General features: G+C 37.1%; 7 protein-coding genes across 23 annotated transcripts; 2 read left to right on the top strand and 5 right to left on the bottom strand.

Moving 5' to 3' along the window:
* Window positions 1-17,327: 17,327 nt before the first annotated feature.
* Window positions 17,328-25,279, bottom strand: LOC110825809 (RING/U-box superfamily protein). Of its 17 annotated transcripts, none has more exons than XM_022056317.2 (6): window positions 25,137-25,279; window positions 24,356-24,431; window positions 23,776-24,287; window positions 20,815-20,889; window positions 18,485-18,525; window positions 17,328-18,407 (listed from the first exon to the last, which is right to left on the bottom strand). In XM_022056317.2, exons 3-6 carry the CDS (start codon window positions 24,101-24,103, stop codon window positions 17,556-17,558), a joined length of 1,296 nt encoding a protein of 431 aa, XP_021912009.1. In that variant the 5' UTR covers window positions 24,104-24,287; window positions 24,356-24,431; window positions 25,137-25,279; the 3' UTR covers window positions 17,328-17,555. The 17 variants fall into 17 exon arrangements, with proteins under 17 accessions (XP_021912009.1, XP_021912004.1, XP_021912010.1 ...); XM_022056312.2 differs by having other exon boundaries at window positions 24,356-24,463; window positions 25,137-25,278; XM_022056318.2 differs by lacking the exon at window positions 24,356-24,431 and adding an exon at window positions 24,432-24,463 and having other exon boundaries at window positions 25,137-25,278.
* Window positions 25,280-28,641: 3,362 nt separating this feature from the next.
* On the bottom strand, window positions 28,642-34,029 carry LOC110825813 (uncharacterized). Its single transcript, XM_022056328.2, has 6 exons — window positions 33,730-34,029; window positions 33,403-33,498; window positions 33,053-33,271; window positions 31,349-31,445; window positions 29,194-29,256; window positions 28,642-29,104 (listed from the first exon to the last, which is right to left on the bottom strand). The coding sequence occupies exons 1-6, from the start codon at window positions 33,958-33,960 to the stop codon at window positions 28,911-28,913; spliced, it is 900 nt and encodes a 299-aa protein (XP_021912020.1). The 5' UTR covers window positions 33,961-34,029; the 3' UTR covers window positions 28,642-28,910.
* Window positions 34,030-37,098: 3,069 nt separating this feature from the next.
* LOC110825814 (casparian strip membrane protein 1) lies at window positions 37,099-38,095 on the top strand. Its single transcript, XM_022056329.2, has 3 exons — window positions 37,099-37,308; window positions 37,401-37,524; window positions 37,621-38,095. The coding sequence occupies exons 1-3, from the start codon at window positions 37,160-37,162 to the stop codon at window positions 37,840-37,842; spliced, it is 495 nt and encodes a 164-aa protein (XP_021912021.2). The 5' UTR covers window positions 37,099-37,159; the 3' UTR covers window positions 37,843-38,095.
* Window positions 37,952-38,749, bottom strand: PNSL2 (PsbQ-like 2). The gene is made up of 2 exons (XM_022056330.2): window positions 38,249-38,749; window positions 37,952-38,155 (listed from the first exon to the last, which is right to left on the bottom strand). The coding sequence occupies exons 1-2, from the start codon at window positions 38,708-38,710 to the stop codon at window positions 38,057-38,059; spliced, it is 561 nt and encodes a 186-aa protein (XP_021912022.1). The 5' UTR covers window positions 38,711-38,749; the 3' UTR covers window positions 37,952-38,056.
* Window positions 38,750-45,816: 7,067 nt separating this feature from the next.
* CYP704B1 (cytochrome P450, family 704, subfamily B, polypeptide 1) lies at window positions 45,817-48,356 on the bottom strand. The gene is made up of 6 exons (XM_022056327.2): window positions 47,938-48,356; window positions 47,634-47,849; window positions 47,240-47,533; window positions 46,778-47,164; window positions 46,451-46,651; window positions 45,817-46,324 (listed from the first exon to the last, which is right to left on the bottom strand). The coding sequence occupies exons 1-6, from the start codon at window positions 48,277-48,279 to the stop codon at window positions 46,145-46,147; spliced, it is 1,620 nt and encodes a 539-aa protein (XP_021912019.2). The 5' UTR covers window positions 48,280-48,356; the 3' UTR covers window positions 45,817-46,144.
* A 7,764-nt stretch (window positions 48,357-56,120) lies between these two features.
* Window positions 56,121-61,827, top strand: LOC148268749 (uncharacterized). The gene is made up of 2 exons (XM_088213237.1): window positions 56,121-56,685; window positions 61,672-61,827. Exons 1-2 carry the CDS (start codon window positions 56,121-56,123, stop codon window positions 61,728-61,730), a joined length of 624 nt encoding a protein of 207 aa, XP_088069363.1. The 3' UTR covers window positions 61,731-61,827.
* Window positions 61,828-64,537: 2,710 nt separating this feature from the next.
* NAP (NAC-like, activated by AP3/PI) lies at window positions 64,538-65,686 on the bottom strand. The gene is made up of 3 exons (XM_022054842.2): window positions 65,431-65,686; window positions 65,042-65,313; window positions 64,538-64,906 (listed from the first exon to the last, which is right to left on the bottom strand). The coding sequence occupies exons 1-3, from the start codon at window positions 65,594-65,596 to the stop codon at window positions 64,559-64,561; spliced, it is 786 nt and encodes a 261-aa protein (XP_021910534.2). The 5' UTR covers window positions 65,597-65,686; the 3' UTR covers window positions 64,538-64,558.
* Window positions 65,687-66,041: the final 355 nt, after the last annotated feature.

Raw genomic sequence — 66,041 nt, 5'->3', positions numbered from 1 at the left:
TAAAAACATTTGTTTTTATTTATTTTAAATGTGTAATTTTCTTTTATTTTTAATATACAAAATTAAAATTATTAATTCATAAATTTTATCAATTAATTAAGTTAATTAATTACTAATAATACAATTTATTAATCTATTATTTAATTGGTTAAACTCATTTTAAGTTGTTCTTTTAAATCATTTGAACATACTTTAATTATTTTATTTTTTCCTATAAATGTAAAGAAGATGTTCATTTAAAGTATTTAAAAAAAATGAAATAAAATTGATGTAGGATTAAATTAAAAATAATTTTGAGAAAAATGAGTGAAAATTTGGGTTCTGAAATATTTTTGAAAAAAAAATCGAAAAATATAAATCAAAATACAATTTAGAGAAGTTTCGCTATGTTAGACGCCCAATCAGCAGGTCCAGTGAATCAGAATACGTCGCGTGGCAACAAACACTGACGCGGTGCCACGAGGCCATACGGGCGATCTGCGTGCCCGTGATTGAATAGCTCATATCTATTCCCGCGTCTGCGGACGGCGCAGATGCGTTCCCTCCCCAAATGCGATCAGATGGTACAGAGTGGATCACAATGGACGACCTAGATTGGATCGTGATGAATGGTCCAAATTGACTCCCTATTTAATCGTGATTGGATGGTCTAGATCAAATACGATGGACGGTCCAAATAAAAAACGGACGGATATAAATAACCCCAATCCACACCAAACCCTAACCCTAGCCGCCAGACCCCCTCACCGGAGAAGAAGACCCGGCCGCCGGGAAGGACACCGCCGCCACCAGCCGCCGCATCGGAGCTTTTTTCGACCACCAAAAAAGGTAAAAATTTATCTTTTTGCTCGAAATTAAATTTTAAGCACACCCACGGTCAAATTGGAGCAAAAGACTGGCCAATTGGCTGAAAAATGCCGGCAAAGTCCGGCGCTGCCACCGCAGAGAATTTCACAAAACGACTCCGATGAGGCCCTTTTCGATTCTCCTTCTGTGTAATTTTTCCACCGTTGTGATCACCGTATCCTTCTCTACTGGTTGACCAGAGCAAAACACCCAACCACAACGTGAGCCGAAGGAGGCGCCGCACCAGAGAGCCCCGCCGCCGGTGAGTTTCAGTTTTTTATATTTTTTTGGCCAACCGAGGTCTTTTAACGTATTTTCTCGCAGGTATCGATGTAGAATCGGCCGAAAATAGCCAACCCGAGGCGGACCACCGCCGGAGCACGACGGAATTCCACAATTGGCCAAGTGGGCCCCGGGACTGATTTTGGATTTGTTTGAGACATTTGTAGGTACTATTAGCGTGTTTCAATTCCCGAAGAAAAATTTAGAGAAGTAGGGAATCACCCGTAGGCGCAGTCGAACAGCTTAGCTTTTCGAACATCAAATCGAGTAATGATCCCTCACCCTATTCTCTATCATAGAATTGAAGTTTAAATAAATAATAATACAACATTTGTGTGAATTTAAAAAATGTGCATAATTAATTGCGGATTGCTATTGGAGTCAGAACCAGAAATTCTCTACTATTGCTTTGTTGATTGTTTTATAGTTCAAATGCATGTTAGTACTTTAGTAATTGATTTTATGGCTTTGAATGCATGTATTCTTATTTTACATGTTTACGGTTGAATTGAAAAAAATAGAGATTAAAGGTAAACGAAAAATTGTCTGATGAAATGAATAGATGAAACGACAGCCTTATTGGATATCCTAGGAGATGGTAGACAAACCAGGGACATAGAAAATCCTACCGTGAACGTTGTCTCATACTGGACGATGTATGGAGATGTAGTAAATTGACACTCATACCAGACGGGGTATGAGGACAACCCACTTCACCCTTATACCGGATGGGGTATTGAGGTTTGGTAATTGGCGCTCATATCGGACAGAGTATATGGACGATATGTAATTGAGAATATTAAATGAAAGGGTTCACGTGTAGCAGAGACATCCCTATGAACCCCCATAGAGACTAGCAGGTTGGTAAAAAGAGTGATAGTTATTGTTTGATTTATTGATGATGGATATAGATTTATAATATATGCTATGATTGCTGATTATACATGAAATCATGATCTGTATAATATTATTATCTGTATAGATTATTTTTATAAATCCCACTACAGTAAGTGAACGATAAATGATTTTTATAATTAATAAATGAGTTTGCTAAATTTAATGCTTCATTAGTATTTTTTTGATTTTATACCAACTTTTACTTCTGTGTCGGTGATATAGTGTGATATCCTTACTGGGCAAGTATAGCTCATCTCTTATTTAATCATTTCAGATCAAGAGGACCAGGTTCCAAAGTCCGATCTGTAAGAGGATTGCGAGTAGATGCTAGATTTCTTTATTTTTCATTTATTTCTTTATTTCTTCTATTTCTTTTAAAAGGGTGAATTCTGTAGTACCGTTTGGTACTTTCAATTATTTGTGTATGGAATATAAACTCTGAACTTTTATTATGTTTCCGCACTTTAATTATTATTTATTTTATTTAGATATTTCCAAGGTCGTTACAGTTGGTATCAGAGTCGCATTTTTCGGATCCATTCCTTACACAAAATTCCTAGGGAACACTAAAACAATGGATTATCACCTAACCGTTCCTTGTGAAATGCAGGTACATATAGATGAGGAGAGGAAGACCCCTACTAAACCGAGCAGTTCGGGATGGCTCGCTTAGAGAAGATGTTGATCGAATATTTGAGATGCTGGAGAGACTCATTGCTGCCCAATGAGGGAGCTACTTGACCCTCCTCCGCTACCACAAGTTGAGCCACCCCTACAAAGAAAGGATCCCGAGCCACCCTAGTACGACCCTACTCCGCCACAGTACCACAAAGTACTACCACAGTATGATTCGGTGCCCTAGTCACAGTAACACCTGGCACCACCACAGTATAATCTGGTGCCCCATCGTATTAGCAAGTACCACTTCAGGGCCATCTAGTCCCTCTTCCATGGGACCCAGCTCCTCCCATGATGGACTCAAGCTACATAGAGAGGTATAAGAGATTAAACTCATCTACTTTTGCAGGGGGATCCTCTTTTAAAAATATTGAGTACTGGTTAGCAGAGACAGAGAAGACCTTTAAGACCCTGGGAGTGACTCCCAAGTAGAAAGTCACATTTGCCACCTACATGCTAGTGGGAGAAGCAGATTATTAGTACGAACTCAAACAGACCACCCTATCTGTTCCAGTTACTTGGGAACAGTTCTTGGTGGCTTTTCATGTAAATTACCTTCTAGAGCATCTCCGACATCTGAAGGAAGAGTTTGTACAGTTGGTCCAGAGAAACATGACTGTGTCAGAATATGCTTCCAAATTTCTAGAGTTGAGCCGATATTCCCTTGAGATATTTTTGGATGAAGGTAGGAAGGCTAGAAAGTTCGAGTGGGGTCTCCGCTCAGAGATCAGACAGCAGTTGTTTGTACTAGAGCTCAGGACTTATTCGGCAGTTCTGGCTAAGACACAGCTAGTGAAGAGGAGTATCCACACCTTCTCTCAGGCAGCAAAAAACCTCAAACCCTCAGCTCCACCCTGTAGAGCAGCACCTACTGTGCCTGTTCAACAGAACAAGAGGCCTAGGCCGATGATTCAGGCTCCCCCTCAGGCTTTAGTGGTAGGACGCGGTAAGATCTGTCAGCATTGGACCCTGCTATCGCCTCAACAATACCTGTTGTATATGTGGTAGTTCCCAACATTATGCGAGAGAGTGCCCAAGGAACCAAAATTAGGGCAGACCTCCTATCTAGGGCAGAACTTCCAATCTCACCCAGCAGGATGTAGAAGCCAACCCGGACGTGGTGTAGGGTATGTACACTATCTGTAACTATCTTGCTCATGTTTGATTGATACTGGTGCATCGCATTTATTTGTTTCACCTATTTTTGCATCAAAATTTAATGTATTACCTGATAAATTTGATTTTGTATTGTTTGTGTCTACTGCTGGGAGTATGACACTATTGGGAGAAGTTGTATACAGAGCCTGTGTCATAGATATAACAGATAGAAAATTGAGTGTAGACCTAATAGAATTAGACATGGGGGACTTTGATGTAATTTTAGGAATGAACTGGCTAGCGGCGTATCACGCTACCATAGATTGTTTTAGCAAGAAAGTTATATTCAATCATTTAACATTTATTCTCTCACAGTAAATTTTCTTATTATCAAGTATTTTAACCCTACTGTTTTCTCTAACTAGGCAAACCTAAGAAAGAGATTTGTATTCAAGAGATTCTGGTAGTCCAAAACTTTTCAGATGTGTTTCCAGATGAACTACCCGAGCTGTCAGTTGACAGAGAAGTCGAATTCACCATAGACCTTTAGTCAGGCACCCAACCCATTTCGGTCGCTCCTTACCACATGAGCCGTGTTGAGATAGAGGAACTGAAGAAATAGATCACTGAATTGCAGGACAGTGGGTTTGTCTGATATAATATATCCCCTTGGGGTGCTGGAGTCACCTTTTCCAGAAAGGAAGATGGAACATTGATGTTATGTATTGATTATAGAGGTTTGAACAGAGTCACAATCAAGAATAAGTATCCCCTTCCCAGGATTGATGACCTCTTCGATCAGTTACAGGGTGTCCAGGTCTTCTTGAAAATAGACCTGTGTTCAGGTTACCATCAGGTAAAAATCAGGACAAAATATATCCTCAAGACAGCCTTTCTAACAAGGTACGAACACTATGAGTTTCTAGTCATGCCATTTGGACTAACCAACACTCCAGCCATTTTCATAGACTTGATGAACATGGTCTTCAGACAATTCTTGGATCAATTTGTTATTGTTTTCATCGATGACATCTTGATTTATTCAAAAGCAGAGAGCAACACGCCCACCATCTAACTCAAAAGAAAAGAAGCTGTATGCAAAGTTGAGTAAGTGTAGGTTCTGGCTTGAACAAACTACCTTCCTAGGACACATTGTATCAAAGGATGGAGTGTCAGTGAACCCTAAAAAGGTTAAAGTAGTGTTCGGTTGGAAAAAATTGACATCAGTTAAGGAGATCAGTAGTTTCCTGGGAATGACGGGTTATTACTGCAGGTTTGTGGAAGACTTTTCTAGCCTAACTGCTCTTCTTACTCGGCTCACGAAAAAGAATGTCCAGTTTGAGTGGAACGAGAACTGTAAAAAAAGTTTTCAAAACTAAAAAAGTGGCTGACTACTGCACCTGTGTTGGCTTTACCGAGCGGATCGGGTGAATATACAGTTTACAGTGATACCTCCTATCTAGGTCTGGGCTGTATTTTGATGCAGCATGAGAATGTCATAGCCTATGGGTCCAAACAGTTGAAGAGTCATGAGAAAAACTATCCCACCCATGACTTAGAGCTTCCCGCAATCATACACGCCTTGAAGACCTGACTCCATTATTTGTATGGGAAAACTTTTTAGATATACCGATCACAAGTGTTTGAAATACATATTCACTCAAAAAGATCTCAACACGCGTAAGAGAATGTGGATAGAACTTCTCAAGGACTATGATTGCGACATCTTGTATCACTCGGGTAAGAACAATGTGGTAGCCGATGCACTCAGCAGAAAAAGTGCAGGTACATTAGCCCCATTGATGGTTTCAGAATGCAAGCAGATAGGGGCCGCACATCAGCTACGACTTCAGGACCTGAGGAGAGTCACATGTTTGGGCCACCTGTCCGTTCAGCCTGAGTTAGTCCAGAGAATAAGGGAAGCTTAATCAGCTGATTCCACCATAGCAGCCCTTAAGAAAGATGCAGAACAAGGAATTAACTCAACATTTTGAGTCTCCACCGATGGGTTTCTCATATTTCAGGACAGAGTGTGTGTTACAGGTGATAGTGAGTTAAAGAAGGACATTATGACAGAGGCCTATAGCTCAAAGTTTGCCATGCAGCCTTGAAGCACTTAGATGTACCAAAGTATACGACCCCGATTTTGGTAGAAGAGGATGAAAAGAGATATAGCTAACTTTATTTCTAAGTGTTTGGTATGTCAGCAGATCAAGTCATAGCATCAACGTCCAGGTGGGCTACTTCAGCCATTACCAATCCCGGAGTGGAACTGGGTACATATCACAATGGATTTCATGATAAAATTACTTAGGACATGCTCAGGACATGATGCCATCTAGGTAATTGTTGACCGGCTCACCAAGTCTTCCCACTTCTTGGCCATCAGGATGACTGATCCCTTGGATAAATTAGCAATAATGTATATATGAGAAATAGTCAGATTACATGGAGTACTAGTGACAATAGTGTCCGATAGGGACCTCAGGTTCACTTCTCGATTTTGTTCTAGCTTTCAGCAAGCCATGGGAACGAACTTGTCCATTAGTACTACATTCCACCCTCAGACCGATGGACAGTCAGAAAGGACAATCCGCACAGTTGAGGATATGTTTCGAGCTTATGTTCTTGACTTCGGAGGGCATTGGGATGTTAATCTACCCCTGATAGAGTTCACCTACAACAACAGCTATCAAGCGAGTATTGGCATGACTCTATATGAGGCGTTATATGGGCATCCATACAGATCGCCGATTTGTTTAGAAAAAGTGGGTGATAAAAAACTGTTCGACCCATATTTGGTAGAAAAGTTATGCGGACACCCGGAGGATGGATTTAAAATTTGAAAAGGACGATCGGGTGTTCTTTAACGTCGCTGTTTTCAAGAGAATTTGTAGGTTCGGTAAGAGGGGGAAACTAAATCATCGATTTATTAGACCATTTGAAATCTTAGACAGAATTAATACTGCCGCCTACAGACTATCACTGCCTCCAGAACTTTTCAATGTCCATAATGTATTTAATGTGTCCATGCTACACAAGTACAAGCCAGACTCCTCTCACATCTTAACCCACGAGCCTCTTTCACTCCAGGAGAATCTGTCATACGAAGAAGTACTAGTCGGTATTGTGGACTGAAAGAGCAAATTATTCTGCAACTGGAAAATTCCCTTTGTTAAAGTCTTATGGAAGAACCACACATCGAGAGAGGCCACATAGGAGCTAGAATAAGACTTCATAGCCAAATATCCCTAGCTGTTTGATTGAGAGTGGGAGAGACAAATTTGAGGGACCAAATTTCTTTTAAGGGGGGATGAATATGTCTTGTGCTCTAGTACCAACAAATGCCGCTTGATCTCTGGGTGGAGGCCCCACTGGAACCTCCTGGCCTTTCTGCCCTCATCCATTAATGTCTCAGGGGAGTATCGGCCCAACTCTATGAACTTACGAGCATACTCCGACACTGTCATGTTTTCCTGGACCAGCTGAATAAACTCCGTCTCCTTTAAATGTCGGATGTGCTCGGAGAGATACTTAGCATGAAAGGCTGTTAAGAACTGCTCTCAAGTGACAGGCGTGGGCAGGGTGGTCTTCTTGAGCTCCCACCAATGATCTGCTTCCTCCACCAGCATGTAGGAAGCAAGAGTAACCCTCTGCTCAGGAACCACTCCTAAGGTCTTGAAAGCCTTATCTGTCTCCGCCAACCAGTACTGGGCATCTTCGAAAGAAAACTCCCCTACAAAAGTGGAAGAGTTTAGTCTCCTGTACCTCTCTACGTAGTCCGGGTCAATCAAGGAAGGAGCTGGGTCCCGTGAAAGAGGGACTGGGCCGGGCTGAGGATAGATTGGGGGGCCCTGTGGTGGCACCTGCTGATATAGTGGGGGTACCGGATCATACTGTGGCAGTGCTGGGCAATACTGTGGCTGAGGCACCGGATTATACTGCAACGGTGGTGCCGGGTGGTACTGTGGAGGAGCAGGCTCTTGCCAGGGTGGCTCGGGATCCGCCCGCTGTAGCGGTGGCTCAAACTGTGATAGTGGGGGAGGGTCGGGTAATTCCCTTCTCTCTTCTCAACCTTATTGAGCAGCCATGATCCTTTCAAGCATCTCAAATATTCTGTCAATATCCTCCCGAAGCGAATCATCCCGGGCTGCTCGGTTAAGTGGGGGTCTCCCTTTCCTCATCTCTCTGCACCTGCATTTCATAAGGAAGGGTTGAGTAATAATTCTCAGTTTGGTATTCCTCTAAGTATTATTGTGTAAGGGACGGGTCTGAGGAACGTGGCTCTGATACCAACTGTAACGGCCCCGGAAATTAAAAGGAAATGTATATATATTTATTCTAAGTGCGGAAGCGAAATAAAACAAATTATGACTAACATCCCTTACACAATAACCAAAACGAATTAAAGTATGAAAGAATAAACTAACTTAAAGGAAATACTATGAAAGAATACTGTAAGGAAAACTAAATAATTCTTTTGCTTCTACTTACCGTCTTTCTGCGGAACGGGCTCGGGAACCAAATCCTCCTGATATGAATTGGTTAAGTAAGGAATGAGCTACACTAGCCCAGTAAAGACATCACACTATCTCACTGTCACAGAAGTAAAGGTTGGTAGAAAACGAAAATGACCAATGGAGCATAATTTATACAAACGCATTTATCAATAATAAAACCCTTTACTGTCCACTTACCTCGGTGAGATTCATGAAAACAATTATGAAAACAATTACATCATAAATATCATAAAGTCACGCACACTCTGCAACATAACACATATCATGTTTTTGTATCTCAATCATCAGGCAACAATTTTCCTCTTTTATCAGCCTACTAGTATCCATGGAGATCCATAGGGGGTCCCCGCTACACGTGAACCATTCACATCAATAACTTAATTCCAGGGTCGTCCCCATACCCCGTCCGGTATGGGCGCCAAAACCATAAACCTCAATACCCCATCCGGTATGAGGGTGAAACGGGCCGTCCCCATATCCCGTCCAGTATGAGCGCCAAAACACATAAAGTCTCCATACCCCGTCCGATATGAGAGACCACGTTTCTGGTAGAGTTTTCTATGGACTCAGTGCGTCCACCATCTCCCAGGATATCTAGTGAGGCTGTCGACATTATCCATTATCAATTCGCATACCTTTTTACTATTTTTCTTAATCTCAATTATCCAATCAAACACAAACACGTAAACCAGTAATGGACACCAAGCAAGGCAATACAACATCGAGTTCACAATAATTCAACGTATAATAAATGAAACCGTGATTCATGCATACGAAACTATAGAATAAACCGTCAGGTACCATACTGCATTCAAAACTGTAAAATAAATCAAACAACATCTGACCGAAAATATATCAGATTCGGGCTCCATTAGTAATCTTAATCAATTATACATATCTATTGATTCATAAAATACCGTTTTATTATTTATTGGGCTTTAATGCTGTGATAGGAAATAGGGTGAGAGATCCTTACTAATTTTGAAGTATGAAATCGGGTTCTTACTGTGCCTACGGGCAGTCCCTAGATTCCTTGAATTTTTTTCTAGAAACTGAAACACACTTCCGGTACCTGCACGTGTCCCAAAAAAAAACCCCAAATCAAATCCAGGGCCTTTTCGGCCAATTTCAGAATTCTGGCACGGCGGCTCTGTCGTGCTCCGACGACGTCGCCGCTACCCACGACGGCGATCCGCCTTGGGTTGATCGTTTTCGGCTGTTTTTGACCGAATTCGGCCAAACTGCATTGGTTCCTGTGATAAAACACCCCTAGGGCCTTCGGTGGCCCAAAAAATTCCAGAAAACCGAGATTTACCGGCGACAAAGCTCTCGGGTACAGCGGCTCCTCCGGCGTGAGTTGTGATTCGGTCATTTGCTCCGGTCAACTTGTAGAGAAAGGGATGGTGGTCACAGTGGTATAAAAATTACATCAAATGGAAAACGGAAAACAGGAAGGGCCTCATTGGAGGCAAAAATCGAGGAAACCCGTGGCGGCGTTGCTGGACTTCGGCAGTGTTTTCCAGCCAATCGGCTGGTGGTTTGGCTCCGATTTGGCCACAGAAAGGTTCGGCATCAAAAAACGAGCCAAGAAGAAAAATTTTACCTCGTTTGGCGGTCGAAAAGTCCTCCGGTGCGGCCAGGGGTGGCGGCGGCCGGTTCCTCCGGTGGCTGGGTCGTCTTCTCCAACGAGGGTTCTGGCGGCTAGGGGTTGAGGTTGGGTGTGGATGTAATTATTTATAATCATCTCCTTTTAATCTGAGCCGTCCATCATGATTTAATCTGGGTCGTCCGATCACGATTAAATTGAGAATAAATCTGGGCCGTCCATCGCGATGCGATCTGAGTCGTCCGTGCGTGATCAAATCTGGGCTGTCCATCGCGATGCGATCTGAGCCGTCCGTGCATGATCAAATCTGGGCCGTCCACGCGCGCCTTTGATCTAGGCCGTTCGTGCGCGCGTGAACGGATTTGGGCCGTCCGATCGTGCACACGCGGATCGCCAACGTGTCTTTGTCCCGCGTGGCTTCCCGCATCAGCGTCCCTGCCACGCAGTGTGTCCTGGTTGGCCGGGGCTGCTGACCAGGCTGCTGACGTGGCACTATTTTTTTAAATTGCGTTTTGACCTCTCGGTTTTCGATTTTCTTTTCAAAAACACCCACAGAATCCAAATTTTCACACATTTTCTCCAAAATAAATTTCAATTAAATTCCAAAAATAATTTTACTCTATATTATTATTATTATTATTTTTATTTCTATTAATTTAAATTAAATTAAATTAAAACTCTATAAATTAAATATTAAAATAGAATAAAATTTAACAAAAATTCCAAGAAAAATAAAAAAAATAAAAAAATAAAACACAAATTTTTTGGGTGTTACAGTGATAGAACGAAAGAACCTTGGTTATACATTGGCTCTCGATGGATGGATAAATGGGAAAAGATAAAAAAAAATTGTATTTTATTTTAAGATTATGAGTTAAAATGTTATTAAAAATACATAATTATTATTTTATAAGTGTATTATAAACTAATGATGATTAACAAACAATGTTTGATTAAATAAAATCGAATACTTAAATAATTAATATGTTGGTAATGTAATATGACCAAGTTAGATTAAGTATATTTTTGAGTAAAAAGAAAATTTTAGATTAGCTAAATTCTCTTAATTTCAATGATGGCTAGAAATTTAGATTAAATTTTTTTATTAAAAAAATTGGAATATATATATATATATATATTATATTTGGCAAGGTGAATATAGAAAAAACACTCACCCACCTTCGATTCAACCCACCCTATACCTTTTCCATCTTGTCTCACTAAGAGTATTTCATTTATATTCCTTTTGTAATACATGAGCTCGGAATTTAGTTCGCGATTAATTTTAACATTAAAAAATATATAAAATCTAATTGTGAAATTAATAAATTTTAATTTAATGTGAAAGTATGAAAAAATAGATTGAGGATGAAATTGAAAATAATTTTTAAAAAAATATGAAAATTTAGGTTCTGATGGTGTTTTTGAAAGAAAAATAAAAAATTTAGGGTCAGAATGTAATTAAAAAAAATTTTGCTACGTAGAACCACCCACCAGTCAACAGTTTTGACGAACTGGAACGCGCCGCCTGATAAGACACGCTAACTCAGTGCCGCACAAAGGGCACACTAGAGATCCACGCGCTCTGCGATCGAATGACCCAGAAGCATTCTCGCGCGCGTGGATGGTCAGGATCCGTTCCTTCCTCAAGTGCGATCAAACACGATGAACGGTTCAGATTCATTTTTTTCTTTAAACGCGATCAGAAGGTCGAGATCAAATGCGAAGTGTTTAGATTAACCCAAAATTGGTATAAATATTTCGTATCACACTGAATCTAAACCCTAGCCACCAGTCTCTCGCTGGAAAAAAAAAAATCAGTCGCCAGAGAAGGGAGCCGACCGCCGCCGTACTGAAGCCACATCCGACTGTCAAAAAAGGTAAAAATTCTCCTATCTGCTCGGAATTTGATTCCAAGCAATCCGATGGTCAAATCAGAATAAAAAGAACGACAGATGAGCTGAAAACTGCGGGCAAAGTTCGGCAGAGTCATTGCAGGAAAAATCTGCAACTGCCTCTGATGAGCCCCTTCTCGTTTTTTATTCCGTGCGATTTTTTCACCATTGTGTTCACCGTTCTGTTTTCTACAGGTTGACCGAAGCAAATTGCCCAGCCGCGAAGGTGAGCTGGCGGAACCTCCGCACCTAAAAATTTCACCACAAGTAGGTTTCTATTTTTTCATTTTTTTGGCCAACCGAGTCCCCCTAACGTGTTTTCTCGTAGGGATGAATATAAAACCGGCCAAAACTAGTCAAAAACTTCCAAATCAAGGCAAACTGTCGCCGTAGGCGTCGGTGCTGTCGTCGGAATATGGCTGTGTTACCGTGCTGGAATCCTGAAATTAGTCAGAAAAAGATTTTTAACACCGATTTTTAATTTTTGGGGTATTTTTAAGTACGTAAAACGTGTTTTAATCCATCACATTATTCTCTGTTATAGAATTGAAGGTTAATAATCGATAATATGATATTATACAATTTAGAAAACTTTGAGAATAATTACAGGTTACTAATAGAACCAGAACCGGTTAGTTATTTATTTGTTTGTCACATGTAATTAATTGTTTGCTTTTACAGCTTCAAATACATGAGAATATACTGGACTGACTAAATGATTCAGTTGTACTTCCTTAATGTGTATTTATTGATAGTCTTGCATGATTTAAGATTAATTTATGAAATTAAAAATTAATATGCAAACAGAAAATTGCTTGGTTATTTGAATTAATGAATGGTCGTCTTACTGGATATCTTAGGAGAAAGTAGACGGACCAGGAACATAAGGAACCCTATCGTAAACGTTGTCTCATAGCTAATGGGATATCAATAAATGGTGTTTTTGACACTTATACCGGACAGAGTATGGAGATAGCTCAATTCACCCTCATACTGAACGAGGTATTGAGGGATGATATTTTTTACACTCATACCGGACGGGGTATGTGGACGATCGATTAGTTGACAATATTGGATATTGGTTCACGCGTAGTGGGACATCCTTATGGACCCCTACGGATACTAGTAAACAAATAAAAAGAGAAAGTTATTGTTTTTACTCACTTGAATATGATATTAAATTTTTTTTGAGTTATTGTCTCTATAGGTCGATTTTAAAAATCTCGCAACAGTAAATATATGCAATGAATAGTTTTTCTTATAATAAATAAATTTACTTAAATCAAGAGTTCTATTGGTTATTTTTATAATTTTTACTAACCTTTAGTTTCTATATCGGTGAGTAGTGTGATATTCTTATTGGGTTAGTATAGCTCACCATTTTATTAACTATTTCAGATCAAGAGAACCAAGACCTAGATCTCGATCAACAAGAGGGTTGTGAATAGTTCACCACCTGAACTTCCTTCAAAAGTTAGTTAAGGTCGTCTTAGAATACTCAGTACATTATTTTTTATTTATTTTTTTAATTTTCGTTTGTTATTTTAGCAAGGATATTCCTGTAGCCTTATTTGATATTCTAAATTATTATGTAAGAAATGTAAACTCTATTATTTCGCTTCCACATTTAATTTATGAATTTATTTTTTTTTAAGTTTCGGATATTTACATTTTTAAATTATGTTAAGTCTAATTTTATTATGGTTATTTTTAATTTACAGTTTTATATTTAATTGGTTTATATTAACTTAAACAATTTATATAATTAAATAAAATTAAAAAGGTTAATAGAAGAGTTCTGTTTGAATCCTAAAAAGAAGCTTTTGTTAGAGATTTTATTTTCAATTTATTTTTTCCCTTTCTTTTTACTAAATTTTAAATTATATTTGAATAAATCGAATAGTCTTGAATAGTTCTCTTCTTAAAATTTATTCACAAATTAATTTTTTGTTTCTCAAAAAATTTGTTTACAAATAAACATTTACTTCAACTGTGATGCTTGTGTAAAATCTACCAAAGTTGAAATAAATATAAAAAAATTTGTAGCTAGAAGATTACAAGAACCTCCATAAACTAATAACTAAGCTCATATAAAATTAAATGTTGAATTGAAATGATTAAATTATAAATTCTACCAACTTTAATGAAATTTATAAATTTGGATATATTAGTTAGATATTTATTTATTTATTTTTTAAAAGTTATCTATACTTGTAACGGCCCCGAAAATTTAAAATGAAATATGTATTAAAAATATCAAATGTGGAAGCGAAGTCAAAAATTCGATTAACATCCCTTACACTAAAACCAAAAACGTGCTCACAAAATATAAAAGATCAAACTAACTAAAGGAGAAACTCGAAAGTAAAAGCTATGAATATGACTATGGAGTCTTTAGGCGTCCCCTTCGTCGTCCTCCTGCGGAACGGGCTCGGGAACAATGTCTTCCTGATCTGAAATGATTAAATAAGGAATGAGCTACACTAGCCCAGTAAAGACATCACGATATCTCACCGTCACGGAGGTAAAGGTGGGTAGAAAACACAAAAAGACCAATGGAGCATAATTTACAACAAATCCTTTTATCCATAATAAATCCTTTACCACCCACTTACCTCGGTGAAATTCATAAAACAATATATGAAAGCAATAACATTATCATCATCATAAAATCATATAAACTGTATAACATAATACTTATCACGCCTTTTGTAATTCAATCATTACACAACATATTTTCCTCATTTACCAGCCCACTAGTATCCGTGGGGATCCATAGGGGTCCCGCTACCCGTTAACCCTTAACACTTGAAATCAGATTCCAGGGCCGTCCCCATACCCCGTCCGGTATGGGCACCAAAACTATAAACCTCATTACCCCGTCCGGTATGAGGGTAAAACGGGCCGTCCCCATACCCCGTCCGGTATGGGCGCCAAAACACATAAGGTCTCCATACTCCGTCCGGTATGAGAGACCACAATCCCGGTAGGGTTCCCTACGGACCCGGTCTGTCCACCATCTCCCAGGATATCTAGTCAGACTGACCACCTTATACAATTATCAATTTACATAATCTTTCATTCTCCTTTTCCTCAGTCAGTATCATCAATTTACATACAAACAAGCAAACAGTAATTTATGCCAAACAAGACAACATACAGCATCGGTTTCTCAGTCATTCAACCCATAATCAATAAAACAGTAAAATATGCACGCGAAACAATGAAATGAAAACATCAGACCTCATACTGCATTTAAAACTGTAAAATATGCCAAATAACAGTTAACCGACAAACACACTAGACTCGGGCTCCATTAGCGACCTTAAGCAATTTCACACATTCGTTGATTCAAGAAATACCGTTTTATCATTATTGAACTTTAATACCGAGATAGGAAATAGGGTGAGGGGTCCTTACTCGTTTCGGAGTCCGAACACGGCTTCACAGTGCGCCTACAGGCTGTTCCTAATTTTCCCTGAATTTTTTCCGGGGAACTGAAACGCACTACCGGTACCTACACGTGTTCCAAAAAATCCCAAATTAGGCCCAGGGCCCCTTTTTGGCCAATATCGCAATTCCGGCACGGCAGCTCCGCCGTGCTCCGGCGACGGCGCCGCCGCTTGCGGCGGCGATTCGCCTCGGATTGGCCGTTTTCGGCTGAATTCAGCCACACTTGCATCGGTCCTTGTGATAAAACAACCCTAGGGCCCTCGGGGGGCCAAAAAATTACGGAAAACCGAAGCTTACCGGCGGCGGTGCTCTCTGGTGCGGCGGCTCTCCGGTGAGGTTCGTGTTTTGGTGATTCGGCTCCGATCAACCTGTAGAGAAAAGAATGGTGATCACGGTGATATAAAAATTGCATAAAACGGAGGCCGGGAAGGGCCTCATCGGAGGCAAAAACCGAAGAGGGGCACGGCGGCGCCGCTGGGTTTCGGCCGTGTTTTTCGGCCGTTTGGCCGGGATTTTGGCTCCGATTTGGCCACAGGGGAAATCGGCGTGGAAAAACGAGTCGGGGGTATGAAATTTACCTCGATCGGCGGTCGAAAATCTCCCCGGTGCAGCGGCGGGTGGTGGCGGCCAGCTTTTCCGACGTCTGGTTCGTCTTCTCCGGCGAGGACAGGCGGCTAGGGTTTTTGTGGTCAGGTATGGGGGTTCTATTTATACCCTTTTGCCTTTTGATCTCAGTCGTCCATTTTGATTTAATCTGGGCCGTCCGTTTTTGATTGAATCTGGGCCGTCTGTGCGATTGCATCTGGGCCGTCCGTGCGCACGCTTGATCTGGGCCGTCCGATCGCGCGTACGCGGATCGCCAACGTGGCCCGTCCCCGGTCGACGTGGTCTTGCCACGTGGCAGGTCCTGGTTGGCCAGGACTGCTGACCGGGTCTGCTGACGTGGCGCTTTTTTTTTAACTTAATAAAAATATTTAATAATAAAATAATAAATTTTTCCAAATTTTCCGGGCGTTACAATACTCATATAGTTTGGAAGCAAAAGATCCCCTGCTATTTTTTCTTTTTTTTAAAAAAACAATGAAACAATGGTTTCATTTCTTTTAAAAGACAATGAAGTCATTATCAAAATAAGATATTCGGATTTAAATGTAGAATGAGAGTAATAAATAATTTTAAGTATATATAATTTTTTAATAAGTTTATAATATAGTCAATAGCAAATTTTATCACCACATTACAAGGATTAACATGCATAAACTCCCTAGAAAATTTTGGGGTTCTTGACATTATATAGGATAGACATGGCAAACTTAAAATTTTTATATTTAATTAACTTTTAATTAGATAGATTTGTTGTAAAAATAATTTAAAATTATGAAAATTATAAATTATAAATAAAATTAAAAATTAGCAATTATAAGAAATTAAAGTACAATAACAAAAAATTAAATCATGATAAATGAACAATTAAATAACCATAAATAGAAAAATCTATTATTATCTATATATAAGTTGTAAAATTGTTATGTATTTGCGTAACCTTTTAATTGAATAGAAACCTTTTATATTTTCTGTTCTAACAAAATTAATACTTACCACATAATTGATTTCATCAAGTCTTGAGTTGATTCTAATCTTTCATTAAAACTTAACACTTGCAAAGCTAAATGTACTCACGTTCTTTATATATGCACTAAACTCTAATTCAAAGCCAAAATAAAGATCAAGTTACTTGTTCCTTGGCGCGGCTGAACTTAGGGAAATCCCTTTTCCCTTCAAGCTTATCGTCACTTATAGCTCATAGATTTAGGGTGAAATTAGGGAAAGAAAATTATTCCTCCGTTCTTCACGCAACTCGTAGAGATCTTAGGCTTTCTTAAAGCTTTTAAATCGAGAGATCCTATGAAGATCAATCAAGTATGCTAATAAGTGATAGGTTATACTATGTTAGTATCATATGATTCTAACAATAACATATTCAGACATTTAGTTAAAGCAATTAGCTTTCACAGCTTTTGGTGTTTGAGTATAAGAACTACACAGCAAGAATCAGTTTCACATTTCAATTCTTTCATTGTAAAGGCAAAATATAAAAAGGGTAATTCAACTTTGATTCCATCCACAAATTGGTGCAAAATCACATTTATACAGAACGCCATCATAATCCAATCTCATTTACTAGAAATCTCTCTGCTAATGTAATCTAACTCGAACCAGGAAAGAAGCCTCAAATGACAAATTGAACCATTTTCATCACTCACGGAAGTAATGGTATTGCTAAGACCTGCTGTTGTCTTGAGAGCCCCCAACCACATTGCAATCAACAGACTTTCCACTTGAAAGCTGCATGGCAGGTGAGCCGGTTTTCCTCGACTTGCCAGGAAACTCTTTCCCTTTCAAAGAAATGTTTTTCTTAGTACGACTCCGGTTCAGTAACAGCATGGTATTACGAGGAGGTGCATACAAAGCATCTTCAACACAATCTCCCACTTGAACACAACCCCAAGGTCTTGATGGACCACCTTCACAAAATGGTCTAAGCCTAGGAAAATTGTTCCTCGGCCATGAAAAACCTTGCTGTTCTGGGGAAGTTTCATCCTCCGATCTTGCACATAACAGGCAAGGAGGGTCACTTTTCCAGGTCTTCGGTGTTGTTTGTTCCAAACATTCTGCATGAAACACATGATGGCATGAAAGGACACCAACAACTGGCATGTCACCACCTCTCAAAAGCCGACGACAACTCCAGGGTGACCTCTGTGAGAGAAGCCTCTCACACAATCCACACTTAATACCATCAGATGGACTAAATATTCCACCAAAACTTTCCGACTCAAATGACTCAGTAACATCTGCAAAATCAAGGCTACTGTTGGTACTGCTCCAACTGTGGGCATCTCTTTGGGGTGTGGTCACATCAAAGTCCGAAAATCTTGCAGCTGCAGCTTCTGAAGCTTCTCTGGGAGTTTCCATTGGAAAGGACAATGGATGAATAGGCTTAGACATGAAGTATCGTTTACTTGAAAAGTTATGATGAGAGGACAAGCATGGCCTCATATTTGGTTCAGACCCAGTACTGTCTGAACGAGATGAATTGGAGACCCCATAATCTGCACTTGCTGACATTCCCTAGAAAATTTTATGTCAATCAAGAAAAATTCCTGGCAGATACTAACCAATGACAGGCCAAAATGAGAATACAATACCTCCATTACTGGTGCCAAGGATGGTTGCCTGAGAATTGGATCTATGAAGTCAAAAGTGATGATAAGTTCAGTAATTGAACCGTGAATAGATGTCACAGCAAACAATGCTAACAGACAACAAGATCCTTATTTTGATTCTTTTTCCACTGAATTACAGAAAATAATAGATGATTAAAAGATCCACTTAGCCTCAAATCAGGATAGCAGAGCTGCTTACCAATTATTAGCAAAAAAGAATATAACTAAAAACAAATTAAGATGAGCTACCTCAATAATGCACACCTCCAGGCAAGAATAATGATGCTGATGAAATTTCTAAATGTAACTCAGATTTAACAAGGGGAATAGAATGTTGTAACCACGCTATAAATATTTTGGCTTGATTCTATTTCAACATTTTCTAGAAATTTTTTTTATAAATGTTGATGAAAATTATCATGGTGATGCTTTGAGATTTAACAAATATATTAGAACAATTTCACAAGATTAACGAAAAAATCCTCTAAACTTAAAGAATAACATTTTAGTCATCTTTTATCCCCAAAAAGAGAAGCAAAAAGAAATATGCTCCAACAGAATATAAAAATATGTTGTATAAATTGCTTAGTCTTTTTTTTTTTTTGTAGGAAAAGGAATTGCTTACATAGTTTTAGCTCTCTGAATTTAGGGCTCAAACATTTTAGAAATTTTTTTAAAATAAAAAGTAGAAGATATATTCAAGAGCACCAAGAGGGTGCTGTCCCTATATTATTTTTTACAAGTCAACCAAAATATCTATAAGCTCCACAATATCCTCATTAGAATACAATGGTTTTTCCCTTAACAAAAAACTCAGGTATGGAATCACTGATCCTTTAGTGTCAAAATTAGAATTAATGCTCTCAAAATCCTTTCTATTTCTCTATTTCCAAATCACCAAAAGATAGCTAATGGGATGAGTCTCAACCCACTTATCTCCTTGTATGCCACTCCATAGCCCATAGCCCATAGGCCATAGCTCCTCCATAGAACTGGCTGTGACCCAGTCCACACCCAACAATCTAATCGCCAAGCGCCAAAGATGATATGGGAAAGGACACCACCAAAGGATGTGGTTGCAGGACTTTGTTTCTCTTATGCACAAGTAGCAGCAATTCACAAGAAATTTTTCCCTCTTAATAAGGTTATCCAAGGTAAGAATGGATCCCCAGACAGCCCCTCACGTGAAGAAAGCAATCCCAGGTGTTGCATCAACTTTCCAAATCAGCCTAGCCAGAAATTTCACCTCCTCCGGCCCATCTCGGTGAAGGAACTAGTAGTATCATTTCACTGAAAAGACACCTGAAGTATTTAATTCCAACATGGCTCATCCCTAGTAGACTAACCCTCTTGAAATATGATAATGTCTCCAACATGTTCATATACTCTGAGATCCCAATCATTTAAGTTTTGCATTAGCCCTATCCACCAGTCCTTATTACCACCTTGGCCTATCATGTAATCCTTTGCCATGGCATCCCTATCAAGTGCGACAGCATAAATGTTCGAAAATTGATGGAATACCAGGCCACTCTCCCACCAGTCATCTCTCAAAAAACTCACTCTGTCCCCAACCATACAGATCACCTAATGCATTTACAGAGTCTTCCTTCTCCCTGCTAATTCTTTTGTACAAACCCACTTCATGTGGACCCTTGGGAGTGTTGGAGAACTACCCATGTCCAACTCACCCATGTTTAACCTCAATGATTCTCCTTCAAGGATTCTCTTGCTCCATCATAAATCTCCAAAGTCACTTCTCTTAAAGCACTGTATTCAAGCTTGTCAAGGATCTCAAACCCAAGCCACCGCTCCTAAATGGTTGTCTCTCCTTGTCCCAGTCCACCAAATGATATTTTCTATTCTCTGTTATGTCTCCCCGTAGAAAGTTGTATGGGAAATTTTCTAGTCTTTTAGCAACTGGCAGTCGATTGTTTCCAGAGACATTATGTGGCAATGCTAGCTAATGTGATTTTAATTAAAATCAATTAAAATCCAAAGACATTTGTTCCTTATTCTACAAACTATTTTTTGGGTTGTGTGAGAGGAAAGAAATGAAATAGCTTTTGAGGGCATAGAGACTAAGATTACAAAAATTAAAGATAAGTGGATCTATACTTTTGGTTCTATTTTGTTAGGTCATGACATTATAGATTGGGATGATTTTGGTTAGGTCATAAGCCACTTAATAGACTTGTAATATATACTTTGTACATGGGTGGTACCCCTTTAGTACCTTTGTAAATAATTTTTCTTGTCTTATATTTCAAAAAAAGATATTAAAATCAATATACTGCAATTTCAAAGCTGACCCCTTTTTGAAGCAGCCAATCCAGACTCAAACTTGTTGATCACTTGTTCCCAAGCATGGATCTCCTCGCATTTAGCTGCCAATAATAGGTAGATTCATCTGTTTGCATCTCATGATTTTAGCTTTGAAGTAACAGTGAGTTGAACAAACAACTTGACACTTTTCAAAGAGATCACAAATAGACCAAGATTTAACTACTCTGATTATGAGAGTACATGATGTGGAAAATGCAATTAATACTTTCCCAAGATCACGGGAGAAATATCAAAATGCTTCCAAATGTGCTAAGCATAATGATGAGGTTCTCCAACCCCTAATTGTTACAGGTAATTGTCCTTAAACCTTGTGACGAGAAGGGAGGTCTAATATGAACATAGATGTTCCAAAGTTTTAAAAACAAGTACAGTAACAAGAAGAACCAACAGTAAAAGCTCATGGGAAAAATAGATTTTAAGATTTGCTCAAGATCTTTCACCCAAAGAGTATGTTGATATTCAATGCAAGGACAAACACGAGGCAGAAACTTGTCAATTTATTGATCCCATATTACCTAGAAGGTCTGCAATCCCCTCCAATTACATATCTCTATTATTTCCATTTTTGCTGAAGACGACAAATCACAAACTGCCCAGAATTTGTCTACAATGTTCCAACATCTTGTTTGTCATCTTTTGCCACCTCAAAACTCAAGGTCAGTTTTTCTCCAACAAGAGAAGTATGATGAGGAAACGATCTAGTTAATGAGGTTTCTAAATAGATTAGGAATTGAATTTCTTTAACATATGACATTTGTTGTAATAATATGGACAAAACTGGTATTATAGTAATACTAGGATTTTATTTTTGATTTAGATTATTTTAAGCCTCTTATAAGAGTTTGCCATTTAATTCAATTAGAAACGAATTGAAGTACATAAATCTAAGTTTATCCACAAATCTCCAAGCAGGCAAATAAAATGAAATATATAGTCATTAGTTATGCATGACAATGAAGAGAACCGAAATAAAGAACCAACAAAAAGAAAAGATTGAATCTACATATATATGTTCCATATTGTTAAGGAATAACTCAAACTAGATAACAAATAAACATAGACTTAAAATTGAGATCTGCTAGGTTTGTGAAACAGGAGCCCTGGGGCTGGAGAGGCATCTATAGATATACATGCTACAACAAGACGTTAGCTCTATCTTCTTTGCTACCTTATCATTTATTTGGAAAGAAAGAAACAAGAAACTTTTAAGGGCATAGAATCTTTTTTTTTTAATTGATAAAAAGACTTATGGTTCCAGACCCTAGGCATTTTGACGAAAGCTTGTCCTATTTATAGATATGAGGATTTCAGAGACCTCCTTGATATTTTAATAGACTAGTAAATATCTTGTATATGGACTGGACTCCCTGGGAGCCTTTTAATACCAATCATGTTTTACTTCAAAAAAAAAAAAGATGCTTCTTTTCACTTTAGTTCATCAAGGTTACAAGTTCAAGAAAATGAACCTATTTGACAGATCAGATATTCTAAGCATGCCATGACTAGCTAGCAATTAAATAGCATAAAAAGAGACATGTTTGGCAATGGTCAGACATTTAGTTTTTGGGTAGCCCAGTGGCGTGGTGATAGACCGCATAAAGGTAGATTTCCTTTGTTGTTGCTTGATTGCCAAAACTCATAGCGAAAAACCAAGATGATTGCCAAATACGGGTTGGAAAGAAGAGGTTGAAAGGTTGTCATTCACATTTATGGTACTAGCCTCTAGAACTGGATTAGTAAGGATTCGAGCTAATTTCGATGCATTGTTGTTTATCTTTGGCAACTATCAGACATTCAGTTTTTGGGTAAAATGGTGGCATAGCGATAGACCCCTCCAAAGGTAGATTCCCTTGTTGTTGCTAGTGACAAGGATACTTAGTTAGGGATTGTAGTCCATACTCGTGTCTCTCCTTCTTTGTGGAACATCACATTGTTGTAGAACCCTAATGATATTAAGATCAAAGATATCGTATCTCTCCACATTCCCTGATCCTTGTCAGTTGAACTTCCTACTAGTGATCATCACTTTAACAATGGATGTTCTCCGTGCAGCCCTTTTGCCTTAATCTCCTTTCTCATAATGTTGTTGCCTCAAGATTCCTGTGGGAGCAGATCTGGAAGAAAAAAGCCTCTCGACATATGGCTTTCTTTGCTTGGGAGGCCACTTGGAAGAAAATTCTTATGCCAGATAATTTGAAGACGTGGGAAGGCTTATTATAAATGGGTATATTATGCATTTGCAGGAAAGTGAATCCCCTAACTATCTCATCCCTTGGTGTGTTAAGGCTACAAAGTATGGGATTCATCTTTGTCCTTCCTCAATTTGTCATGGGCAACAACCAGCTCAATTATAAAGTATGAGCATGAGATGATATTTATGGTGAGTAAGAACCAAAAAAGCTTATTTTCAGCATTCCATTGGCTATCATCTGGTTATTTGGAAAGAAAGGAATGAGATGATTTTTTTATACTTTTATTTCAGAAAAAAAGAAACATGATTTTATATAGCATTACTCTCCTTTTTATCAAGACATCATTTGTTCAAGACCATGAGATTGTTTGTTTAATTTAGCAACAGAAAGGATTTAGAGAGCCTTATTGATATTTTAGTTTCGAATCTAAACTTGTGAAGCTTCTTTTGTAGCTGGGTAGCACTCCCTTGGTACCTAGTTAATAATACTCATTTCTTTTTCCTCCAAAAAAATATCATGTACTATTCCTCCAACATAATAAGAACAACATTTCAGTTTATTCTTCTACTAGTAAGAATAGAGCATATCACAATTCAGCAGTTATATTGCAACAACAACTAGGAGGAAGTAGAAAATTCTTATGCACTTGTTGAGATCCCAAAGTAGTGAGGAAAGTGTCTTAAACCTAAAAAAAGAAGTCAAAGAAAAGGAAATGTGCTTCCCAATAATAATTACCTCGCGTTGCAGCAGTTTCATAATCATTGATATTGATTTCCTGTGTTGTCGGAGGCGTCCACTGTGGACCCTGAGAAAGGTCAGAAAGATTACTTGGGAACGGCCCAGCACCACCAGATGTAGAATATTGATGAACATTGTCGCTCACCCAGCTTTGACTTTCCTTGTTGTTTAATGATGTAGAACCATAGAATTGGACACCATCATCTCCATATGGCAGTCCTTCCGACTGGAATCTGAAATCCCATCTTGATGGTGGTGGAGAGAAGCTTGAATTAGGTCTCCAATAGGGCTCATGTGAACCCATAGACCAATCTCTACCTGCCATATTTGATCCATGTGGCCTTGCAGCCACACAACAAAGTGACCCCGTCTTAGCTATTTCTATAGGCCTCTGCAGTACCAATCCCACTTGCTTGACTCCTTAAGTCTTGCCAGAATTTTATAACATCTCTAGGATATAATGTTTCCGAGGAGATATTACAATATGGAAGAGTACTTGTTGCCTGATTCTGGACATTTTAAAAGGGTTATTTGTAGAATCTCACTATATATAAATTAACAAATGAAATAGGCGCACCCCAGGTGAAGCATGATAAACCCTGTTTCATTGACGTCAACAATACATAACATAAGCTCCCTTCAACGTAATGTACCTTCAGAAGCGAAATCTTTCTTCAAGAATGCACTAGCATCATGGAAAAAAGTAAGACAAACACAATACGGCTTCAGAGGAGAAGACAATTTAACTCTTCAGAAAAATCATGAAATAAATTAGAAATGAGTATGGAAAACTCATAATTGTCACCTTTGGTACACTTAATAAAGCAGACATAACAACCGGAGCCACTTCATTTCTAAAATGCTACTGAAAAAACTAAACGCATATAACGTTTTATAAGCAAAACAAAGTGAAAGCAGCATCTACAATCACAACCCACAAAAGGGATTGGTAGCAAAGCAGATATTTCATTTCCTATCTGCTTCCAGTTAAAGTGAACGTAAGAACCCAACCCTAAACCAACTCCACCTCCCCGCACCCCCTCTCCCAAACCCCGCGCCAAAAAAAAAAAAAAAAGAAAAGAAAAATCAAATATTTTCTAATACCACATTTTCCAAATTAGAAACAACCAGAAGGTAGTATCCAGTTCTAAGATAAAAGGGAAATGTATCCTTTCTTCCAAATAACCTCAGTAAGCTTATGAAATAAATGACTCAGCAGGATTTTTTTTTATAAAGAACCTACAAATAGAGGGTAAAAATCAACTGATGCAACTGATTTGAGCAAACATAATTAACTTGTATAACAGAGTAAAGGTAAAAAAAAAAAATACTCAAATGAGGGAAGAGGATCAAGTAACCTAACGATTTGAAATTCCACCAAGAGACAATGTGTAAGAGAGAACTTAGCGTCCAAAGTTGAAAGAACGAAGGAAAAAGAGTGAAGTCTCTGATTGGAACTTTTCTTGATGGTACTTAACAATAATGAAAATACAACCCTAACTTAACGGGTAGATGGAGAATATTATTAATTTAGTTTTTAAGCACTTTTTGCAGTGAAGCCCTTTATGTTTAGCATATTTGTAACATATCATTCCTAAATTCCAAGTTAGAATACCACCTTTTTCGATTAAATGACATTTTTATATTATATTACACACAATTTAATTTTAGAAAGAATTTATGTATTAAATATTATTAAATTAAATTTATATTATGTGCTAATATGAATTTAAATAAATTATATTTGTATGAATGATAATATAAATAATATTTTATTTTAACAAAAATTATGTTAAAGTAAAAAAAATTTAATAATGATATAAAAAAAATTATTATACTTTAATTGTCTATAAAAATTTTGAAAAACGAAATGAGGTACTAAAAAGAATCAACTAAAAAATCAATTAACATATCAATACTGTCACACTAATTATATTTAGTGTATAATTTGTAGTCAATTAAAATGTATATTAACTTAATTATTTACAAATTAAACTTGACTAATGCATGACTAGTTTTCTCCAAATATTAAAACCTGGTAGAAGAATAATTTAACATAATTATTTACAAATTAAATGAATATATATAGAAGCATTCCTTCTTAATAATTCATCAAATAATTTTAGAGCTTAATTGTCCGAAAAAAAAAATGTTACATAATAGGAGAAACGCACAAGTTATATGACACTACTACCTTCCGGTTAACATGTAAAGATCCAGAACTTAAATGGAAATAAGGTCATAAATTAAATTTGGAAGCATATAATAACATTAAAATTTATATTTCTTATACATAAATTAGCATGTCCAATAGAGGTACATAAATGTCCATTTCACAGCGGTTCATAAAACAAAAAACGTAATAAGATATGAAAATAGTAAATAAATATTGTAAGGAGGTTAACCTCCACTAACTCTTGATAGGATTCGAGGAGCCACCTACTCACAGTCCTCTTGCTGGTCAGGATCTAAATCTTAATTTTCTTGATATGAAATGATTAATAGGAGAGGAGGTAAGTTACATTAACCCAATAAAAATATCACACTACTCATCGATACAGAAATCGAAAGTTAGTAAAAATGATAAAAATAACCGATGAAACTCTTAATTTAAGTAAATTCATTTATCATAAGAAAAATCATTTATTGAATACTTACTATTGCGAGATTTCCAAAACTGATCTATAACGATAATAACTCAAATAACATTATGATATCATATTTAAATGAGTAAAATCAACAACTTTTCCTTTTTATTTTGCTTACTGGTATCCCTGGGAGTTCATAGGTGTGTCCTACTACGCGTGAACCTAATATCTAAACTTGTTAACTAACTGGCCGTCCTTATACCCCATCCGGTATGAGTGTCAAAAATACCATCCATCAATATTCCGTCCGGTATGAGTGCCAAAAATACAATCTCTTGATACTCCGTCCTGTATGAGTGCTAAAAATACCATCTCTTAATACACCATTCGGTATGAGAGTGAATCGGACCATCCCCATATCCAGTCTAGTATGAGCACAAAAAATACCATCATTCAATACCCCATCCGGTATGAAGTAACATTCACGATAAGATTCCCTATGTACCCAATCCGTTTACTATCTTTTAAGATATCCAGTAAAACAACAATTCATTAATTCACATAACTAAATAATTTTACATTTGCATATTAATTTCAAATTTCACAAATCAACCGTAAATTACGCAAGACAAGCGTTATATGCATAAATGAAGCACAACTGAATTATTTAACTATTCCAATATATTATCATGTATTAAAAGCTTTAAATTCAAATAATCAATTAAACATAATAAATAAATAACTAATCAGTTCTGCCTCCATTAGTGACTTGTAATTATTCTCAATTTTTTTTTAAATTTCACAAAATACCATCTTATTGATTATTAAGCTTCAATTCCGTAACAAGGAATAGAGTGAGAGATTCTTACTAGAATTGGTGTTCAAAATACTGAACTTTCTACTGCGCCTACTGGCGGTCCCCGGATTTCCTGAATTTTCTTGCGAAGATTAAAACATGCTTCACGTACCTAAAAATACTCTAAAAATCTAAAATTGGTGTTAAAAATCCTTTTTTTTTATCTAATTTCAGAGTTTGGTCACGGTGGCACGGCTATACTCCGGGGATGGTACCATTGCCCACTGCGGTGGTTTGCCTCGGTCTGCCGTTTTCGGTTGGTTTTGATCGATTTCGGCCGCTTTTATACATATCCTTATGAAAAAACACGTTATGAAGTCTCGGTTGATAAAAAAAAACAAATAATGAAAACCTCCCAGTGGTGGGGTTTTCGGGTGCGGTTGCTTCGCCAGCTCACCTTCACGACTGAGATTTTTTTCTTCGGTCAAGCTGTAAAAAACAAAACGGTGAACACAACAGTAGAAAAATCACACGAAACGAAAAACGAAAAAGAGTTCATTGGAGAAGGTTGCAGGTTTTGTCCGTGGCGGCTCCGCCAGGCTTTACCCACGATTTTCAGCTTACTCGCAGTTCGTTTTGCTCTGATATAGCCACAAGAGTGCTCAGAATTGAATTCCGAGTACGTATGAGAATTTTTACCTTTTTTTGTAGTAGGAGGTGGCTTCGGTGTGGCAGCGGTCGGCAGTCGTCTCCCTTTTCCGACGACTGGTTCTTTTTCTCCGGCAGGAGACTGGCAATTAGGGTTCGGGTTCAGTGTGATGTGAAATATTTATATTCATATTGTGTTAATCTGGACCGTTCATCATCTTTGATCTCAACCGTTCGATCGCGCTTAAAAAGAAAACAAATCTAAACTGTTCATCGCATTTGATCTCGACCGTCCGATCACACCTAAGGAGAAAACGAATTTAAACCGTTCATCGCGTTTGATCTCGACCATCCGGTCACACCTAAGGAGGGAAACAAATCCAGACTATCCACACACACGGAATCACTTATGGGTCGTTCGATCGTGGGGCACACAGATAGCTAGCGTGACCTCCCACGTGACACCAAGTCAGCGTGTTTTGTCACGCAGCGCACTCTAATTCATCGATATTGCTGATTGGGCGGTCCTATAGAGCCAAATTTTCTTTATTTGCATTTAGACTCTCAATTTTTTATTTTTCTTTCAAAAATATCCTCAAATTCTAAATTTTCACCCATTTTTTTTAAAATTATTTTTAATCTAATCCCTAATTTATTTTTTTCCCAAATATAACAAAAATTTCATTAAATTAATTTATAAAATATATTTTTTATACATATTAAAATTAACAAAATTTATTTCAAGCCAATTTTCCAAACTCGGGTATTATATAACATATGTTCCTCGCCATTCAAAATTGAACTAATGCACAAAGGGCGATTCACACCAACTTCAACAGAATGTAAAACTAATATTAACAAAAAAATTAATAAAGGACATCATAACAGAGTCTCAGATAACCGAAATGTTTTCTCTAGCCAAAATCTATATAATATAATACGCCTTTATGCATTTTATTGCATTGTACAAGCTTCAAAGAAAGTTTTGAAGGTAGGCGGAAATAACAAACCTTCTCAAAGTAACCATCCTTCATAACTAAGATATTTTCGCCCTTTGTTGAACTTAAATGGCACTTTACAGCTTGAAACTTCCAGGTTTTTTACTTATATGCTATTCCATACACATGCGGATTTATTAAAGGAATGTTGGATATAAATTCCTTGCTCAGTACCAACTTAGAAAACCCGGCTTCAGATATTTCTTTTCCAGTTTCCCTGGTCAGGTGGCATCCATCAACCACCAGCTCTTGCAAAGGGTCAAGCAAAATCTGTGCAAGTTTCATAACTGTTCCATCTGCACTACCATGAACACAAGAATGGAGACTGTTCACCAGTTTCCACACTCCTTAGAACACATCACCACAAAGAGATTCAAGAATATACCTTTAGCAGCCACATGTTCAATGAAGATGTAAAGGCCCCCTGGTTTCAGCACCCTCTTCACTTCTGAATCCAATGATTAAATTGTATAGTAGCATATTGAAATTGTTACAGGTCTCATAATATATGATAACGCAATGGACAGACAGGACAAAACAGCTATGAAGGATCAGTGTCAGCTACGCGGAAAAAAAGGATCATTCAATAGAATAGCTATGACGGATGAGTATCAGCTACAGGGAAACAACTTGCTAAGAAGGATCATACAACAGAATAGCTATGAAGGATCAGTATCGGCTACATTGAAACAATTCGAAAATTTCAAGCAATAAGGACGCAACTCCAAAAAAAAAGACTAGAAGTTAAGAAGGATCATTAAATCATAATTTACTATTTAGTAGGACCAAACTTATATTGTGATTAAAAACATTTATTAGATTTGCGTTAGGAACTTACTAATTTCCCAAGAATTTTCTTCAATGTTTTTCATTATGGTTCATTACCTTATTACTTCTCTTAATTAAGGTCATTTGTTATGATAATAGAGATTAGAATGTTCTAGAAATTAGGGTGGAATATACAAATGGCCAGCTGTCTCTCTACATTCCATTGCAACACCCATTAGGCAACAAGAATGAATACGAATTGATAATTTCTTACAATCTCTCCATCTCTCTTCCCCTAATTTCTAATTCTCTTTCCCGTTCTCTTCTCCTCATCTTTGTTCTTCCTCAATCTCTCTGTAATTTCTACAGTCATACATGGAGGTTTAAATCTTAGGACCCTAGCAATTTGGTGGTTACTTATTGCCACAGGTAATGATAACCCGATGCCTTTATATTCTCAAGTTGAGCCTTGAGCTTTTGCACAGAGAATAAATCAAAATTGTCCAAGAGTTCTATTTAAATTCAGCACCCAAGCATTTATTATTATATTTTAAGAGTTAAAAATTAGTATAATATATAAAGGCAAAAAATGGGTGCAACTTGTAAACAAATGTCCAATTATATGCCAAAATATCGATAATGTCCCAAACTCCTAGTAAGTATTAAGAGCATAATCCTTAAGAAAAGAACTTGGAATCTGGGGCCAAACATTGTTGATCCTAAAGTTCTATGACCTTAAAACTTCTTATGTTTCTTTCTGAATGACCCATAAGGTAGTCAGAGAAATAAAGTATAGATTCTCATTGTAGCACTTATTCCAATTAATGCCTCTCCATGTCCAGATTTCCTCTTAACCAACCCAACTGTTGAGCTATAAACCAAAGCTGATAAGAAAAAAGACACCAAAGGTGGAGGTGATTGCCAAATTCCGCATTTCTCTTACATAATTAGCACTCATTCACAATGACTTTCAACTTTTAATTAGATTATCTAGGTGAAATATTGATTTTCCAAATAAGTTTATATGAATTCACATTGATTGTTTTGCTCTTTTCCATAAAAGATAGTAGGATTTCACCGAAAAGGCCCCTTTGAACTGAGCTTCCAACCCTGCTTATTCAAGGCCTCATTTGGCCTTGCACGTCCGGACAAACATTTAAATAAAGTCATTCACCTCCTAATTATGGGGTTCCTTGTCTAGAACCACGCCCAAACACCATTACCTAGAGAGTTGGAAAAGATTCACCATTCCTAGCTAAATAGTGTGTCGTGGGAAAGCATTGCACAAGTTACCACGCTCGCTCAATTGATCCAACCAGAAATTCACCCTTTGACCTGATCCAATTTTCCACCAGAAACACCCATGAATCGTCTTCTTACTATGCCTATTTCTTCCATAATCCAACACCATATGAACGTCTCGTGGTTCTAGTATGCAAATCCTTAGTCTCCATTACAAATTTAGCATTCTTTATTCTCCAACGAAGACTGTTCTATTCTCTAATGGATTTCCCTAGCCACTTGCAATGTAACGCTTGGTTGATTTTAGCTCATATCTCAAGAACTTCATCAAAATATTTTCAGATATGAGCTAGATGGACCATTTCCTCAGAGTTAGCACAAAGATAATCCACTTTGCTGGTCATCAACTCATATGTAAAGAAAATGCAGTTAAAATTTAAAAGAGAACAGATCAATTAGCCAAAACTCAATAATTTTCCTCCAGGCCATAAAAAACCTAGAAGAAACTCAAAGAACAGAAAATCAATTACCTTTTAGTGTCAGATTGACATTCTTAACAGAACATAGTACTAGGGTACCAACAACTGCATCAACAGAAGCATCGGGTAATGGAATAGCCTCGCCAACCTGGATTTAACACCAATACTAATACCTTTAAAAGTCCTCCAATAAAGAAAAACTTTCTAGTTTCAAAACCAATGAGCATATCACATAAAAGGAGACAACAAAGCGATGTGAAAATTGAAAAAGTGTAATCAGGAAGCAGGCTCAAGACAGTAATATTGAAAGCGTCTAAGTTATAAAAGAAAATGCTGATGGCTACGTATCTGTAAAGGATGTTTTCACATAAAATTCCTTTTGAATTTTATTTCTTGTACTTAAAATCTTTGAGAAGCATCAATACTTCTAATCATCCAGAACCTGTTATCAAACAGGAGAAATATACAGAGAGAATATAACAAAGCAATAAAAGAATAAGGATAACCAAGGTAAATAATCTTGATAATCATTATTCTTCACCATAATGTTCACTGGCCTCAGATTACGGAGAAGTCTTTACCATTTGTCAAATATATTGGTCATACTAATTCCCAAGCATCCTACTTACAGGAGCGACCATTTTGAATATGGATAGAAGTATGAAACAGAAATGCTGATTCCAGAAGAACACTCTGCCTACCAATTGAGCTGACCAATCATCAATGACTTCGGCTTTTCTATGTTCTTTGCTACTTGAGGACTTCTTTTTGACAAGGAATTTTCTTTCTTTCAGTTAATGGCTTTCACATCAAAGCCTATAGTGATGCCTATTCAGCAAGTTGTTCCACGATAAGATGATTTGTTACAGGTTACTTCATCCTACTTGATGTTGCTCCAGTTTCTCAAAAATCTGAAAACAGCCATGGTTTCTTGCTTTTCTGTTTAATTAGAAAATCGGACAATGGCATATGCTACTAGTGAATTCATATGGTTACTCGAACTGCTTGCTAATCTTATCCTTCCACAGCCACAACCAATGCTTCCACATGGTGACATTTAGTCTGCCTTACACGTTGCTGCCAACCAGTCGTTCACAAGAAAACTAAATACATTGAGATCCACTTGTCACATTGTTTTTGACCACTTGCAATAAATATTTCAGCTTGAAGAAACGTTTGTTAAGGTTTTGAGGCATGATCATAACATTTTCTTCTCAGCAAGTTGGCGTTCGTCATCTTAATGCTTCAATGAGGCATGGGGCTTGTCTTACAGATATTATATATTCTGGCTGTAATTACCATATATATTAGCCAATCTTTTTTATTATTGGGTACTGAAATTAGGATACAACTAAGCTTCTGTTTTCCAAGCTAATATCAGCTGTAGCTTCGTAATTTTTACTCCTAAACCAGAGACCTGTTTCTTATACAAATACTTTGTTTTCTAATACAAGATGTGAGCAATCCAACCTCTATTTTTTTCAAGACTGGGTGAGCGAACAACCATGAAAACAAATTGTATATGTTGTTTTCTATCTGGAAACAAATGGATTTACTTTTCTATAAGATTTAAGATAATGAAAGGTGAGGTTTAAGTGTGAATGAAAATGCTTCTAGTTTCCTATTTATTTTCATAAGAAATGCAAATTCCGTACTCGTATAGCCTTAACTTCAGAAAACTTTCTAACTGAAAATAATTTTCAACATGATATGAAATTTCAGTAAATAAGTAATGAATGGAGTAAGTACACATACAGCATGGATGAAATTAAAATTTGCAGGGGGTAAACCTGCATTAACTGCAGCAGCCCGAGCATACTTCTCCATCTTTTGATTTGGATCCACGCCAAAAACTTCAACATCAGTATGACCAGCATAGTATTTAAGATTGGGGCCAGTGCCGATGCCAATCTCCAATATCTTCTTGGCCTTCTCTAACAGATTATCAAAGAGCTGTAACTTGTAACCTGCAATCTAACCACAGAAATAGAAGATAGCTTCCGATATTCAGAGTTTAGTATTTGCATAAACTCAAAAGGAGAAAGCTACTTTCTACGATATGAACACCAAAACTTCAACATAAAAAAGAATCCATAGACACTAACCTCTGCCTCATAAGATTCCATGGATGTATTGAGAACCGAAGCATAAAACTCCTCGTACCAATCGGGCCTCGGAGGATGGACTCTTTGCAAAACACCCTACAGAGGAAAAGGTTTCCATTTTGTGACTGCCTTACAAATACATTAACTAGTAGACATACTAAAAGAAAAAAAAAAAGAAAAAAAAAAGAAAAAAGGAAAACACTGATCTAAAATGAGATAGAGATTAGAGATTCAATCCTGAAAACATAAAAGGAAACTGTAATTAAATCAATTTTAAATTTGAAACAATAGACAGATAATAATAAAATTGGAGAAAGAGGAAGATACCAGATAATCGGAAGGTGAATGAGAAGCAAGGGAGGGACAAATGGGGAGGAAAGCTGTGGAAGCAGCAGTTTGAAGAAAGAGCCTTCTTCCACACGAACATGGATTGGAGGCAGATAATAAATGGAGGTGTTGTTTTTGTGGAGTTTTTCTGGGAACACAATGATATGGAGGTGTTTGGGTTGTGTTGTTGAAGGAGATGAGGGAAGAGGGAAGAGACGGATAGAGTATCATTCTTCCACTGTACGTACGTATAACTGATGTTTGCGGCAAACATAAAGCGGGAGATGGTTTTAGATATTTGTATAAATAATGTTTGAGACCTTCTTTGAAAAAAAAGTAAAAAAGAAGAATTCTGCGTATCTTAAAAAATTTGCATTACAAATTAAATTTCATTTCACATTCCCCATATGTATCTTATTTTTTGCTTCTAACCTTTTAATAATCTAAATACTATTTTACATATAGAAATTATTATGCGGGCATCCCTTTACCGCATTCATTTCAGTTTCCCTCCGAAAAGCACTCACAAGAGAAACCATGGTCCTGATTGTCAGTTTAGTTTTGGTGGGATTATTTCCTCTTTTACTAATAAAGAAAGAAAGCGCAATGACTAAATGCTCAATAAGGTACACGAGATGTGTGAGTGACTAAAAATTTTGATACAAAAAATTAAAATATATTAATTAAATTTTGTATTTGGATTAGTGAAGTATCTTATTTAAAAAGTTTCAATTTTAAAAATTATAAATTAAAGTTTTAATTTAGAAGATTTATCCAATACTAAATAATCAAACGTCTAAATTAATCAGATTAAGTATATTTGATTCGTGATATAAAACATCCTTAATATATAATAAAAAAGATGAGATAGTAAAACAATTCTTGAGATATTTGTAAATTAATTTTTATGTGAATGCATTGAGAATTTACATAAATCAAGTAAAATTTCTCAATATATTTAATAACTATCGTCGTATTATATCTCTTTCACAAGATTTATGATCTATAATTATATTTAACCTCTTATAATTTGGGTGATACATACTTTCTTATAATAAAGCCTAAAATATATATTTTTTTTTTACTTTCAAAACAAACTTATAAACCTCTCCTCTCCTTATTCTCAAATCATTTTTTATTCTCTTTAAAGTAAATAACTTTTCCAAAATATAAGCTTTATTTAAAATTTATACTCCAAATATAAATTACACATTATATATGTACTCTAGAAAATTTATGAAATTTATAAATAGTTCTAGAGTGACTAAATAATTTAATTATCTTATGAAAATTAAAATAATTTTTAAATATTATAAAAATTATACTTCATTACCACTCACCTATAATATTAAATCTATTTTATTTTTCAAAAAACATCATAATATCTTTAAAACCTTATCAAATTCAAATATCAAACAAACATAAAAAAATTTAGGTAATACATATGCACAAGAATGAAAGGCATAATGCTTTATATTACGTGATCTATAGGGGGCATGTAAGTAAGCTACGGATCAATTTTAATTTAAAAGTAACTACTTTAAAATTCATATTTTTTCTATCACCTATAACTCCAATATATAATATATGAACAATCCTATATCTTCACACATTTTTTCTCAACTATACTATATTGATTTTTTTATCAACAAGTGGATTTGATATGAATCTTAATATGCGTAATATGCTATTAGTTTATTAAATCTGTTTAAAAGTGATCAATTACGGTTAAACGGTTATAAATTTTAATATATCGAACTTAGGTATGAACTTATAATATGTACAAATATCATATTTATAATTTTTCATTTTATGATGATCAAAATAAAAAATGATAAAAGTCGACAACATAAAAAACGGTTATGCTCCCCAAATTACACATATGCATTTTGTTTATTTCTTGTTATCCTGTCAGCAATGAAAATCAACGTTTTACAACCAAATGTTGATTTGCAAGATCTATTACAGGATGCGAAGATCTCTTTCGTTATAGATTCAGATGCGCGTTTTGGTTTAAATTGTTCTATTTGCATAATACATGTCTAATTTTATAAATTAAAATTTTCCAATACTAACTAAATTAGGAAATGAATCTCATGTATCCATAAAGTAGAACTGTGAGACTTTAACTTAGAATGAAAGAATTAATAAAAAAGATTATAAAAAAAATGAGATTTGGAAGTTTAAAACTGGTATAATGACTTATATATATTTTTTTCCCACAGTCCTAAACATTTTAAAATTCATAATTTTATTAATTCTCATCCAAATCACACAATTTTGATGTCAACAAAAAAGTTTATGGTATCTAAATGATAGATGCATAATTTTAGTAGCTATAACTTGGCCAGAAAAACTGAAAATGTAGACAAAATACTACTTCCGTGTAACTTGCTTTTTTTCAAAAAAAAAAATTCCAAAAATTCTAAAAATTCATAAATTTCCTAATTTCTTTCTAAATTATGCAATATATTAATATATGAAAAGTTCATAATATCTAGATAAAATAATTTGATAACTAAAAGTTGATCGAAGAAATCATAAGCATAGCAAAAACATTAGTGCCGCATGATTTTTTTGCTATAATGCTAAAATTTAAAAGTTTATATATTCTTCAATTTTAATGTAAATTATGCAATTTTATTATTTATAGAAAGCTCATATTTCATAGATTATAAATAAGATAGTTAGATGGATATTTCGATTAGATGTTTCATTAAATGAAGTAAATACATAGATATAAGATACTATTTTATTAAAAATTGTATCACTAAAAAGAAAGTTAAGCTCAAATATGTGAAGACTCAAGATCAAATTGTAGTTATTTTTGTCAAACTACTCAAATTTAAATTTTTTTTAAAGATTATGTACTACTTTTGAAGTGAAAAAGAAATTTGCAAATTAATAGAGAGTGTTGAAAATATAATTTGTAATTTGTACTCTCATGATTATACAATATATTACGAATCAAACGAACTTCTTTCTGCATATCTTTTTATTTCTATTGTCATTTTCTTCATCTCTGTATAACTTCATATAGTCTTTTTCAGAATTTCATATCATGCATCATGCCATGAAAAAGTAACATAACTATTTGGGTACTGTAGTATAGGAATTCATACAGAGCAGGTAAGGATTGGATTATATATATATTGATGTGTACAAAACAGGGTTCATATGGACATGTTGCAGCCTATCACATAACGACATATAATTGCATGATTACCAAAGCAAATTCCAACTTCCATTGTCTTTGGTGTTCCATTCTTTAAGTAAGATCCAAGTTTGCTTTGCTCTTCAAGCTTTTATTATATAAATGCTTTATCTATTCCCAACTTTGAACCACAAAGCAATCAAGAAGAAGAAAATGAAGACAGGGCAAGTAATTAATATAGTATCAAATAATTCAAAGTCTGAGCTGAGCTTAGGGATGTCTCTACTAGATTTGATGCTGAGAATTGTTGCAGCTGTTGGAACACTCATAAGTGCTATAATCATGGTCACTGCTAATCAAACTCTGCCATTTTCGACCCAGTTAAATATCTCCAGACTCAACTTCCATGATTTCCCCACCTTCACGTGAGTTTTTCTTCAATCTCTTGATTCATATTTAATTTAGTTTCTTGTTTTAAAAGGAAAACTTACTTGAAATATTAATCATGCCCAAACAGGTTCTTTGTGATTGCCAATTCAATTGCATGTGCTTATCTTGTGCTTTCCCTACTCTTGTCAATCATCCACATCACTCACGCTGCAGCCAAAAACACAAAGATAATCTTGGTTGTCTTCGACACGGTACCAATTTTTTTTTTTATCATTATTATTTTTTTCTCAGTTCAGTCATTCAAATATCTGTGAATTAACTTGTATTTAATTCTGGTGATTAACAAGATAATGTTGAGTGTGGTGAGTGGTGGAGCTTCCTCAGCAGCCGCCATTGTTCACTTAGCACGCGAGGGGAACGGAAAGGCCAACTGGGTTGCTTTCTGTCAACAATACAACTCCTTTTGCGGGCGTATTTCTGGGTCCTTAATTGGCTCATTTGCTTCAGTAATCATTTTGATGCTCATCATCATCATTTCATCTCTCCCAATCTCTCCACCACAAGACTGAAGTGTTTCTTTGCATTATCAAGTTATAATGTGAAGACATCTATCTGTTTCTCAGGGGTTAATTAAATTTGAAAAGTAGTGCTGTGTTTCTATAATTGATATAAACAAAATAAAAAAAAAACATATATATAGATATACCTATTTGCTTAAAAGTGATACTGAATCGATAAAGAAGAAGATTACAGCAAAATGCGGTTTGAATTATAGTCGGCTAATTAGGCTAATAAGGCCACAAGATCATCAATTGATTTCAATGTCTTCTCATAGTATATATATGACTCGTACACTTTTGGTGTCCGAACATAATAATCAAACTGCAAAACCCAAGAAAAAAAAAAAATCTGATTAATCAATAATCAAAAGCTGCAATTTAAAAAGTTTAATGTATGGTAATAATGATTCTTTACCTCGGCCATGTTATCAACCAACTCATTGGCGGTTTCTACGTACTCCTTGCGACGATTCTCAGGCAACGTAGACAAAGCGTTCTTCAAATCCTGAGAAAGATAAGCAGATTTCAAGCGAATGTAAAAGATTACATACCTCCACGACATGTTTTCCACCATCTCCCTAATGCTGTGGAGTCCCTCCGCCGTCTGCTTGATTCTCTCCACCGCGTCCTCCGGCGACAGCCCTGGCTGGAAGAATCGCTCCCAGATGAAGGACCTCGTGCCCCAATTGTGAGCCAGTAGTGCCAATGGTGCGCCTCCCTGAAACCCAACAGCCATAGCAGTTGCAGCCAAAATCTTCGCGACCATGTTTCTCCTGGTGCTTACATGATTTTGATGTGAGGAAGATGAGGATGCTGTGATTAATGGGAGATGGTGGGTTGTGAGCTTGGAGTGGAGAAGACTTGTGTTGGTGCTCATTGTTTGTCTGGGTTATTGGATAAAATGTGATCAGTTTTTAGTTTTTCTCAACATTTTTGGGCATCTTTTTTTCTGCCGCGTGGCACGTTATCTTGTATCATGAAGGGAGAGAGAATTTGTGTTTTGGCATTTTGTGAATCTAATTTATTACATATCATCTAAAGAATGAATAAAAATTTATCACTCAAGAGATAAAAGGATGTGTGTCTTATTGTGATTAAAAATATTACATTAATAATAATCACATAGTCATTGAGGAAAAATGGTCCATTCATTAGCATTGATTATTAAAAATATAATTAAAATCCTAAATGGAATTGCTTAGGAAACAAACCGAGGGGAGGCAAAGAAAAAACCTAAGAGTTTGACCTAAAAAAATCAATGTGCATTCTCTTCATCAAATTCTTCTTGTGGAGACTAGTTTATCTACCTTGTAAAATTGCGAGCGAACAAGTTTCCGGTTAAAATCTAAAAACAAACAAAAACATAGCTAATTTACAAGATCAATGTAGTTTATTCACATGTTCAGTTTAATTACTTACCGTGTCAATTTTATTACTAATTTTTTAATTTTGAATTTTTAGAATAAAAAATAATTAAAAAACAGAATATACTAACATATTTTTAATTTTTTAAATATTTAATTTAAAAATATTATAAATATTTAACTATTTATTATCACTACCAACTCTACTATATCATTATATGTAAAATATAGTATATGTAATATATATCTAAGTATAACATAACATATCATTTATTTAAAATTTTTTATTTCTTTTTATTGAAATCAAAGGAGCTTTGGTCGGTTTGATTTTAGATTTTAAATTAAAATTGAATCAATTTTTATTAAAAATTTTAAACTAAGCAAGTCAAATAGATATGTCTGTGTAGGATTTTTCGTCCCCTCAAGGGGGAGCATACCAAATGAGTGCTTTGAAGCCAAGAACAAATTTTAACTAACAAGATATATTCTAAACAATTAGATTTAACTTGAAATTTTTTTATATTCTCAAAAATATATATTTACAGTGCTACATAACTTTATTCCCCGATAAACATATCATAACTTGCACATGCAATTAGTTGTCTAAATAAAATAAATTGCTTTGCGTTTTATTATGCTGATCTTGGATAAATAATTGTAGTTCATCCATTCTTACACCTATAAAGAATCCTAAACTTTGATCAATTTATTATGAGCAAACAAAGAAATTGTTACCAGTTGAGTTTTTCTTGAACAGTGATTGCTGAAATTAAAAAATTATGATTATTTTTTTTATATTCTGCTTTAATTAGTAAGTGGTAGTTGAAAGAAATGGTAAAACATGTTTCGAAGCAATAAAATTAGTAACTCTTGCTTGTTTTGCTTAACAAAATGATATGTTTTATTTGATTTTTTTGCCGACAGCTTCTATTTGCTGTAACAAAATATCTTTTCTTAAAAATACTATATATTTGTAAGACTGATCGAACTACAAAATATGGAGTTCACATTTTTCAAAAGCTTTTCCTTACTCTGTTGCATTCTCTTTTGCTTTTTCTTTGCGTTTCCTCTGTATTTTTTGCTCTCTTTTTTCTTACTGTAGACCCACATATCCAGATTTAAATTTTTGTATTATTCTTTCTCTATTTTGAAATTACAAACACAAAAATAACAAGATTTTACCTCCAACAGAAATCACCAAAATGAAAGGCATGCCTGTAAAAAACTCAACGGGGTGAATAGAGAGTATTTAATACTCTTTAATTATCTGCTATAGTATTTATTGGGTGGGATGTTGGAAATATATACACATACAGGGGAATCAAGGAAAAGAGGATGAAGGTTGTCTCTAGAATCGACTGAGACCACCAGCTGTCCCCAACTTTTGAACAGAAAAAAAAATCTAAACCCTTTATTTTAGGTTTTGATCTGGGTAGTCCACCTGTCCATTTTCTTTCAGCATTTTCCCATTTTTTTACACTTAATTCTTTTCACCCGCCCCCTCAAGCCAGTTCACTTTCAACTCTTTGAGTTTCTCACCATCACTTCTTTAACCCTTTGAACTTTCTTGTTGCAGGTGCTTCATCTTGAACAGAAGTCGGTGATGTGCTGAGGTTCCTAAAGGTTTTGTGAGCAAATTAGCGAGCTGTTCCCTCGAGGTGATATGTCTCATTTCGACGAAGTTCTTTTAAACCTAGTTGCGAACTATGTGACAGTCGATGTTGAGGTACTTCATTCATTCGTGAAAAATCGGATTTGCCGTGATATGCTCGGCGACTTTGTTGTCGCAATTCAGTATTATGGGTAAGTGGGGTACTATTTAAAAATCTCGAAGCAGATAGGTTATCTACTGAACTTCACACACTGTAGATGACATACTTTTGTACTCAGCCTTTGCAGAAGACTTGCTCACCGTAACTTATTTTTTTATTTTTTAGGAGATTAGTGCAGGCCCGAGGAAGATACAGAAGCCCGTGAGGGATTTGTGGGTCATTGGACACGATGTCCAGTCTGAGTCACAAAAGACTTGAACTTTAAGGTTAATTTTTCTCGGGAAGAAAATGCCTTACTCCAGATATTGCTTTAGGTACCTGACAACGTGTAGTACGACGTCGAGGTGCGGCCGTCTGGGCTGTTGCATAAACTGACTGAGATGTTGGGTAGAGTATGTTATGTCAGACCTGTTGAAGTTGAGGTAAAGCAAACGGCCGATTAGGCATCTATACCTCTCTGGATCTGGTAAGATTTCTCCTTTTTCTGCATTTAGTTTTAGTCAGAAAGGCAGGGGAAAGTGGCTTCCTTTTGCATCTTGTAAAATAGCTTTGGTGTATTTTTTTTGGCTGATGTAGATTCCTTCTTTTGACCTAGCTATCTCGACTCCAAAGAAATATCTCGTTTGGCCGAGGTCCTTGACCGTGAAGGCTTTATCCATGGTGCTTTTGACTTCGCAAATCTCTTCATCATTAAGACCCATGACAAGTAAGTTATCCATATATACCACAACTGCAATGTGGTTTTCTTTTGTTCCTTTTGTTAATATACAGTAGTCGGCTTCTAACTTTGTGAAGTTGATTGATTGGAGCTTTGAAGTAAGCTCTTTATTCCACTGACGACCCGCTTGTTTCAAGTTGTACAGGCTCTTGGTTAAACGACAGACTTGCCCTTCACTGATATTGAAGTAGCCCTCTGGGGGGTTTTAAGTATAGCTCCTCTTCTACAAACCCATGTAGGTACACGTTATTGATGTCTAATTGATATACTAGCCAGTTACTTGCGGCTGCCACGGCTAAAAGTAGTCGAACCGTGACCATTTTGGCCACTGGTGAGAAGCTATCATGATAGTCTATGCCAAACTCCTAGTTGTAACCTTTAGCTACGAGTCTTGCTTTGTATTTATCAACTGATCCATCGACATTGTATTTTATTTTATACAACCATTTTGAGTCAATTTCCTTCTTCCCTTTTGGTAGTGCAGTTAGTTTCCATGTATTATTTTCTTCTAGTGCGGACAACTCGACTTGCATGGCCTTAATCCACTTGCTGTCCCTTTTAACATCTCTGTATGACATTGGTTCTTTCATAATAGACACTTTGACAATGAAATTAACATAGCCATGATTGTATGTAGGTGAGGTGGACATGAAGAAGGGGAGTTCTGACATAGGTTGTTCGGTGGTATGGGCGACAAAGTCTTCCATCTAAGCGAGCTTGTTTCTCACCCTGATGCTCCTCCTTACTTCAGACTCTTGGAGAATGATGTTTGGTAAGAGAATTTCTTCTCTTCTCTGTGACTGGTTTTCAGGTGTGGTTATTGTGTCGTTGTTTGGTATTGACAGTGGTGTGTCATGGTAATCTGATTTAGGGTGTTCTGTTTGATATGAGAAAATATGTTCATGAAATATGACATTCATTGACAAAATCGTTTTTCTATTTGTTATATCATATAATTTGTAGGCCTTTGCATTGAGTTCATACTATAAGAAAACACATTTTAAAGCCCTAGATTCAAACTTGTCTTTTTTAGGGTTAATATTTGTAGTAAAATATAGACAACCGAAGACTTTTAGGTTTGAGTAATCCGGCTGTTTTTTGTATAAAATTTCATAAAGAGTTTTCCATTTTAAAATAGAACTTGGCAAAATGTTTATTATGAGTGTGACTGTGAGTATGACGTCGTCCAAAATCTTTTTGGTAATTTTGATTCAAACATCAATACCCTAGCAATTTGTAATAGGTGTTTATATTTCCTCTCCACCACACCATTTTGCTGTGGTGTGTATGTACAGGTTTTCTGATGCATGATTCATTTTTCTTAAAAAAAGATTTTGTATGAAGTGTTTATGAACTCAGTGTCATTATCTGTCCTAACTGTTTTGATTATTTTCTGAAATTGGTTTTGTATTAGATTGCAAAAATATTTCAAGGTATTTGGTACACTCGTTTTCTCTTTTAATAAATAAGTCCAAGCAGCTCTTGAGAAATTGTCAACTATGGTTAAAAAATAGAGTGCACCAGAGATATAATTGACCGAGTATGGTCCCTAAATGTCAACATGTATTAAACTAAAAATGTCACTGGTATTGATGAAACTTTTAGGGAAAGATAAACATTGTTGTCTTGTCAATGTGCATATTTCACAATCATGTAGAGCTGCACTGCCTGGTAACTTTAGACTGGGGATGTAGATCAATTTTTTTGTGGATGTGTGACCGAGTCTTTTGTGCCATAGTTATAGGTTGTTTTCTTGGGTGTGGCTGATGCATGCTTTGTTAAGATCAATGTCTTCATTCAGGGTGTATAAGCCATTTATTATTGTTCCCTTCCTCAATATTTTGTTAGTTGTCAAATCCTGCACAAAATAATGGTTAGGATGAAAGGAATTGTAGGTATTTGAAGTTTGGGTTAGTTTTCTGATAAATATAAGGTTACAAGTGAATTTTGATATATAGAGGATATCCTGTAGAATTAAATTATCACACAGCTTTATGGTTTCTTTGTGGGTTGAGTAACTTGTGGTTCCGTCTGATAGCGAGACATGCACTGCAGGTTTTAGTTTTACGAGTTTTGAAAGTATTTTGAAATCATGGTATATGTGTGATGTAGCACCTGTGTCTATTATCCAAGTTCCTATATCATTAAAGACATGTAAAAAACAGCATTTAGGTTGCTTACAGGGGAGCCAAAATAATCCATGCACCCTGCTGATTCTGTTGTGTTTGCTCTTTGGTTTTTTATGTACTTACTGATCCCTTGTTGTATGAGTATGGTCATTTTTGTGCCCGAGTTTGTGTTGAATGCTTCTGTTTTGGTGCTATCAGTGGCATTGTTTACCACCGCATTGGCTTTTTCTTTGTTTTTTTTCCCTTTGAGTTATGTAAACTATTCTGGGTAGCCATGGAGCTTGAAGCATATATCCTTTGTGTGCCCTATGTTTTTGCAATAAGTACATGTCCTGCTGTCCTTCTCCTTTTTTCAGTTTGGGAATTTTGGATTATCTTTTAGGTTTGTGTAAAATGCAATGGGTGTTCCCCAAGGTAAGTTACTATTGTGTACTTTTCTTTATTTTTCAACACTAATCACCATAGAATAAGATCTATTCACACCGGGTAAGGACTTCATGATTAATATTTGGTTTCTGACATGGTCGTATAAGTCATTAAGACCCATTAGAAATTAGATTAAGTTGTCAGTATTGTCTATTTCACTGTGTTGTATTGCAGCATGACAGGTGCAAGCAGGTAAGAACAATAGGTGGGTTAACTCATCCCATAGCTTTTTGAGTTTTGTACAATAGGCTGTGACAAAAAGGTTAGATTGCGTGATAGAACTTATTTCACGTTTTAATTGATATAACAGAGGTATGTTGCTTTCACCTTACCTTTCTTTTATTTCATCCCACATGTTTTTTGCTGATGTGGTGAACAGGAAGGAGCTAGCGAACTCTTTGTTCATCAAGTTCAGGATCCAAGACACCATCAAGTTCAGGATCCAAGACACCACCATGCTGTTTGTTTTGTGCCATTGTTTATATTCTACTGCATCAGGTTTGGGCTTTTTGCATCTGCCATCGACGAGGGCGAACTTGTCCTTGGCTCTCAACGCAATCACCATGGCTCAGCTCCAAGACAAGGAGTTGGAGCCATCAAGTGTAGTTGTGACAAGTTGCATTCCAGGCTGGTCTGAGTTTAGGAGTATCAACACATCTGTATTAGGATTTGCCATTGAGCAGTAGGGTAACATTGTAATGTAAAAATAAGAAGAATCAATATTTATTTATTACAGGCACTGCTCTGATACCATGTAAAAAACTCAACCGTGTGAATAACGAGTATTTAATACTCTTTAATTCTCTGCTACAACATTTATTTGAGTGGGACATTGGGAGTATATACACATATATATATAAGGATGAGGGTGAGGGTGGTCTCTAGAATCGACTAAGACTACCAGCTGTCCCCAATTTTTAAATAGAAAAAAAAATCTAAACCCTTTATTTTAGGGTTTTTGATCTGGGCAGTACATTTTCTTTCAACATTTTTCCATTTCTTTACACTTAATCCTTTTTGCCGGCCAATCAAATTCCTTTAGAGGGATTTTAGCTGGACAAAGTTTCCCTCTCAACGTTATTCATCAATTTATATTAATCGACACCCTTCATGGAACCTGAAAACAACTAAAAATAAACTCTTCTCATAGCTTCCTTGTTTCATTGTGCTTTATACATATACTATATTTATGTATATATTCTTTTTAACTTCATCTAAATAAAATTCATGACCCTTTACTTCTCCTCTAAATACAAATTGAACCCATATATCTTTCTTCGAAAAATCCAGATATATCTTGCTCTGTTTAACATCTCCTCTGCAGAGTTTGTGCTGTTTGGGAGTTATCTTATTCTAGTTTTCATCATCGGATTCTTGGTTGCTATAATATATTGTATTTTTTTTTTTTTTTGTCTTTGGATGTAAGATCTGGGTCCTTGGCTGCTTTCCTCTGTCGGTTTTCTTGGGTTTTATCTTTCGTGGAAATAAATTATAGTCTTCTTTCTTGGTCTTCTTTGGATAAGCATTATACTTGTTAATAGATTTGCTAATTTCTCATTATATTCCAGGGAATAGAATTGATCAAAATAAATTATGTCAAATAGCAGTTTCTATTTGCCCATTTTCATGGATTAGGATTCAATTTCCATTTGAACAAGCATTTCATGAACAGCAAGAGATTTGACAGCATATATCATATATGTATCATCATTTACCAATCTCTCTCCTCTCCACATGGACCACTTATTGGTTAGGGATAGGTAAACATGTAGATAAATCACACAAATCAGTTTATTAACAAGGATTATAGCCAGGGGATGGATGTAGTCAGTTGGTTACACCTAAGACAAGAGCCAGCAACTGTTAATGATCTATACTTATACCATCGAACACCATAAGCATCTAACCACGTCTGGTGATTGTGAGCTTCAGCCCATGAGCCATTGATAGTATTGTCATCATCCTATACTTCACTGTATGACCTGGTACCAAATTGAATTTGAAGAATCTACACAAAATAGCTAGAGTCATCTTCATCTGGAGATACGCAGAATCCTTTCCGAGGCATATCCTTGGTCCGGCCTGCAAAGGGTCATATAGCATAACAAGTGATAAGGCACCTCTGTGTCTAACTCCGAGGATTTGTAGGGATGCAAAGAAGAATTAACTGTGAAATGTTTCCTTGTTGAAATATATGCAATAACATACTTGAAAAGCAGTGAACTTGAAGGGAGATGCGTTTTGGAAGACACCATCTTTGAGCCATCTGTCAGGATTGAATGAAGCTGCATCAGGACCCCAATTGTATTCCATCCTACCCATTGAGTAGGGAACATAAGTAACCATTCCTCCTGCTTTTACTTTGGTTCCATCTGGTAAAACATCATCCTCCAAGATTCCCTTAGGGTCCTGAAATCCCAATTTCATTACATTAATTGCAATTGAAAATCTTTTGTTCATGAATTCACCAAATCCCCCATCGGATGTTTGCCTTTGTTTATGGATAAAGTGAAAATGACAGGAGAATATCTATACCTGAGGCACTGCAGGATACAAACGGAGTGTTTCCGTGATCACAGCATGCAAATATTGCAGTTTACCAAGTGAATCATAGTTCAAGAGTCCTGCAAATTGTGTTGCCCTCTGGGTGAACGATTCAATATCCTCTTTGTCATAGTCAACCAGTGGCACCTGCCCTTCATTTATTTGTTCTTGTTCAAGAGCTATGAGCTCCGAGTAAAGCTTTTCAGCTACATGATCATGCATTATTATCATGTAGATTGCCCACGTAAGAGTTGTTGCAGTTGTGTCCCTCCCAGCAATCACAAAGTTGAGGACAATATCTCTGAGGCTTTTTTCACCTAAATTGTTTTCTGGGCGTTGGCTTAATTCAATAAATCTTGACAGAATATCATGCTTTATCTGCAATATATGACACGAGGTAAGTTTTTTCCCGAGAGGGCAGGGGAATCGAGTTCGTATCACATAATTGAATACCTTGTCATTACATGTATCTCGCGCCTCTTGTATCTCAGCTTTTCTTCTTTTTATGACGGAGTAAGTGAAATCATCAATCACTTTAATGCTCTTTTCAAGTAAAGCTTCTGAACCCACATTAAGAAATTTCTTTAGCTTCCAAAGAGGATCAATGAAGCGAAGTGTGACAACAATGTTTGCAGTGTCAAATGCCTGAGCAAAACTATTTTCTGGTAAATTCGGAGCCAGAGTTCCAATCTCTACACCAAATCCCACCTTACATATGGAGTCTAGAGTCATCCTCATCAACAATTCCTGTCACCAACCAAACAAAAAACATATTTATTTAGGAAAGAAAAAAAGAAAAAGAAAAAAAAAAAAAAAAGTATAGAGATGAGAAGAGTTACTTAATAACCTGCATGTCTACTTGTTGATCTTGAAAAGATGCTTGAATTAGAATTTGACAGAGTTTGAAGCTGTAATCTCCAAAAACAATAGTACTGAAATCTCTCAAATTCTTGGATGCAAACTCAAAACTAGCAGTTTTTCTTTGTTTTCTCCAAAGCTCTCCATCTACATTAAAAATCCCATCTCCTAACAGCACCTCCATATATGAATGATAAGTTGTACCCTTCAATTGAATCAACAAATACATAAATATTTTCATCAAAAAAGTTTTTTAAGGAATTTTTTTTTTAACTGGGATTATTAAAATTTACCTTGGGGTAATTAGCAAAATTTGTTTTAAGAACATGTTCCACATTTGCAGGATGAGCAATGTAAGTATATGTTGTGAATGGCATTGGAACTACAACACTTGTTGAATGAGACAAATAATTAACAAGCCAATCATGCATTCGATCATAGTTGATGAGTTGTTCTATTGCTGCTCCTACCAGAGGCCATGTCTTTGGACCTTTCTTCTTCTTCTGGCTCCATCTGTGAATAAATACCCATGATATTATCATGCAAAATATCACCCACCATATTCTCATCTTATCTCCATCTTCTGAACAAAACAAGGAAAGTATCTGTTTCTTCTCATTATGATCTCCTCCCATGAGTTCTTCTCTCTTTTCTTCTTTTTTCAAAAGAAAATAATAATCCTGAAATCAATATACTTTATCCACAAAGAAGATTTGTTTCTTATAATAAACATGGTGAAGATAAAGTTGTTGAACATGGGTGGTAAATCTCATGAATCATCTAATACTTCGTCAACAACCTTTATATGTTTTGGTTTAAAACTATATCACCTCTTTTGTGTCCTTAACCTAACTTATTCAAATAATTATACATATAACCATATATATATATATATGTATATATATGCATGCATTTTATAGTTGGTTTCTGACCAATTATTTGCGCTTATCCATTTACAAAATTTAGTTTTTTCTGATTGCCAACAAGATTAATGAACAAGAAATGGAATCCATTTCCAAATAAAATTCCTTAAGAAATAAATTTTCATCTTTATAATATAATATAATATATATAAACGAAACATATGAATTGAATATATATATATATATACATTGAACAGCCAATTTATATATATATATATAAATTTTGACAGAATTTTTTGTTTTTTTTTTGTTTTTTCATATTTTTATCTCTTATATGTAATATTTTGAAAATTATAATAGGCAACTCATGATCATTAAAGTTTAATAAATTTAACAAAAATTAATATATCTTATTTACATCATGCATAAAGTATGAGTATAATTTTTAAATCATATATTCACACTTTTATGTACCCAAATAAGGTATGAAAAACATTTGCTTTAATGTAACAAAAAATAAAATTAAGAAATTTCATTTTAAAACGATTTAGTCAAATATTAAATTTTAGTGAAAAAATTGGGACTGAGTTACAACATAATTATAGTTAAATAAGAATAACTTTATTGTTATATATAATATCATACTCCAAGTTTTTATAACCAAATACTATGATGACCTTGTTATTGCTATTGGGTTTATCCAAAAGGTAGTCAAATTTCTTTCTATTTGAACTCTTAATTACCATTAAATTTTTGGGTTTAATTCTGTGCCAAATTTAATACTCTCTCATACTTAGTGTCTTCATAGGATTGGAAGTGAGATTTTATACATTTATTGGTTATTACTGACTAGTCGTTATTAAATTTTAGTCAAAAAAAAAATCTATATACTTAATTAATATTTTCCCTTTCCCCATAAGCATACGAAATTAGAGAATAATACAAAATAATAGGTTAAGTTTTTCTTTTCAATTTAAATTTTAGTTTAAGAAAATCAATCACCAATTTTAATAAGTTTGTTGAAATTAATTTTCTGTATATAAAAAAAAAAAAAAAGGAAAGGAAATATCACCATGTAACAATGACATATATTCTATCCATTGTCACCAAACTTTTACATCAATTTTCCTAGCATTTTTCTTTTACATTCTTTTTACCATCTCAAGTTGCATACATACATACATACATATATATATATATATATATGTATCCCTCAGGGCTCTAGCTGGTCTGCTTCCTTTCAATGAATATTTATGATTAATTTTGTCATATATATGTATTATATTATGCTGAGTTTGGGTTTCCTCCTGTGTAAAAAGTGTTGGTTCCCAAATAAGAATATAATTAATTTTATAAATTAAAATAATATTAAATTAATTCACATGAGTTAATAATAATAATTTTAAATTAAATTAATATATAATCGAATAAAAATAATAAATAAATAATAACATTAAAATTAAATAAAGACGAGATTTTAAATAAAAAATCTTTCAAAGTAAAAAAAAAATATATATATATATATAAATCAAACTCTAAATTAAATTCATTATAAATAATCCACTAAAACTTAAATTCGGAACCAAAGAAAAATAATTTTTGTTTGTGCATAACTTGAAAAAAAAAAGGCAAACAAAAAAATCAAATTTAAACATTCCTTCATCAATGATGTCACTGATGGGGAGAGAAAATGAGAACCGTTCCTCTTTTCTTTTCTCTTGGCCGTCACTCTACCACTGTTCCAGATATATATACAAGTTATTTCTCTTTTCTCTTTTTTTATCTCTTCTTTTTCTTCTCTCTCTCTTTCTTATGCACAATCACTCTTTTTTTGAATTTTTTCTTCTCTTTTTGCTTGATCGTGCAACGTACATACATATATATATATATATATATATATGAGCTGCAGTTCTAGTTTTTTCTTTTCTTTTCTTTTTGAAGGACTGATTTGTCATTTTTTTATTCAATAGGTTAGATCTTAACAATCTACTTCTCCTACCGTATCCACTCATCTATTACTTAATTTTTACTCAATCTCCATGACTTAATACAGAATTGATGCTTGTCACGAATTTTATTTACTACATTAACTAGATCAGTCTGAATCTTCTTCAAAGAACTCATTTTTTGTTTCATTATGTACTTTTTGAAAGCTCTATGACTCCCCTTCTTCAATAACTATAATATATATCCAAAATTTGGATATCTGGTAGATAAATTATTTGTTCTGTTTGACCTTCTAACCAAAGGTTTTTCAATAATCTGAGGGGCTACTCTCTCTACTCAATATTATCATTTATATTTAATGATGCTGACACACAATCACTTTCATCCCTTCATTACTGTCTGATTGTAGGAGGAATCAATGCAAGAAAGTAAATCTCTTCACTTGTAGGCTTATCAGATATCTCAAAATCTAATAGGATCATGTATTCATAAAAAATTATATATCTAGACCTGATGATTTTCTTCTTCACTAGATACCATAACTTGTACTCAAACTTTATATAACCATAACTTAGAAAAATACATGAAACTGTCATATCATCAAGCTTCTGTCTTTGCTCCTTAGGTATATGCATAAATGTTTTGCAGCAAAAAACTTTCAAATAAGAATAACTTACATAATTCCCATATCATACTTTTTTAAGAATATCAAAATTTAAAGGAGTTTATAGAGATTGATTCATCAAGTAGCAGACAATGTAGAGTGCTTCACTCCAAAATGGTTTGGTAAATCAGTCATTTTTAATATGCATATGATCTTTTCAAGAATGGTTCTATTTGTTCTTTTAGCAATACCATTGTGTTGAAGAGTACCTGGAACAGTCTTTTTATGTCTAATTTCGTATGGTAAATAGTAATTTTTAAAACTTTTTGAAGTATATTCGCCACTATTGTCACTGCAAACACTCTTTAAAAATGTTTTTTTTTTCTACTATAGCATGGAACTGTTTGAAATACTGTAGAACTTTATCTTTTTTCTTCAAAACAAAACACTCAAACTTTTCTTAAAGCATCATCAATAAATATAACAAAGTATCTACTAACGCCTAATGATTTCATATCAATGGGATTACATACATCAGAATAGACTAAGTCAAATACATTCATTTTTCTTTCAGAAAAACTACTTAAAAGATATTCTATGTTGCTTATCATATAAATAATCATTACAAGAATTTAAACTCGTACCTTTGGAAAAAGAAATGAGAGACTTCTTTAGCAGAATCTACAATTCTTTCTCACTCATATAAGCCAACCTCTTATGCTACAAATCTGATAAAATATTTTTTTTACTACATTCAGAGTATCTCTAATTGTCTTCACTTGAGTCTTGTACAGTGTGTGACACAGTTTACTCCTTATAGCTACAATTGAACCTTTGATAAGTTTTCATTTTCTATCACCAAATGAGTTATAATAACCATTAAGATCTAGAGCATGTGTAGAAATCAGATTTAGGCGTAAATCAGGCACATGTCGCACATTTTTCAAAGTCAATGTGTAACCAACATCTCTCTGCACACAAATCTCATCAATACCACAATATCTACATAATTGGTATTATCCATTTTCACTATGTCAAAGTTTTCTGCTTTAGACATAGTAAAGGTATCCCTCCTAGGTGTAGTATGGTAGGACGCTGCTGAATCAACAACCCACTTAGTATAAAAATCAATAACATGATCATGATCCTCAATAAAAAAAGTACAACCAGTTCTTCAATATCAATTACAGCTGTTATGGTACTCTAATCATCTGCTGTGTTCTGATTATTTTGTTCATTTTTCTAAATTCTATAGTTTTGTTTCATATGTTCTTCCTTACCATAATGATAACAACTGAATTTTTCTTTATTGCATCATTTAAGATCCCTACTTTTACTTTTACCCATGCTCTCTATGACAAAGGCAACTGAATTTTTCTTTATTGCATCATTTAAGATCCCTACTTTTACTTTTACCCATATGCTCTCTGTGACAAAGGCATGTGATGTATCAATGCTCATATCTTTCCTTCTGGATACAAAACACCGTTTGGAGCAGAGTTATAAAGAGACACACCAAAGTTTTCCAACTATTTGACAACAAACTCAAAAGTAATAATACTCGCATTTCATCATTTAAGGTTAATTTTATAATATTTAATTAAGTTATCAAATCTTAGAACTCACTTAAGTGTTCTACTACTGACTGTCTATCTCACAGCTTCAGATTCACCAATTTTTTGATAACAAAAACTTTATTTTGAGCATTTTTTCTTTCATACATGTTCTCCAAGTTTTTTCACAAATCCTATGCATTGACTTCTTTACTTATATAGTGATAGATACTAATATCCGCCCACTGTCAAATGGTTCCAACAATTTTTTTGTGCATTTTCGCCCAATCATCTTCTGATTTTTCAATTGGCTTAGTAGTTACTAATTTAATAGGATCACACAGATCTTTGCAATAAAAAAAATTTCCTTCTTCATCTTTTAAATTGAATAATTTGAAATTGTTAGTTTAATCATAGTATTTGCGTATTCATCTATCCTAATTTGCATAATTAATTCCAGATGTAGCACCCGGAAAGGAGGAGGAAAAAAAAAAAAAAAAAAAAAAAAAAAAGGGGGGGGCCACGTCAGCAGCCACGTCAGCAGGCCCGGTCAGCAGTCCCGGCCAACCGGGGCCTGCCACGTGGCAAGATCGCGTCACTCCAAAAGGAGCCACGTTGGCGATCCGCGTGGGTGCGATCCGACGGCCCAGATCAATCGCGCGATCGGACGGTCCAGATTCAAACGCACGGACGGCCCAGATTCAATCAAAAACGAACGGTCCAGATTAAAACGAAATGAACGGCTGTGATCAAAAGGCAAGGGGTTATAAATACAACCCCCACACCAGACCACAAACCCTAGCCGCCAGCCGCTCGCCGGAGAAGACGAACCAGAGGCCGACCGCCGCCACCCGCCGCCACTCGCCGCCGCACCGGGGAAATTTCCGACCGCCGATCGAGGTAAATTTCATACCCCCGACTCGTTTTTCCCCACTGATTCCTCCTATGGCCAAATCGAAGCCGAAATCCCGGCCAAACGGCCGGAATACGCGGCCGAAGCCCAGCGGCGCCGCCGCGCCCCCTCTCGGTTTTTGCCTCCGACGAGGCCCTTCCCGGCCTCCGTTCGATGCAATTTTTATATCACCGTGATCACCATTCTTTTCTCTACAGGTTGACCGAAGCCAAATCACCAAAACACGAACCTCGCCGGAGAGTCGCCGTACCCGAGAGCGCCGCCGCCGGTAAGCTCCGCTTTTCCGTGATTTTTTGGCCCCCCGAGAGCCCTAGGGTTGTTTTCTGACAAGGACCAATGCGAGTGTGGCCGAATTCGGCCAAAAACGGCCGAAAACAGTCAACCCGAGGCGACTCGCCGCCGCCAGCGGCGGTGCCGTCGCCGGAGCACGGCGGAGCCGCCGTGCCGGAGTTGCGATTTGGGTCGAAAGAGGCCCTGGGCCTAATTTGGATTTTTTTTGGAACACGTGCAGGTACTGTTAGTGTGTTTCAGTTCCCCGGGAAAAATTCAGGGAAAATTAGGGACAGCCTGCAGGCGCACTGTGAATCGTATTCGGATCCCGAAAACAAGTAAGGACCCCTCACCCTATTTCCTATCACGGTATTAAAGTTCAAAATGATAAAACGGTATTTCTTGAATTAACGCATGTGTGAAATTGCTTAAGGTAGCTAATGGAGTCCGAGTCTAGTGTGATTGGTGGTTTACTGTTATTTGGCATGTTTACAGCTTTAAATGCAAAATGAGGTTTGATGTGTTTATTTTACAGATTTGTGTGCATTTACTACGTTTTTATTAATCATGGGTTGGATGACTGAAAAACCGATACTGTATGTTGTCTGTTCGGCATGAATTACGATTTGCTTGTTTAAATGTGAATTGATGATGCTTATTGAGGAAAAGGGAAATGAAACATTGTGTAGACTGATAATTGTGTGATGGGGTCAGCCTGACTAGATATCCTGGGAGATGGTGGACGGACCGGGTCCGTAGGGAACCCTACCGGGATTGTGGTCTCACATGCCGGACGGGGCATGGAGGTCTTATGGTTTTGGCGCCCATACCGGACGGGGTATGGGGACGGCCCGTTTCACCCTCATACCGGACGGGGTATTGAGGTTTATGGTTTTGGCGCCCATACCGGACGGGGTATGGGGACGGCCCTGGAAACTGATTATGGATGTTAAAGGTTAACGGGTAGCGGGACCCCTAGGGACCCCCATGGATACTAGTAGGCTGGTAAATGAGAAAAGGATATGTTGTATAATGATTGAATTACAAAAGGCGTGATAAGTGCTATGTTTTACAGCTTATATTATTCCATGATTGTGATAATGTTATTATTTTTCTTATATTGTTTTCATAAATTCCACCGAGGTAAGTGGATGGTAAAGGTTTTCATGTTAATAAACGAGTTTATTGTAAATTATGCTCCATTGGTCTTTTTGTGGTTTTCTACCCACCTTTATCTCCGTGACGGTGAGATATCGTGATGTTCTTACTGGGCTAGTGTAGCTCACTCCTTAATTAACCATTTCAGATCAGGAAGACATGGTTCCCGAGCCCGTTCCGCAGGAGGACGACGAAGGGGATGCCTAGAGACTCTGTAGTCATACGCATAGTTTATTTTCGAGTTTTCTTTCTTAGTTAGTTTAACCTTTTATATTTTAAGTTCGTTTTTTTAGTTTTTTCGTGTAAGGGATGTTAACTGAAATTTTGATCTCGCTTCCGCATTCGATATATTTAAATACTCATTTCTTTTTTAATATTTTCCGGGGCCGTTACAGTTGGTATCAGAGCCGCATTTCCTCGGACCCATCCCTTACACTATAGTCCTTTAAAGAAATACTCACCGATTGGTCGTTACTCAACCATTCCTTGTAAATACAAGTACACAGAAATGAGGAGAGGAAGGCCCCCACTAAACCGAGCGGCCCAAGATAATTCGCTTCGGGAGGATTTGGACAGATTATATGAGATGGTGGAAGCTCTCGTAGCTGCTCAGCGAAGGCAAGAGGAGAGAAGGGAGTTACCCGGACCTCCTCCGCTAGCGCAGGTTGAGCCCCCGTTACAGCAGGCTGATCCCGAGCCACCCCGGCAGGAGCCTGTTCCTCCACAGTACCACCCGGCACCACAGCCACGGTACCAACAGGTACCGCCACAGCACATTCCAGTGCCCCCACCCCATCAGCAGGCGCCACCACAGGGTCCCCCAGTTCACCCTCAGCCGGCCCCAGTCCCTCTACCTCGGGACCCCGCTCCCTCCTTGATCGACCCCGGCTTCATAGAGAGGTACAGGAGACTGAACCCTTCTACTTTTTCAGGGGGATCCTCTTTCGAAGAGGCCCAATACTGGCTGGCGGAGACTGAGAGAGCCTTTGAGACCTTGGGAGTAATTCCTGAGCAGAGGGCTGCCATTGCCTCCCTCATGCTGGTAGGGGAAGCAGTACGCTGGTAGGAGCTCAAGCGGGCCACCCTGCCTGTACCAGTTACTTGGGAGCAGTTCCTAGCGGCTTTCCATGCGGAGTATCTCCCTAAACACATCCAACATTTAAAGGAAATGGAATTTGCTCAGTTGGTCCAGGGTAATATGACAGTGTCGGAGTATGCCCGCAAGTTCCTGGAGCTGGGCCGACATGCCCCGGAGACATTGTTGGATGAGGGCCGAAAGGCCAGGAAATTCCAGTGGGGTCTCCGCCCGGCGATCAGACAGCACTTGTTGGTGATGGAGCTCGAGACATATTCGGCAGTCCTGGCAAAGGCGCAGATCATAGAAAGGAGCTTCGACACCCGCCCTCAGCTAACGGGAAGTTCCCGACCTTCAGCCCCGCTCCGCAGGCCAGCGCCTACCATGCCTGTCCAACCCAGTAAGAGACCCAGGCCTGCCGTTCAGGGCCCTCCTCAGGCTATGGGGGCAGCTCGTGGGAAGACCTGCCAGTACTGCGGCAGGGATCATGGGGACCGACCCTGCTACCGCCTCAACAACACCTGTCGCATATGCGGCAGTGCCCAGCACTATGCGAGGGAGTGCCCTAGGAACCAGAATCAAGGGAGGCCTCCAATCCAGGGCAGAGTTTACAACCTTACCCAGAAGGATGCCGATGCAGACCCGGACGTGGTACATGGTAAACCCAAGAAGGAAGTTTGTATCCAAGAGATTCCAGTAGTCCGAGACTTTCCAGACGTATTTTCGGATGAACTGCCCGGTCTACCAGGGGACAGAGAGGTCGAGTTCACCATAGACTTACAGCCAGGAACCCAACCCATCTTGGTAGCTCCTTACCGAATGAGCCGCATCGAGATGGAAGAGCTAAGGAAACAAATCACTGAGCTACAAAACAGTGGCTTCATTAGACACAGCATTTCCCCATGGGGTGCCGGGGTTACTTTTGCAAAGAAATGAGATGGAACGTTGAGACTGTGTATTGATTATAGAAGGATAAACAAGGTAACAATTAAAAACAAGTACCCTCTCCCCCGGATTGATGACCTTTTCGATCAGTTGCAGGGTGCACAGGTCTTTTCTAAAATAGATCTACGATCAGGTTACCATCAGGTGAAAGTGAGAGCTGAAGACATCCCCAAGACGGCATTCCGAACCAGGTACGGACACTATGAGTTCCTGGTTATGCCGTTTGGGCTAACCAACGCCCCGGCCATCTTTATGGATCTAATGAACAGAATCTTCAGAGAGTTTTTGGATAAATTTGTCATCGTGTTCATCGATGATATCTTAGTCTACTCAAAAAGTAGAGAAGAACATGCTCATCATCTTGCCCAAGTCCTCCAGGTACTCAGGGAAAAGAAGTTGTATGCAAAGTTGAGCAAGTGTGGATTTTGGCTCGAGCAAACCGCCTTCCTAAGACATGTTATATCGAAGGAATGGGTGTCGGTGAACCCCGAAAAGGTTGAAGCGGTACTTGGTTGGGAAAGACTGACAACAGTTAAGGAAATTCGCAGTTTCCTAGGGATGGCGGGTTATTACCGCCGGTTTGTCGAAGGGTTCTCCAGTCTAGCGGCCCCTCTAACCCGACTCACAAAGAAGAATGCAAAGTTTGATTGGAATGAGAACTGCGAAAGGAGTTTTTCCGAATTGAAGAAGCGACTGACTACTGCACCCGTGCTGGCTCTACCGAGTGGATCAGGAGGGTATACAGTCTATAGTGATGCCTCCTATCTGGGCCTGGGTTGTGTCCTGATGCAGCATGGAAAGGTTATAGCATATGGGTCTAGACAGCTAAAGAATCATGAGAAGAACTATCCTACCCATAACTTGGAGCTTGCCGCAATCATACACGCCTTGAAAATCTGGCGCCATTATTTGTATGGAGAGACCTTTCAGATCTACACCGATCATAAGAGCTTGAAGCACATCTTCACTCAGAAGGATCTCAACATGCGTCAGAGAAGGTGGATGGAACTCCTCAAGGACTATGATTATGACATCCTGTACCATCCAGGTAAGGGCAACGTAGTAGCCGATGCCCTCAGTAGGAAGAGTGCAGGCACCCTAGCCCATCTGATGGTTTCGGAATGCAGGTCCATTGGGGCTACGCAGCAGGTTCGACTGCAAGATCTGAAGAGGGCCACATGTTTGAGCCACCTAGCAGTCCAACCCGAGTTAATCCAAAGAATAAAGGAAGCCCAGTCAATCGACCCCGCCCTAGTAAACCGCAAGAAGGATGCAGAACAGGGAGTGAACTCAGAATTTCAGATCTCTGCCGACGGATTGATTCGTTTCAAGGACAGAATGTGTGTCCCAGACGACAATGAATTAAAAAGAGACATCATGACAGAGTCCCATAGTTCAAGGTTCGCCATGCATCCAGAAAGTACAAAAATGTACCAAACTATGCGACCCCGATTCTGGTGGAATGGGATGAAGAGAGATATAGCCGACTTTGTATCTAAGTGCTTGGTATGTCAGCAGGTCAAGACAGAACATCAACGCCCAGGGGGGTTGCTTCAGCCTTTACCGATTCCAGAATGGAGGTGGGAACACATCACCATGGACTTCGTATCGGGACTACCCAAGGCACGATCGGGACACGATGTCATATGGGTAATTGTTGACCGACTCACTAAGTCTTCCCACTTCCTGGCCATCAGAATGACTGATTCGTTGGACAAGTTGGCAAGAATGTATGTCCGGGAAATAGTCAGACTGCATGGGGTCCCAGTAACAGTGGTATCCGACAGGGATCCCAGATTCACTTCTCGGTTTTGGAATAGTTTCCAGCAAGCTATGGGAACAAAGCTGTCCCTCAGTACTGCCTTCCACCCCCAAACCGATGGACAATCAGAGAGGACAATCCGTACGCTAGAGGATATGCTCCGAGCTTGTGTCCTTGACTCCGGAGGCCATTGGGACGACCATCTACCCCTGATAGAGTTTGCCTACAACAACAGTTACCAAGCAAGCATCGGCATGGCCCCATACGAGGCGCTATACGGGCGTTCGTGCAGGTCACCGATTTGTTGGGAGGAAGTGGGCGATAGAAGATTGTTTGGCCCGGATTTAGTGGAAGAAACCACGTCCAAGATAGTTAAGATCAAGAAGAACATCCAGACAGCTCAGAGTAGGCAAAAGAGCTATGCTGATACCCGGAGGAGAGACCTGGCCTTTGAGAAAGGTGACCGTGTGTTTCTTAAAGTCACCCCCTTCAAGGGAATTAGTAGGTTCGGCAGAAGGGGAAAATTAAACCCCAGATACATTGGACCCTTTGAAATCTTAGACAAGATTGGTACCACTGCCTACAGACTTGCACTGCCCCCTGAGCTCTCCCGGGTTCACAATGTGTTTCATGTATCTATGCTGCGCAAGTACAATCCGGACCCTTCTCATGTCGTGGCTCATGAACCGCTTTCACTCCGAGAGGACTTGTCTTATGAAGAAGTACCGGTCAGTATCACGGACCGAGAAAGCAGAATACTCCGTAACCGGGAAATATTATTTGTAAAAGTCTTGTGGCAGAACCACACGCCTAGGGAGGCGACTTAGGAGCTGGAATCAGAATTTAGGGCCCAATATCCTCATCTGTTTGATCAAGAGTAATGAGGCAAATTTGGGGACCAAATTTCTTTATGGGGGGGAGAGTTGTAGCACCCGGAAAGGAGGAAGAAAAAAAAAAAAAAAAAAAAAAAAGGGGGGGGGCCACGTCAGCAGGCCCGGTCAGCAGTCCCGGCCAACCGGGGCCTGCCACGTGGCAAGATCGCGTCACTCCAAAAGGAGCCACGTTGGCGATCCGCGTGGGTGCGATCCGACGGCCCAGATCAATCACGCGATCGGACGGTCCAGATTCAAACGCACGGACGGCCCAGATTCAATCAAAAACGAACGGCCCAGATTAAAACGAAATGAACGGCTGTGATCAAAAGGCAAGGGGTTATAAATAGAACCCCCACACCAGACCACAAACCCTAGCCGCCAGCCGCTCGCCGGAGAAGACGAACCAGAGGCCGACCGCCGCCACCCGCCGCCACTCGCCGCTGCACCGGGGAAATTTCCGACCGCCGATCGAGGTAAATTTCATACCCCGACTCGTTTTTCCCCACTGATTCCTCCTATGGCCAAATCGAAGCCGAAATCCCGGCCAAACGACCGGAATACGCGGCCGAAGCCCAGCGGCGCCGCCGCGCCCCCTCTCGGTTTTTGCCTCCGACGAGGCCCTTCCCGGCCTCCGTTCGATGCAATTTTTATATCACCGTGATCACCATTCTTTTCTCTACAGGTTGACCGAAGCCAAATCACCAAAACACGAACCTCGCCGGAGAGTCGCCGTACCCGAGAGCGCCGCCGCCGGTAAGCTCCGCTTTTCCGTGATTTTTTGGCCCCCCGAGGGCCCTAGGGTTGTTTTCTGACAAGGACCAATGCGAGTGTGGCCGAATTCGGCCAAAAACGGCCGAAAACAGTCAACCCGAGGCGACTCGCCGCCGCCAGCGGCGGTGCCGTCGCCGGAGCACGGCGGAGCCGCCGTGCCGGAGTTGCGATTTGGGCCGAAAGAGGCCCTGGGCCTAATTTGGATTTTTTTTTGGAACACGTGCAGGTACTGTTAGTGTGTTTCAGTTCCCCGGGAAAAATTCAGGGAAAATTAGGGACAGCCTGCAGGCGCACTGTGAATCGTATTCGGATCCCGAAAACAAGTAAGGACCCCTCACCCTATTTCCTATCACGGTATTAAAGTTCAAAATGATAAAACGGTATTTCTTGAATTAACGCATGTGTGAAATTGCTTAAGGTAGCTAATGGAGCCCGAGTCTAGTGTGATTGGTGGTTTACTGTTATTTGGCATGTTTACAGCTTTAAATGCAAAATGAGGTTTGATGTGTTTATTTTACAGATTTGTGTGCATTTACTACGTTTTTATTAATCATGGGTTGGATGACTGAAAAACCGATACTGTATGTTGTCTGTTCGGCATGAATTACGATTTGCTTGTTTAAATGTGAATTGATGATGCTTATTGAGGAAAAGGGAAATGAAACATTGTGTAGACTGATAATTGTGTGATGGGGTCAGCCTGACTAGATATCCTGGGAGATGGTGGACGGACCGGGTCCGTAGGGAACCCTACCGGGATTGTGGTCTCACATGCCGGACGGGGCATGGAGGTCTTATGGTTTTGGCGCCCATACCGGACGGGGTATGGGGACGGCCCGTTTCACCCTCATACCGGACGGGGTATTGAGGTTTATGGTTTTGGCGCCCATACCGGACGGGGTATGGGGACGGCCCTGGAAACTGATTATGGATGTTAAAGGTTAACGGGTAGCGGGACCCCTAGGGACCCCCATGGATACTAGTAGGCTGGTAAATGAGAAAAGGATATGTTGTATAATGATTGAATTACAAAAGGCGTGATAAGTGCTATGTTTTACAGCTTATATTATTCCATGATTGTGATAATGTTATTATTTTTCTTATATTGTTTTCATAAATTCCACCGAGGTAAGTGGATGGTAAAAGTTTTCATGTTAATAAACGAGTTTATTGTAAATTATGCTCCATTGGTCTTTTTGTGGTTTTCTACCCACCTTTATCTCCGTGACGGTGAGATATCGTGATGTTCTTACTGGGCTAGTGTAGCTCACTCCTTAATTAACCATTTCAGATCAGGAAGACATGGTTCCCGAGCCCGTTCCGCAGGAGGACGACGAAGGGGATGCCTAGAGACTCTGTAGTCATACGCATAGTTTATTTTCGAGTTTTCTTTCTTAGTTAGTTTAACCTTTTATATTTTAAGTTCGTTTTTTTGGTTTTTTCGTGTAAGGGATGTTAACTGAAATTTTGATCTCGCTTCCGCATTCGATATATTTAAATACTCATTTCTTTTTTAATATTTTCCGGGGCCGTTACACCAGACCATAGATCAATCAAACTCTGATATTGCTTGTTGGATCCCTAACAGAGATATAATTAATTGTATAAGTTAAAGTAATCTTAAATTAATTCGCATGAACTAATAATAATAATCTCAATTTAAATTAGTGCACAATCGAACAAAAATAATAAGTAGATAATATCACTAAAATTAAGTAGATACAGAATTTTACGTGAAAAATTATTCAGCATAAAAGAAAAAATTATAGATCAAACTCCGAATCAAATTCATTATCAATAAAAATAAGTACAAAATAATCAATAAGAATTAAATCTAAAAAAAAAAAAAAAAATTTTTCTTTGTACAGAAGTTGAAAAAAAAAGAAAAAAAAATAAACAAATTTAAACTTTCCTATTAAAAAAAAAAAAAAAAAAAAGAAGAAATTGCTTATGTCAGCGATGATGTCATTGATGGGTAGAGAGAATGACAACCTTTCTTTTCTCTTTTGGCGGCCACTCTACCACTCTGCCCTACGTATATATATACACACACACACACACACACACACACTTCCTTTCTCTTTTTTCTTCATTCTTTTTCTTTTTCTTCTCTCTCTCTTTCTTCTGCACGACCACTCTTTTTCGAAATTTTTCCTTCTCTTTTTGCTTGATCGTGCAACATACATGTATTAAGCTTTTTTTTTTTCTTTTTTTTTAAATCACTGATTTGTCCTTTTTTTTTTTTAATGGGCTAGATGTTGACAAAAAGTTCATGTTGTTTGAGGCCATTTTTATTTATTTATTAAGTCTATTAATGTTTTAGCCTATGCTACTTATGTTTTAAATTACTCATGAGACAACTTTTTAGACCAAAAAAAAAAAAAAAAAAAAACAAAGAAAGAGAACAAAAGGGGAGAGAAAAAGAGTATTATTGTTAAAAAATTACATCTTTAATTGTTCCGAGGATCAAATGACTATTCGTACTCAATCAAGTTGAAATTTGGTGGATATTTAGATTACTAAATTTATTCATTCTGAACGATAGAGATCGATTTTAGACAGCTAGATATCTGGTATTTGTGATTTAAAGTTTATGATTCATAATATTTTTGAAACAGTAACTAGTTTGGCTTTCCCATATGATCAGATAGTTATTTGTGATTTGATTAGGTTGAAATTTAATGAGTACATTTAGAATAGATTGTTTTCTAATATGGATGATGGATATCATATTTGAATAACCAGAGCTTATCCGGTTTGCATGAGTAGTAGCTATTTTTAATGATATTTCTCTGTTTGCTTATTCATCTTATAGTTGTTGTAAACATTAATTTTTGATAGTAGGACTTTTTTATTTAGACAAAAAGAAATCCTGTAGTTTTTATTTTTCACGTTTAAATTTTTTATATTTTTGTGTGATTGTTTTTATGCATTTTAAAGCAGATTTTATTGATATTTGTTTATTAAATTTTACTTAATTTTAATTCATCATAAATTCATTTAGGTAAGAGATAATTTTTTTGGTATTAATTTTAGGCCAATTTATCTTGATTCCTTCTCATCATATTATTCATATATATGAACAAAATTGGGGACCTTGATCGCCACAGTCTATATTAAGATATCCTCATTATCAAATGACTCATTACATTCGTAATTATATGCTTACCAAATTACCCATTTTTGACATTTTCTATTTTTTTTTTTAAATTTAAAGTTCCTAGGCAAAAACCTTACATGAAGGGTTCCTTGCAAAAGCAAATGAACCAGAGAGGATACAGACGATTGTAATCCAATCCATTCAAAAGTGACCGAGCTCATTTCCCCATGAACGACTCTTGAGGTTTTTGAGGTCCAACTCTAGCTCGGACCTAAACGTGGGAGTAAAATCTAGAATACTGTTTGGGAGTGGATCATGGACGAGGAGGTCTTCCAGAAGAGGAGAAGGGCTCCAAGAGAAGAGGGAGGATCTGTCGATTATTAATTTTGGGCTCGTTTAAATGAGGAGCCGGGTATAGGACTGGATGAGGTGCTATCAGTACTCCAGGCTTGATTTGAGAGCTCTGGGCTAGTAGAGATGAAGAGCCCACGACTACAAAAGTAGGGATAAGATTGGAAGGGTTCAATGTTAACAAGGTAGAGGGCTTAGTGGAGTCAGAAGTTAGGGGAATACAGGGATGCTGACAGGGATCACATGAGAGACACAAGAATGAGAAAGCTGTGGGAAAAAGGAAGCGAATGAGGAAGAGAAATTGGTTAAGGAGTTTGAGGAAGGGAATGATGAGCAAAATATGTAGGGACTAGCATAAGGGAATGAGAGAACGTCAGTACAAGCTAATTGACTGGCCTGTTGTATAATCATTTACAGGTTTTCCAGGGAGGAAACGGTAGTATACAGCCAATGAACCAGAAGACAAAAAGGACCTTCCATGCAGGGAAGGAACAGCCTAGAAGCAATTTTATCTTATAAACTTTTTAATTGACAAAATGGGTTGTTTAGGATATATTTTTATGTGCGTTAGAATCACGATATTTTCATATTTTTTAACCGGATCAAGGAAGTATTTTTTTCCACGGTTAAAAAATTAGCCATAAAAAGGTGTTGCAAATAATTTACAATCTAATATCTTTTTTCCCTAGTCTGATGTCTAAAACTATTAACGAATCCCTGTACTTTGTCATTGAAAAATATCATCGTACAATATTGGATTTGCATACGATACTGCTGGATGGTTAATGAATTCTGAATCCTGATTCAGTTGTCGAAAATTTTCAGAGTGGTAATTTGGCGGGAGTGAATTGACATTTTGAAATTCAAATGTTTGAGTAGCACCAGCATTGTCATTGAGAAAGTGAGAAATTGGAGCCATGATATCCATTTCTGATAGATGTGAGAGTGACGATGTCCATGGAAATTTCAACTGCTCATGGGAGTGTGGTTGTGGCATTTCTTCCACTAATTTATGAGATTCCAAAACTTTTGACAATTTTCTTTTGTAGATCCTACATAGAACCCAATCATCCAGCTGAAACTCACAAAAACAAAAGCATATGCAACCAGTAAGTAAAAATGGAATGTGAAAAAATTATACGTATTTGATTCAAATAACATAATGTTTGACGATCTAACTACGAAAAAAGAGAAAAAAAGAGAAACGCACTCGCATGGATCCCTTGGATTGCTTACGAGACTGATTTAAGCGATATTCATGCATAATCCAATTAGTTTTGATCCCTTTTGGAGGTTTACCCTTGTAGAAGACAAGAGCTTTCTTGACTCCAACATAAGTTGATGAACTATAAATTGCTTTGTCAGTTCCTGTAGCCTTCCAGTAACCGGACACCGTTGCCCTATTGGGTCGCACTCCATTTGGGTACTTACGTTCTCTAGGACTGAAAAAGTACCATTCATTTTCTCCAAACTCAGCTTTATCTGTATATGTATACACACACACACACATATATATATATATATATTTATGTACAGTCAGTTAATATTTTAGTAAAAACGAAATAAAATGAATGAGGAGAGGAATGTTTGGTTACAAACCAGGTAATTGCCATGGATCGAATTTGTAAATATTGAGTTCAGGAATTATTGATGCAGGACATGGTCTTGAGAAGAGTTGATTACGAAGATAATACATGATTAATTCCTCATCTGTTGGATGAAATCTAAATCCAGGAGGAAGATTGGAGTTGGATTTTCCTTCCATTTTTAACAATTATATAATATATATATATATTTTTTTTTTTTAAAAAAAAAATAAGAAATAATAGAAGGTGTAAGAAGAGGATTAAAGTGTTTGAAATGTTTGCAAAGAGAGCGCAACGGCTTTTATATTTGAGTTGCTTTTGTCGTCTTAGTATTTGCTTCCTTTTCATTGGTTGTTGTTTTGACTTTTTTGTATACCTCCACCTAAACTCCTCGTGCCCACTCTCACTATGCACGCGCCATTCTGTGTTTGACTTCACTTTTTTGCATATTTCCCACAGTAATTATTTATTATATCAATGATGTGTAAACTTGTATAAATTGCTCTTAAGCATTAATTAATTAAACGAATCGAACAATAATATCGTAGAGAAAAATAATAATAATAATAATAAATAGAAAGAGAAAATATGTTTTTGTTTTGATTAATTCAGCAGGCAAATATC

This window comes from Carica papaya, chromosome 2 (assembly GCF_054855325.1).
Source record: "Carica papaya isolate Zhongbai chromosome 2, ASM5485532v1, whole genome shotgun sequence".
NCBI classification, from domain to species: Eukaryota; Viridiplantae; Streptophyta; class Magnoliopsida; order Brassicales; family Caricaceae; genus Carica; species Carica papaya.
Note: the sequence above shows the minus strand (reverse complement) of the source record. Positions and strands in the feature narration are given on the sequence as shown.

Coding starts and splice junctions, on each gene's coding strand:
- LOC148268749 (XM_088213237.1), top strand. CDS start 56,121: ATGGAATTTGCTCAGTTGGTCCAGGGTAATATGACAGTGTCGGAGTAT. Junction 56,686..61,671: donor AGACCCGGACGTGGTACATG/GTAAACCCAAGA, acceptor TAACCATTTCAG/ATCAGGAAGACATGGTTCCC.
- LOC110825809 (XM_088213241.1), bottom strand. CDS start 24,103: ATGGCAGGTAGAGATTGGTCTATGGGTTCACATGAGCCCTATTGGAGA. Junction 18,526..20,814: donor ATTGGCTGCTTCAAAAAGGG/GTCAGCTTTGAA, acceptor TTGACTTCATAG/ATCCAATTCTCAGGCAACCA. Junction 18,408..18,484: donor CCTTGGCACCAGTAATGGAG/GTATTGTATTCT, acceptor AAAATTTTCTAG/GGAATGTCAGCAAGTGCAGA.
- PNSL2 (XM_022056330.2), bottom strand. CDS start 38,710: ATGAGCACCAACACAAGTCTTCTCCACTCCAAGCTCACAACCCACCAT. Junction 38,156..38,248: donor TGGTTGATAACATGGCCGAG/GTAAAGAATCAT, acceptor TGGGTTTTGCAG/TTTGATTATTATGTTCGGAC.
- NAP (XM_022054842.2), bottom strand. CDS start 65,596: ATGGAAGGAAAATCCAACTCCAATCTTCCTCCTGGATTTAGATTTCAT. Junction 65,314..65,430: donor CGATCCATGGCAATTACCTG/GTTTGTAACCAA, acceptor ATACATATACAG/ATAAAGCTGAGTTTGGAGAA. Junction 64,907..65,041: donor AATCCAAGGGATCCATGCGA/GTGCGTTTCTCT, acceptor TGTGAGTTTCAG/CTGGATGATTGGGTTCTATG.
- LOC110825813 (XM_022056328.2), bottom strand. CDS start 33,960: ATGATACTCTATCCGTCTCTTCCCTCTTCCCTCATCTCCTTCAACAAC. Junction 33,499..33,729: donor ATTCACCTTCCGATTATCTG/GTATCTTCCTCT, acceptor TTTCCTCTGTAG/GGTGTTTTGCAAAGAGTCCA. Junction 29,105..29,193: donor TGAACATGTGGCTGCTAAAG/GTATATTCTTGA, acceptor ATGGTAGTGCAG/ATGGAACAGTTATGAAACTT.
- CYP704B1 (XM_022056327.2), bottom strand. CDS start 48,279: ATGGGAGGAGATCATAATGAGAAGAAACAGATACTTTCCTTGTTTTGT. Junction 47,534..47,633: donor ATCAACAAGTAGACATGCAG/GTTATTAAGTAA, acceptor GGTTGGTGACAG/GAATTGTTGATGAGGATGAC. Junction 46,325..46,450: donor TCAAGTTCACTGCTTTTCAA/GTATGTTATTGC, acceptor GACCCTTTGCAG/GCCGGACCAAGGATATGCCT.
- LOC110825814 (XM_022056329.2), top strand. CDS start 37,160: ATGTCTCTACTAGATTTGATGCTGAGAATTGTTGCAGCTGTTGGAACA. Junction 37,309..37,400: donor CATGATTTCCCCACCTTCAC/GTGAGTTTTTCT, acceptor ATGCCCAAACAG/GTTCTTTGTGATTGCCAATT. Junction 37,525..37,620: donor TCTTGGTTGTCTTCGACACG/GTACCAATTTTT, acceptor GTGATTAACAAG/ATAATGTTGAGTGTGGTGAG.